This window comes from Culex pipiens, unplaced genomic scaffold, assembly GCF_016801865.2.
Source record: "Culex pipiens pallens isolate TS unplaced genomic scaffold, TS_CPP_V2 Cpp_Un0014, whole genome shotgun sequence".
Taxonomy (NCBI): Eukaryota; Metazoa; Arthropoda; class Insecta; order Diptera; family Culicidae; genus Culex; species Culex pipiens.
The window spans coordinates 49,999-122,087 of NW_026292831.1; the positions used below are offsets into that span (position 1 = coordinate 49,999).

Below are 72,089 nucleotides of genomic sequence, written 5' to 3' on the forward strand. Positions count from 1 at the left end.
TAAAGTACTCAAGTTTTCATGATTTGCAATATGGTATCAAACGAGACGAAATTTTACCTGTTTTTTTCAAAACTCTAAAACGGTTAAAATACATGCAAAATTTCGAATCGTTTGATACCCATATTGCGAATTTTAATAATTTGAGTATTTTCGAGAGAATACGTTTTTTTTGTGAAAATTTTAGTATTTCATAAAAAAAAACTCTAAAACAGTGAAAATGCATGCAAAATTTCAAATCGTCTAATACACATATTGTAAATTATAACAATTCAATAGCGCAGTATGGGACTCTAAACCAAGACGAATGAGGCTGGTTTGATCAAAATTGGTTAAGCAAGTGCTGAGAAAAGATCGGATTTTGACCACCATAACAAGGATGAACATATTTGAAGGAAAAAAAACTAAAAAAGACATTTTGTTGAATAATTTTACCTTAAAATGGCTTGTATGGAAAATTGTCTGAAAATCAATTCCCGCGAACCGATTTTAATAAATTGTTACGTTTAGAACACTTTAATATAACAGTTTAAAACATGATTTTTGTACTTTTTCGGAGAGCCATTTTATCCTGTATTTTCCATTTTCTCAAAAAAATTGAGCGAAAAAATCGTTGGATTTCACATTTAAACTAAAAAAATTATTTCAGTGTTTTCAGCAAGCCCGTCAAATTACCTACAAGTTTGTCTATTACCACTATTTGATACGATGGATTGGTTTCAAGACACAGCAATATTTCAATTATGAAAAACAAACATATTTAAATAAGTTTCGCCCTTCTCAAATGTGATTCTTGAGGTTTCTCAAACATAAAAGGGCTTAAAACCTAGGATAACATTATAAAATGTAATTTATCTCAATTTTGGGAAAGGATTTTTTTTTTAATTTGAGAAGGCAGTGTTTTTTTTTTTCCACAACTTTGCAAAAACGAGTAAAAATAGCTTTTTTTCTTTTTAAGCACGCAATACAAATTTATTTAAACAAAAAAAAAATAAACAAGTAAGGCCGTTGCAAATATTTTTTGAAGTTTATGTCCCTCGACTCTGACCAAAGTCGAGGGGGGGGCAAAAAAATAAAAAAGTATACAAATTGAAATTACGAGCAATGGTTTCAATATTTTAATGAAAAAAGTGTTTAAAAATGCATTATACACCTGTCCAGTTGTTTTGCCATCATTTATTTCCAAAATATCCAAGTATTGACGAAAATTTTATTTTTTGCGAAAAATAATTTTTTTGCGGTGCTGTATATTGGAATTTTATAAAAATTCAAAACATTTTCAAACAAGCCCAAACATGCTAAATATTACTATCAATGCAGAAAAATGCATTTTAGAATGTTTTCAGTTGATTCGACTTCTATTTTCATGAAAATTTTGAAGTTTTTTGGAAAAATATTTTTTTTGCCCCCTGATTTTTCAGACCAATTTTGAAGGGGGGGGCGACATAAACTTTGAAAAATATTTGCAACGGCCTAAAACAAATCAAGTAAAAAAGTTTTAATCTCTTAAATGCTCAAGTATATGGAAAAAAGTTAGAGATAAAATGTTGCAATTTTCTACAAAGTTGTAGATATTTCAATTCTCTAAAATTTTGTAGAACATGGCATCGCAATGATTTAGAAACTTTTAACGAAGTGGTGGTATTATCTAAATTTGAGATGAGCTGAAATATTTTCTCGTAAGTTTAATTTAGATGCTACCACAAAAATCCTGAAAACAAAAATTTATTAAGTAAGCTCAACGAATAACAAAAACAACCAGCTCTGCAAACAGTCGAACCTGCGGGGCAAAACAAAAACATAAAATTCACATATCGAAATCGAAAGCAACCTTAAAAATTCCGCACAATCCCTAAGAAAATTAAAAGCAAACAACACACACGATTTCGAACTCAAGTCGTGACTTACCAAATTCTGGTTGACGCCCTCGAGCGTGAGTCCTTCAAACTTTGCCTCGGCGACAATCGTCTTGGGCGTCGTCGTCGTGGAAGTCATCACGACCCCATCGACGGCCCCCCGTTTGGCCCTTCGCACGGTGCCGGGAGTTCCGACGGGGCTGGCCAGTCTGAACTCGCTCATGGTGGGGTGCGTCCCGACGTCTCAGGTTTGGGTTGTTTGTGTGTGTACGAATTAAGGTTTGTTTAGAATAGAACCATATATAGTAATCTGTGAATGAGGAGAGGAAAAGAAGAAAAATAAAATGAATCTGTTGGTATTATGTCATATTAATGCTAATAGAGAAATTCTCTGTGAATTCGATTATTCTTCTAATTTATTGTTTTATTAAAAATTATTGAAGTATTGTACTGATTTCAAACTGCTTAACATTGTTGCCACTATTTATTCTGCTTTTTCTTCTCAATTTTATCAAGAACCTCCAAAGCTAATTAACTCGTCACTTCCGTCGCGCGGTCAAATTTGCAATGGCGCCACCATTTCTGTGTTGTTGCTGTTATTTGCAGAAGACATTTTGGCGCGAAACACTCACACAGCAAACAGCACAGTCCAAAGATGTCAGGAGGAAATGGACCATAAAAGTAGTGGCCCATTTGCAATTCTCTCCACTCTACTGCTGCTACTTTGATGGTGATGGCAAACAAATGGCCAACAAAATGACCCATTCAATTACGGTGTGAATCACTGTTGACCGTCAAAGTGAGATACCGTTCTTGAGGAGGTAATTTTAAGCAGAAGAAATTGCATTGTTTATTTTCGTTTCAAAATTAAGTTCAATTATAATCAGTTTTTCAATAAAATCAAGAAAAAAAAGTTTTTTATGCAGAAATAGTGACTATAACTCTGCAAAAATGTGCCCGTTTTCCAATATCAAAAAATGAAACTACAAATTTTGGAAGGTTGAAAATTTGGATGGTTGAATATTACCTCTTTTTTGAGTAATTTTACTTTAAAAATGTTTATTTTTTTTAAATGATGAAAATTCACCAGAACTATTTAATATGTATTTAATATGAGAAGAAATCCGTAGTAACAGTTCGATAGGGCGAATCTGCGTTTGTAAATAAACAGTCTATCCCTTTTGCTCAAGTGACAGTTCACGTCAAGTAAGAGGGGGATAGACTGCTTGTTTACAAACGCAGATTCGCCCTATTGAATTGTTACTACGGAAATAATAGTTTAAGGTTCTTATTAAGGTCGTAGAAGGTGTCCTTCACTTTTGGGGCAATGATGGTTTTGAATTCAGGTTTCAGAAATAGTAAATTGAATTAAAAAAACGTTACTTAATCCACCCTAGGGTGGTTGGTGCCTTCCTCACATTTAAAGGGTGCTGTCCAAAAAAGACACAAAAGGGCGGTGTTTTTCAGTGTTTTATCAATTTGACTCATTATTCATACCACTAGATTGGGTAGTCAGAGCTTCATATTGCAGGGCACTTAGGTGCTTACAACTTATGATTGGGTAGTCAGATCTCCAATCTAATTCGTGCCTGTTGAAAAGGTATTTTGGTAACCTATCCAACGACAGGTCGCATGAGAAATCCGGACAACGTTTTCATCAAAATATCTGAGATCCGGCCTCCAAAAAGTGCATAAATAACACTTAAGTGCTTATAACTTTTGATAGGGTTGTCAGATCTTCAATGTCTTGGACGCATTGGACAGGTCTTTTGATGACCTATCCAACGACAGGTTGCATGAGAGATCCGGACAACGTTTTCATCAAAATATCTGAGATCCGGCCTCCAAAAAGTGCATAAATAACACTTAAGTGCTTATAACTTTTGATAGGGTTGTCAGTTCTTCAATGTCTTGGATGCATTGGACAGGTCTTTTGATGACCTATCCAACGACAACTCGCATGAGAGATCCGGACAACGTTTTCATCAAAATATCTGAGATCCGGCCTCCAAAAAGTGCATAAATAACACTTAAGTGCTTATAACTTTTGATAGGGTTGTCAGATCTTCAATTTCTTGGACGCATTGGACAGGTCTTTTGATGACCTATCCAACGACAATTCGCATGAGAGATCCGGACAACGTTTTCATCAAAATATCTGAGATCCGGCCTCCAAAAAGTGCATAAATAACACTTAAGTGCTTATAACTTTTGATAGGGTTGTCAGATCTTCAATGTCTTGGACGCATTGGACAGGTCTTTTGATGACCTATCCAACGACAGGTTGCATGAGAGATCCGGACAACGTTTTCATCAAAATATCTGAGATCCGGCCTCCAAAAAGTCCATAAATAACACTTAAGTGCTTATAACTTTTGATAGGGTTGTCAGATCTTCAATGTCTTGGACGCGTTAGAAAGGTCTTTCAAATACCTTTCTAAAAATGTATAGCATGACGGGGTGTCTTACAAAAACCACCCTTTTTACAATCTTCCGGACTTTAGTCAAAATCTTTTTTTTAGCATAACTTTTGAAGTACTTAACTAAACTTCATAATTTTCAATAGGGACTTATGGGACCCCAAGACGGATCGAATGAGACCAAAACGGTCCAAATCGGTTAAGCCAGTCTCAAGATAATCGAGTGCATATTTTTTGGTGCACAGACCCACATCCCTACACACACACACACACACAGACATTTGCTCAGAATTTGATTCTGAGTCGATATGTATACGTGAAGGTGGGTCTAGGAGGTCAAATTAAGAAGTTCGTTTTTCGAGTGATTTTATAGCCTTTCCTCAGTAAAGTGAGGAAGGCAAAAATAATCACGATATGTAAAATGTTTCTCCAAACAACACAAAGAAAACCATTTTTTGATTGATACATTCTGAATCAAGATTTGAATATTTTTCTAAAATAAACATGCCGCCAAATTGTCGATCTAGAATGATGCCTTCCAGAGCCTTAAAATGTTAGGTTGATTTGAAAATTTTGAAAATATTTTTATTCGAGAGGAAAATTCGGAAAATTTTAAGATAGCAAATTTATTTCTACCTCTAAAAATAAATTCAAAAATGTTTTTTGACTTTTTATTTACCACATATCAAACATAAAGTTTTTTTTAAATAAATTCAAAACCTCGCTCATTTTTTCTGAGCACTCTATTTTACACAGCTCAAAAGATATCATTATTTGTCATAAAACATATGAAAATTCGAATTGATGGGTAACTTTCTTTAAGCAACTTTTTTTGAGAACTATTTTTTCTTAAGTTCTACCCAAAACTAAGTTGAATTGGTGTCTTCATTAAATCTAAATCTCTAATCTAAAAATAAAAACTGTCCACGTTCTGAGAATTCCATAAAAACATAGATTGTCCCTTAATAAAAAAAAATACAAAAAGAATCCTCATTCTATGACGAATTGATCAAGTTTTGGAATCTGTGATAACAGATCGGAAAGAGACTTTTTTTAGGAAAAATCAAGTTTTCAAGAATTCAAATGGAGAGTAATCCGTGTTCTTTTTTTTTTGCTTATCCTCGAGATCAGCAACCCCATATAAGTTAAAATTGAGTAGATAGTTCATTGCTTGGACACATTAGAAGATTTTTGAGGTATTTTTTTAGGTCAACGACCCAAAATTTGACAATCAACTAAATTTATGATTCGATGAACACATTTTTTATTGTTTAGGAAGCGTTCTTTCACGTTCTCTTCTGTTTCTTTTAAGGGGTTACATACATGTTGAAAATTACAAAATTTCATATTACTGAACATTAACTAAATCCACTAAAAAGATGATTTTCAATCACTCCTGAAAGTTTCATGAAGATATTTCGTGACTAAACTGAGTAAGAGACGATTTAAGTTCACAATTTTGCCATGCGCAAAGCGAATTGTCAAACTTTGTAAAAGTTTTACTCTAAACGCCGAGTTGAATTACGGGTGCCACGATATCTCGAGATGGGATGAACCAAATTGGCTGAAATTTGTAGTGAAGACTCCCAAGACATTTCCGTGGTCATTACGTAGCCCGATTTTGAAATTTTGCTTTTGAGAAAACACAAAAATCAAAAACTGATGATTTTTTAAATGAAAAACATAAAAATATTTTTATCTTTTTTTTTAATTAAGTTTTTTGAAACTGCTAACTTCAAATAGCTATATCTTAATGTCCTGCAAAAAGATTTAAAAAAAAAGTTTGAATGTGTGCTCATACCAATCTCTGACATTTTTGATGATTTACATGTATGTAACCCCTTAAGAGAAAAAAAAACTTCTTTCAAATATTTTTACATATTACCCAGAATGATTCTATTGAAAATTGTATCAGTACCAGTTTACATCCTAAGTAGAACGATGTAAAAAGAATTAGTTCGCTTTTATTTTGTAGTTTTTGATAAATCTGAGTTTCTTGATAAATGTTCTCTTATTATGGGCGTCAGAGAGTTAAAATGATTTAATCATCTAATTTAGCAATTTAGGCGGGCTTCGATCTAAAAAATCATTTTTTCAACCTGTTTCTGATCTTTAAAAAGCATTGAGAAGAGAAGAGCATAAAACAAAACAAGGATAGTTTTTTTTTTGTAAAACAAGAGTTGCTCAAAATGTCCTCCTAAAAACATAAAAATAAAACCCGAGAAAATAAAATTGGCGTTAGAAGGAAAATCTAGTTTTATTGGCAAAATTTTTACCCCAAGAATAAAGATGCTTCACCAAGTAGTCTACCTTCAGGGGTATTTCATCAACCAACTCAAAGTTTAAAAACCTCCCTCAAACCGACTCGTTTATCGCCCGACTCACTCTATTCTGTGTCGTTTCAACTTGACCTTAAGCTTCTTCAGCCACTCCCCCACACGAAATGCACGCAGTCGGAATTCAAGTCACCCCCTTCCACCACCCACTTTTCCGCTTGATTAAGTCCACGAGCTTTGCTTACCTTCAGCACAGAGTTGCTTCCAAATCTTGGGTGAGCTTTTTTTTAATTTGGTTTTCGCCTCCTACCCACGTTTGTTTTGCTTCGTGATTTATTGTTCAGCGACTTCATGTAAATTTACAGAAGAAGACAACGAACTGATTTGAGGAGAAGGGATGTTGAAGGCTTCGTTTTGACAGAACTTATCTTTTTAATTGGAAAATATAATTTCATATTTTGAAAATATTAAATAGAAAATCACAAAATTTAAAAAAAATAGAAACACAAAACAATAATTCTAGAGTTTTTTTTTATTTCAAAAGGTCCTATAAGCTATTGTGTTTTATATGTTTATAGGACCTATTCAAAAAAAATCTAGAATTATAGGTAGCATGTTCCGAAAAATATCAGCCAGCCCTACTGTGTTGTGTTTACTACAAAGAGGAATCTTTGAACAGATCAGATATCACAGAATCGACAGGAGCGGAAGGATGCGTGGACATACCGTACCAAACTCTGCAGTTTGTAGTTTCAGAACAGTTTAAATAAAATTATGAACACTTTTTTTTAACTTCATCATTTAAAGTAATTTAAAATGAAGAAAAAACACAAAATAGGGAGTTATCTAACACAGCCTTTGAAATGATTTATTACATCACACATCTCTGGAATGCATCTATTACAAATAGAGGAAGCGTCCAATCATTGAAATTTCACGCCTCCACACAATATTTCTCTGCACGTGCACATTAGGGTGCCCAGAAAAAATGACCCCCTGCTCCACAAGCGAAAAACGGGTTTTTGGGTTATTTTAAGCATCTGTGTTAATTTTAAGCAAAATTGGATGAGATTAACCCATTGATACTCGAGCCTAAAGTTGGCGAAAAAAATGTTTTTCATACAAAAATGACTTTTTTAAATCGCTAATAACTTTTCAGGATCGATTTTTACAGCTTTGGTGTGTTCTACAAAGTTGTAGAGCATTAAATTTTCAATAAGAATCTCACTTTTGGGAATATTTGGATGGAAGTAGCGCACCGTGCAGACCAAACCGTAAGAATCTTGGGTTTTCCATACATTTTTTCGATTTTTCCCATACAAACTTCACCTCCGAGTATCAATGGGTAAATGATGACCGATTTTGCTCATATTTGGCACAGAGTCCTAAAATAGGTCAAGGAACAATATTCAGCTTGTGGAGCGAGGTTTTGAAAAAAAGTCCCATATTCTGGGCACCCTAGTGCACATCCATCAATGGATGGGTAATCAAATGCGGAACTCCACAAATGCCGTTTTCAGCCAATGTTACAATTAAAGCCGCTTACATGACTATCATCGCAAAATTCCCGCTAATGACATTCCGACCAACTAACAAACTTTGCGTGGGGGGTTTCCAAAGCGTTAGTAAACTTCATTGTTGGCAATTGGATTGCACGTTACGCCCATCGCATTGCCAGTTTTGTTTTGCTTCTGGACAAAACAGGTTTGAACGAGATAACAAAAAAAAAATATAATAGAAAGAGACCCTGACAAGGTCAATATCATGTTCGACGAATGAATGAATGAATGCAAATTTATGGAAATTTGTCGCATTGCTAAGCGCACTAACAACAGTCACAAGTTAGTGGAGCTGGACAATAATGACAACAAACGCTCGAATGATGTCACGTCACGTCAGTGGTTCAGTAACTTAGCTCAGGTGGCGCGAGTCACTTCATAAGTGGAACTTTGTTGCAAACCCTTAGCGACCCAAGGATCATTTGAATAGTAAAACCAGAAACTCTGATCAAATTGAAAAAAAAACATGAAAATTTAAGAGCCAATGGATCAAAATGGTTTGAGAAATAATTAATTTTTATTTGTTGCTTTAAACGCCATAAGTGTGTGTTTTCAACAATTTCAAATGTTATGGTTGATTTTTTTTTAATTGATTTTATTCAATATTTTGTAACATTGCAGAATTATTTTTAGAGTGTATCAATATTCTACAAAGTTATTGAGCAGACAGTAACATAAATTTTGATTTTGATGCTGGGTTTGCTTGTAACCATCACAAGTACCGTAAAACGGGGTGACTTTGATAGATTTGAGATTTTTTAGAAAAAAAGAAGAGTACAAATTGAATGATATCAAATCATACTGACCTTGGTAGGAAGTGTTCAAAGTACCTCAAGAAGACCTTTTTAATAAAATTTGAAAACTTCAAAAAGTTAAATAACTATAATTAAGAAAATAGCATAGCATAGCATTATTTTAATCTTCACAAAGTGTCATTATTTTTCTCCATTTTTGGACAATTTTCCATTAGGAGAAAGTAAAATAAGTTTGTAAAAATAAATATTATGCGTTTTTGAAACATAATTTAAATTTACCTCCACATTTATAGGCATTTTCAGTAGAACAAATTTCATGTAAAAATTAAAAATTTTAGATAAGTGCTACGAATTGAGTTTAAAATGAAATATAAATCTATGATTTTATTAACAAAACTAGTTTTAACGAATTTTAGGCATAATTCAGACTTTTTAACAATTTTACCTAAAATGTATATGTATTTTGATAAAAAGCTTATAAACTTAGTTAACTAAATATAAACATTGATTTTTTTTTTCTTTAAAACTATATCAGCAACCTTAGTGATGGTACATTTGACGTAAAAATGAAATTTGAACACCTTTAATCTGATTTTAACAAGAAAAACTATGACTATCAAAGTCACCCCGGAATTCAAATAAAACATTTTAAGCATATGCTATCTCCGAATTGCTAAACACATTGTTAAAACATAATCAAAACGTAAAAAAACATTTAACAGATCTGTGAGTAAAATATCAATCAAAGTGGAACGAAAACCGAGAAAAGTATGACCGAAATTGCAAGCAATTTGAATTGCAGCGATTTCAAAAGGGTGTAGCTACAAAACATCACTGTTAACACGAAATTTGATTTCAGATTCGGATTCAGCGGCCAAAATTACTATAAGAAAGCATACCCTGACCTTTGCGGCACATGCTTGCAACATCGTGTAATTAGTAGGCTTTGCTTCTGAATTCTGAGAAATTTTGAAAATTGGCACTTTTTTTCTCACTAAATCGCAAATATCTCGGCTCTGGTGTCGAAATTGCATTTTCTCAGAGGGAAAAATGTTCGCCATGAAATTTCCTACAAGCTGCATATAACGGTTTTACTGGGAAAAATAGGCTACCCTAAATTAAATGAGCATTTCTGAAAAAAGTTTCGAAAAATGTGATTTTTTTCGACATAAATCCGCATGGGAGAGTCCAAAAACTTAGGTTTTGGTCCAATATTGATAGTGCATCTTAATCTATGGACAAAAACCTATCGTTTGAAGACTCAATACTCACCAGATTGAATCAGTTTTTGTATTGATTCCAAGTGATTTAAGAAAATTTGTTCCCAAAGGTGACTTTTTTCAGTAAATCGACTAGGGGGTGCGAGAAAGTATTTTATTATTTTGACAAAGAACTTTGTCCTAAGGTTTCTATACGGGGTGTCAATCCAAAATTTTCGCGAAGCGAAAACGTTACGTGACGAATTCCCCTCTCGGCAAATTTCCCCTCTTTTTGGTGCACGCTGGTTGGTTGAACAAACGTTTCCCAATCAGTCAATATAGAGACGTGAGATTGATGTATCTAAAATCACCCCCACTCTACCTCATAATTTTCGGATCGTCGACGCGGCAAAAAGCGAATAAGGAGATGTAGGAGAATGGGTGCAAAAAGGCGGGGCATACGTCCCCGATCTAAATTAACAAAACTCGGCTCGGTCGGTCCCGAAAATTCAGTCTGTTGCTGGCCGTCGACGAGACCACATCAGGAGCAGATGGCCTGGTGGCCCGTTTGCAGACGGCCTGGAGGCCCGGGAGCAGATAGCCTGGAGGCATGAACACGCCAAGACATGCCAGCCGGCATGATCGGGAATTGGAATTGGCCACCACATTTCGGCAGTAGTGGCCACCACCTGGAGTGGCCGGAGGCCCCGGGGATGTTCCGATGGGGGGACATTTGCGGAACCATAAGAGTTGGGGCAATATGGGTATCAAACTGTAGGGTTTTTGATACTGGATATGAAATTTGACATTTCGGCAGTAGTGGCCACAATCCGGAGTGGCCGGAGGCCCCTCGGATGTTCCGATGGGGGGACATTTGCCGAACCATAAGAGTTGGGGCAATATGGGTATCAAACTTTAAGGTTTTTGATACTGAACATGAAATTTGACATTTCAGCAGTAGTGGCCACAATCCGGAGGGCCCCGCGGATGTTCCGATGGGGGGACATTTGCGGAACCATAAGAGTTGGGGCAATATGGGTATCAAACTTTAGGGATTTTGATACTGGATATGAAATTTGACATTTCGGCAGTAGTGGCCACAATCCGGAGTGGCCGGAGGCCCCTCGGATGTTCCGATGGGGGGACATTTGCCGAACCATAAGAGTTGGGGCAATATGGGTATCAAACTTTAAGGTTTTTGATACTGAACATGAAATTTGACATTTCAGCAGTAGTGGCCACAATCCGGAGGGCCCCGCGGATGTTCCGATGGGGGGACATTTGCGGAACCATAAGAGTTGGGGCAATATGGGTATCAAACTTTAGGGTTTTTGATACTGGATATGAAATTTGACATTTCGGCAGTAGTGGCCACCACCTGGAGTGGCCGGAGGCCCCGCGGATGTTCCGATGGGGGGACATTTGCGGAACCATAAGAGTTGGGGCAATATGGGTATCAAACTGTAGGGTTTTTGATACTGGATATGAAATTTGACATTTCGGCAGTAGTGGCCACCACCTGGAGTGGCCGGAGGCCCCGGGGATGTTCCGATGGGGGGACATTTGCCGAACCATAAGAGTTGGGGCAATATGGGTATCAAACTGTAGGGTTTTTGATACTGCACATGAAATTTGACATTTTGGCAGTAGTGGCCACCACCTGGAGTGGCCGGAGGCCCCGGGGATTTTCCGATAGGGGGACATTTGCCGAACCATAAGAGTTGGGGCAATATGGGTATGAAACTTTAAGGTTTTTGATACTGAACATGAAATTTGACATTTCAGCAGTAGTGGCCACAATCCGGAGGGCCCCGCGGATGTTCCGATGGGGGGACATTTGCGGAACCATAAGAGTTGGGGCAATATGGGTATCAAACTTTAGGGTTTTTGATACTGGACATGAAATTTGACATTTTGGCAGTAGTGGCCACCACCTGGAGTGGCCGGAGGCCCCGGGGATGTTCCGATGGGGGGACATTTGCCGAACCATAAGAGTTGGGGCAATATGGGTATCAAACTGTAGGGTTTTTGATACTGCACATGAAATTTGAAATTTTGGCAGTAGTGGCCACCACCTGGAGTGGCCGGAGGCCCCGGGGATTTTCCGATAGGGGGACATTTGCCGAACCATAAGAGTTGGGGCAATATGGGTATCAAACTTTAAGGTTTTTGATACTGAACATGAAATTTGACATTTCAGCAGTAGTGGCCACAATCCGGAGGGCCCCGCGGATGTTCCGATGGGGGGACATTTGCGGAACCATAAGAGTTGGGGCAATATGGGTATCAAACTTTAGGGTTTTTGATACTGGATATGAAATTTGACATTTCGGCAGTAGTGGCCACCACCTGGAGTGGCCGGAGGCCCCGGGGATGTTCCGATGGGGGGACATTTGCCGAACCATAAGAGTTGGGGCAATATGGGTATCAAACTGTAGGGTTTTTGATACTGCACATGAAATTTGAAATTTTGGCAGTAGTGGCCACCACCTGGAGTGGCCGGAGGCCCCGGGGATTTTCCGATAGGGGGACATTTGCCGAACCATAAGAGTTGGGGCAATATGGGTATCAAACTTTAAGGTTTTTGATACTGAACATGAAATTTGACATTTCAGCAGTAGTGGCCACAATCCGGAGGGCCCCGCGGATGTTCCGATGGGGGGACATTTGCGGAACCATAAGAGTTGGGGCAATATGGGTATCAAACTGTAGGGTTTTTGATACTGGATATGAAATTTGACATTTCGGCAGTAGTGGCCACAATCCGGAGTGGCCGGAGGCCCCGCGGATGTTCCGATGGGGGGACATTTGCCGAACCATAAGAGTTGGGGCAATATGGGTATCAAACTTTAAGGTTTTTGATACTGAACATGAAATTTGACATTTCAGCAGTAGTGGCCACAATCCGGAGGGCCCCGCGGATGTTCCGATGGGGGGACATTTGCGGAACCATAAGAGTTGGGGCAATATGGGTATCAAACTGTAGGGTTTTTGATACTGGATATGAAATTGGACATTTCTGCAGTAGTGGCCACCACCTGGAGTGGCCGGAGGCCCCGGGGATGTTCCGATTGGGGGACATTTGCCGAACCATAAGAGTTGGGGCAATATGGGTATCAAACTGTAGGGTTTTTGATACTGGATATGAAATTTGACATTTCGGCAGTAGTGGCCACAATCCGGAGTGGCCGGAGGCCCCGCGGATGTTCCGATGGGGGGACATTTGCCGAACCATAAGAGTTGGGGCAATATGGGTATCAAACTTTAAGGTTTTTGATACTGAACATGAAATTTGACATTTCAGCAGTAGTGGCCACAATCCGGAGGGCCCCGCGGATGTTCCGATGGGGGGACATTTGCGGAACCATAAGAGTTGGGGCAATATGGGTATCAAACTTTAGGGTTTTTGATACTGGATATGAAATTTGACATTTCGGCAGTAGTGGCCACCACCTGGAGTGGCCGGAGGCCCCGCGGATGTTCCGATGGGGGGACATTTGCGGAACCATAAGAGTTGGGGCAATATGGGTATCAAACTTTAGGGTTTTTGATACTGGATATGAAATTTGACATTTCGGCAGTAGTGGCCACAATCCGGAGTGGCCGGAGGCCCCGCGGATGTTCCGATGGGGGGACATTTGCCGAACCATAAGAGTTGGGGCAATATGGGTATCAAACTGTAGGGTTTTGATACTGGATATGAAATTTGACATTTTGGCAGAAGTGGCCACCACCTGGAGTGGCCGGAGGCCCCGGGGATGTTCCGATAGGGGGACATTTGCCGAACCATAAGAGTTGGGGCAATATGGGTATCAAACTTTAAGGTTTTTGATACTGAACATGAAATTTGACATTTCAGCAGTAGTGGCCACAATCCGGAGGGCCCCGCGGATGTTCCGATGGGGGGACATTTGCGGAACCATAAGAGTTGGGGCAATATGGGTATCAAACTTTAGGGTTTTTGATACTGGACATAAAATTTGACATTTTGGCAGTAGTGGCCACCACCTGGAGTGGCCGGAGGCCCCGGGGATGTTCCGATGGGGGAACATTTGCCGAACCATAAGAGTTGGGGCAATATGGGTATCAAACTTTAGGGTTTTTGATACTGAATATGAAATTTGACATTTCGGCAGTAGTGACCACAATCCGGAGTGGCCGGAGGCCCCGCGGATGTTCCGATGGGGGGACATTTGCCGAACCATAAGAGTTGGGGCAATATGGGTATCAAACTGTAGGGTTTTTGATACTGCACATGAAATTTGACATTTCGGCAGTAGTGGCCACAATCCGGAGTGGCCGGAGGCCCCGGGGATTTTTCGATAGGGGGACATTTGCCGAACCATAAGAGTTGGTACAATATGGGTATCAAACTTTATGGATTTTGATACTGGACATGAAATTTGAGATTTCAGCAGTAGTGGCCACAATCCGGAGTGGCCGGACGCCCCGGGGATGTTCCGATGGGGGGACATTTGCCAAACCATAAGAGTTGGGGAAAAATGACTGTTAAACTTCTGAAATCTGTTTCTGGAAATTTAGAATAACTATTTCGTAATCAATTAGAGCCCTGAATAGGGCAGTTCAGCTCCACTTGCAATTTTCATCCCCTTAGTTCGATAGGACGTTGATATTATGCCTTAAAACTTTACAAATCAAACAGCCTGTTTCAGAGCCACGAAATAGACCACAAAAGAGTTGTCTTGTGTAATTATAAGGGAATCATGGGGAAATTTGGATCGGACGTTCTAATCGAAAATTTCAACAATCATCTAGCAAAGTTCTTTGTCATACTGGTCATGTGTAACATAACCACCTGCACCTTTTTTCTTGTCTAAGAAAACATTGTTCCTAACATCATAATCTATCATTTAAGAAGTGAGCACCTGAAATTCCTCGACATGACCTCAAAATTGGACAGGCTAATCCACACGCAAGATGAGAGGTTAACTGCTTAACGAAAATGCCATCAATATCTTTTCACTTACGCTATCGTTTTCCAAACGCTTAAGATATGAAATCACTTCCAACTACCGGCAACATGTTCTTTTGCACATTAATTAGTCACTCACTTGAAAAATAATCCCGGAATATGTAAATAATTAGCAAGCGCCATCGAAAAAACAAACGCGCCAAGTCTTTTGACGTTTGACTTTTGACGACCCATTCCAATCGAAGGCTGTAGAAAACCGAGCGAGAAGCGAAGGCAAATAAAGAACAAAGGGTGGCCACCAACACCACCAGCAGCGAATGTTGGAGTGACCCAGTGATGCCAGGAAATTTTCACTATGAATGCTACTTTTCGTGAGTGTTCGCTTAAAATTCCATCAATTTTGGCAGCACTAAGCAGACCCAAAAGAGCGATGGAAGAAAAAAAGGACTAAGCTGAAAATAGGAAAATGGGCGTGGCCCAGTGCTATTTCGACTGATTAGAATGTATTGGGAAATATTAAAATGGAATATTTCCCCTAAATGTATTCAAAATCGACAGCATTGTTGTTTGAAATCGGAAAAAATGTTGACGATTTTGGAAACACTTCAATTTTTACTAATTCAAAAACACAGAGTTACCGGATATTCTTACAAGATTTCTATCCGTGCAGGGCTGTGAAGTTGGTGGAGTCGGGTACACTTGAAGACCCGGAGCCGAAATCAGCTAATTTTGAGAACCTGGAGTCGGAGTCGAAGTCACTAGATTTTCGGAAGCTGGAGTCGGAGTCACAAAATATAAAGAAGGCGGAATCGGAGTTGCCTTAAAAGCTACCCGACTCCCCTGGCCTGGTTCTAAGATTACTTTTGAAATGTTTAACGATTGATGACTATAAACTATTTTAACATTAAAAATTAATAAATTCAATTAAAACTTAAAGCTGAGATCACATTCGGCTCCACCACACCTCAACATATATTTAGGCGTATTAGTGCGGTGTAAACAAATTGAACAAATTGAACGTCAGGTAAACAAACAAAACGATGATGTCACTGCCAGCATAGCCATAAATTACACGCTTCTGAATGGCTGCAGCAGCTCATTATTATTCAATGGATCTGGATGGCATCATCACGCGCAGAGTCAAGATAGGCACCGGAGTCAGCATCATTTTTCACCGCGATGTCAACGCCGCCATCCAAGTGTGCGGCGATGCATTCGATTCGACCCATCTGCGCCGAAAAACCGGTTCCCTTTGCTCAAGTTTACAACTCAGTTTATTGCTCTTTCAGGCACAATCTGCAGATTTTACGATGACGGCCAATGATCATGACTGGGTGCTTTTTTATTTATTTATGTTGGACCTTTGCTCGGTTGTACTGTGGGGTTGGGAAGCATGTTTCGAGAAATAAACACAGCTCACTAAGATCTTTCAAGTCTCCTGAACCTGGGTTGAGGACGTGAAACACGACTTGAGAAGTCGCCGCCACAACAACTTTCCATATCGGGATGTAGGACAATGAACGACAAAGGACGTCCGGTTGATGAGGGAGGGTTTAATGTACCCTTCGCAGTCCGGTATTGGGCTTATTCCGGGAGTAGATTTCGTCGCCATCGTGCTTACTTGTCGTACGTGCATTTTGGGCCAAATTGAGTTAAGAACGCCATTTTGTGCAGCTCACAATGCCTCACCTTTTGACCTTCACAGATCCCCAAAATTCGATTTCAATCCTGAGATATTCAACAAAAACCTAAAAAACTCCGTGCATTTTTGTCACTTTACATATGAAAGTAGTTTCAATCTTGTCGTGCTATCTTGTCACTCCATGAAAATTGATGTAAGTGCGACAAAAGGCCAAAGGGATTTCAGGCCAGGAAAGTCAGGATGCGTTTGTCGCACGTACAAGCTAGACTACCGTAAACATTTGTAATTATAACTCGGGACTCCAGCAACCAACTTCAACCAAACTTCGGGACAATGCACAGAATGGTCAGCCAAACAAAACGTGTTTGTTATTGTTTACATTGCGTGCGCTCGTTTTTGTATATTCAAGGTCAAACAATAAAACGCGTTTTTCTCGGAACGTCAAAATGGCGGGTGCGACAAGATAGCACGACGACGTCGATTTGTTAGAACAAACTAGAATTTCTGGACTGGATTTCGCCATGTGATGTGATGATTGTCTAAGCCCAATTTGCCAAGGAATTGATGATTTGGAATAGAACCAACTCCACCTAAACAAGATTCTGACCACAATGACAGCCATCCATTGTCGGCCGCTCCCATCTCCGTCACGCATGTCGATGTACCACTTTTTTAAGGGGATAACGGAAAATCTCCACTGTATTCGCAAATAAGTTTCGCTTGGAGCTGGATGACTAAAAGGTCTAGAATATGTGTATGTTCCATTTTAAATCGTTAAAATTAGCTTTGGTTTTTTAAATAAAACTTTATGTAATTAACATGGTTGCAAAACTTAATTACTGACATGTGTTAAGCCACAATTTTAAAACTATTCATGTATTTAACACACAATTAATGCATTCCGTGAAACAAGTATGACAACAGCCTAGAACTTTGCGGAAAGAAACGAACAATTACATCTCGTTGTAATTCAAATCCTTCAACCAGCTCCCCCTCAACCGACCCCCACCAATCAAGCTCAATCAAAATACCAGCTGTCCAGTGCGCTGTGTCTAAGAACAATTATCGCTCAATGAAAAATCACTTTCGTTCAGCACGATAAACCTTTCCTCCTGACCACACACAGCCAGAGTCGGCGATTAACCGTATATATTGGCAGTTTCCATAAATTTTGAACTTCTTCTGTGCGCGCGAAAATCACTTCCCCGTTGTCACTCAACAAGTGCGCCTTGATAGAAGAACGATTAAAGGCGAATCGCGCTCGATTCAATTCGCACAAATCCATAATGGATGATTCTTGCGGCGCGGGAGGGGGGAATTAATGCTCTGTGAAAAATAATAACTTGAAAGTTTTAAGATTGTGTCCGAGTGCGCGCGGTCTCTCTAATCGCGGGTTTAATCGCGATCGCAAACCATTAAGCAAACACTCGGGGAGGGCGAAGGAGCGCGAAACATCATTCTGTCGCGCGGAGAAGAAGTTAATTGTTGGATCGGATTGAATTATTAATACCTATACCTGCAATGCTTCTTGGTATGAAGTGAGAATCTGGTGAGGTAAGGTGTACTTGATGACAGAGGTTCTCGGAACATGGGTAGAAGTGTTCATTTATTTAGATGATTTAAGTTAAAATATCTTTTTTTCTTTGGTCATTGCGAATTTTATTTCAAGGTTATGTGCTTTCTTCAAAAATATTCTAAAAAATCAGGAGGCAAAAAATAACACAACTCGAAATTTTAGATTTGTGCTCCCTGAACACGATTCAATCGACAGGCCCCCATAGAAAAACGCGCATGGTTGTTTACGACGTTTCCATTGCATTTATACCAAAATTTACAATTTTAGTTATTTCCAGGAAATTCACTAAAATTGAATTCTGTCAATTGGAGCGTGTACAGGGAGCCCCAATCTACCATACCTTGATGAAACTGAAGCGTTTACTGACATCGAGTTAAAAAAAAAATCGAGCTGTGTTGTTATTGCAAAAAAAAATTAGGCCAATGCGAACATTTCTTGAAGTTTATATCCCTTGACTCTGAACAAAGTCGAGGGGGCGGGGGGTGCACGGATTCAACATTTGAATGAAAACTAACTTAATCCACCTATGTGGTTGGAGCCTTCCTCACTCATTACCGACAATGGCTGTATACAAATTTCATCTATTTTTTAGATCCAGAATAAAAAAGTACATCAATATCACTTAAGTGGCCATATCTCGAGACAGGGTTGCCAGATCTTCAATGTTTTAGACTCGTTGGAAAGGTCTTTTGATAACCTAACCAACGATGGGTCGGATGGTGGATCCGGACATAGTTTACATACATTTAAGTGAGATCCGGGTTCCAAAAACTACATCAATATCACTTAAGTGGCCATATCTCGAGTCAGGGTTGCCAGATCTTCAATGTTTTAGGCTCGTTGGAAAGGTCTTTTGATAACCTAACCAACGATGGGTCGGATGGTGGATCCGGACAGAGTTTACATACATTTAAGTGAGATCCGGCTTCCAAAAAGTACATCAATATCACTTAAGTGGCCATATCTCGAGACAGGGTTGCCAGATCTTCAATGTTTTAGGCTCGTTGGAAAGGTCTTTTGATAAACTAACCAACGATGGGTTGGATGGTGGATCCGGACAGAGTTTACATACATTTAAGTGAGATCCGGCTTCCAAAAAGTACATCAATATCACTTAAGGGGCCATATCTCGAGTCAGGGTTGCCAGATCTTCAATGTTTTAGGCTCGTTAGAAAGGTCTTTTGATAACCTAATCAACGATGGGTCGGATGGTGGATCCGGACATAGTTTACATACATTTAAGTGAGATCCGGCTTCCAAAAACTACATCAATATCACTTAAGTGGCCATATCTCGAGACAGGGTTGCCAGATCTTCAATGTTTTAGGCTCGTTAGAAAGGTCTTTTGATAACCTAACCAACGATGGGTCGGATGGTGGATCCGGACATAGTTTACATACATTTAAGTGAGATCCGGCTTCCAAAAAGTACATCAATATCACTTAAGTGGCCATATCTCGAGACAGGGTTGCCAGATCTTCAATGTTTTAGGCTCGTTAGAAAGGTCTTTTGATAACCTAATTAACGATGGGTCGGATGGTGGATCCGGACATAGTTTACATACATTTAAGTGAGATCCGGCTTCCAAAAAGTACATCAATATCACTTAAGTGGCCATATCTCGAGACAGGGTTGCCAGATCTTCAATGTTTTAGGCTCGTTGGAAAGGTCTTTCGATAACCTAACCAACGATGGGTCGGATGGTGGATCCAGACATAGTTTACATACATTTAAGTGAGATCCGGCTTCCAAAAAGTACATCAATATCACTTAAGTGGCCATATCTCGAGACAGGGTTGCCAGATCTTCAATGTTTTAGGCTCGTTGGAAAGGTCTTTTGATAAACTAACCAACGATGGGTCGGATGGTGGATCCGGACATAGTTTACATACATTTAAGTGAGATCCGGCTTCCAAAAAGTACATCAATATCACTTAAGTGGCCATATCTCGAGACAGGGTTGCCAGATCTTCAATGTTTTAGGCTCGTTGGAAAGGTCTTTTGATAACCTAACCAACGATGGGTCGGATGATGGACCCGGACATAGTTTACATACATTTAAGTGAGATCCGGATATATGTGAAAACACATTTTTATACATAACTTTTGAACTACTTATCGAAACTTCAATCTGTATAAAACTCGATCTATGGGACCCTAAACCAAGTCAAATGCAACAGGTTCGGGTCAAATCGGTTCAGCCAGTGCCGAGAAACATGAGCTAGTTTGTTGGTCACATACATACATACACACACACATACACACACACATACACACACACATACACACACATACACACACACATACACACAGACATTTGTTCAGTTTTCGATTCTGAGTCGATATGTATACATGAAGGTGGGTCTACGACGTTTTTATAAAAAAATCATTTTTAGAGCAGGATTATAGCCTTACCTCAGTGAGGAAGGCAAAAAAGTGCTTTAAAAAGCACACACAGCAATTGTTTTGCAATCATAAGTTTCCAAAACTTCTAAGCACTAACGAAAATTTTATTTTTGGGTTTTGCGAGAAAAAAAAGTTTTTGCGATGATGTACATTGGAATTCCATAAAAGTTCAAAATATTTAAGCGAGCCCAAACATGCTAAATATGATTATCAATGCAGAATAGGGCATTTTAGATTGCTCAGTTGATTAGACTTTTATTTCCACTGAAATTTTCAAGTTTTTTGAAAAAAATATTTTTTCGGGCCAATTTTGAAGGTTTTCAATACTTTGTAAAACGTTTATTTTTGTATTTTTGATCAAACAAAGCTCTTAAAGACTTTTACAAGATTTGAGTTTATGGATCACTGATCGGAAAAAGACGTACGTACGTACGTATAATTTTTAAAAAATATTTTCATAAATTTGTTGATATTGTTAATTTTTAATGCATTTGTTTTTCGATTCGATTTTGTTTTTCCTTCCCTCGACCTCAACTAGATCAGAAAAAAAACAAAAATTGGACTGACCTTATCAATGATTCACAATTTGAACCCCTACTGTTGAAACTATCTATAAACCACGAAGACAAGTTTTTTTTTCAAAATTCAAGATAATTGCCCAAATTAATTTGAACTACAGTCCAGACTCGATTATCTAAAGTTTCGATTATCCGAAGTTCGGTTATCCGAAGTGAAATTTTCCCGAGGCCTTCGGATAATTTAGTCTGGACTGTACTTACAAAACATCGATTGTAATTTTTTTTACAAAATTTCATTTCTAGACTCCGATAAAGGCCTTTTTAAGCTAGGACGTTTTCAAGCGTGGGTCATAAATTTTATTTGTTGGCAATCCTTTTAAATGATTTTTTTTTGACATTTGAAGATAAAGTGATATTTGGCTAACACCCATTTTTGCTGTTCCTTTTTCGTTTTGTGGCCAATTTTCAAAGTTTTTAGTCCAATTTGTAGGATATTTACTGAACTTTTCGATAAAAAAAAATATGTTCAGACTAGGATGGATTTACCGCGAAAAATGTGCACTTGATTTCAAATCCGATTTTGCAAAATTATTTTTTTACCGTTTCAAAAGTTTTCCAAAAGTTATGATTTAAAAAAAACAACGCTGCAAAATATGTTTTGCTTTTGCTCTGTCATAGCTCAAAAATTGTCGTTTTAAACCCCCAAATCTTTTTTGTCGCAAAATGTGAAATGAAAAATGATTACAAGAAAAACCTCTACAAAGTTTATATCAAATAAAAAATACAAAAAATAATCGATTGTTGAAATTGTTAAGAGACACAATCAAAATTCAAACTATTTTTTCCTGTGTATTTAGATTTTTTAAGTTTTGTTTTTAAAAATTTGATAAGGTTGCAGATTTTACTAAGCACAGGGAAACTTATTTTTCTGTACGAAATAAAAATAGTTAAGAATGCGGGATGTTAAAAATGTATCTCATTTTAATGTAATTATGCATATATACAAATATGTAATTTTACCTAAAATTTATAACATAAAAACAGTTGAAAACTTAGCCTCGCATATTTTATTTATTACAGTTTTTGATGTCGAACTGCACATTTTTCTGACACAAATTTTTGAAAAAGTTTTGAGGCAAAATCTCACATAAAAAAAAATTTACGTATGAAATTTTCAAATTTGCATCTTTTTCTATGATATTTAAAATTTACACATTGGTTTAGGTAAAATTGTTAGGAAAAGTTAATCCGTACAACTTTTTATTCAAATTTTTTCAGTTTTTAAACCGACACATTATATAAAAAAAACTGGATTTCCTCCAGATTTCTAGAACAAAGTTTAAAATATTTTGGGTTTTTTTTTCTTTTAGCGTAAAAGAGGTTTTGAGTGACTCACCACACATAACCTTCGGACGCCTAGAAATGAGTAGAAACTTGCAACAGAGCCCACAAAAGACCCGGGGGTCGTTAAAGTGGATTGCTTTGCTTTGGGTTTTTTTTCTGGAAAAGCACACGATTTTGAATCAAACTGCATCAATAATTCAAAAGGGATGAAAATGCATATAACAGGGGCAGTTTATGACCTCAGCAATTGACAAGTTAAATCAAAATTAAACCTTCAAACAAATTTAACAGATATCTAATTATTCTTGTTTTGAAGGAACCCCTGCCCATCAAACTCAACACCTATTCTTACTCTGAGAAGGGAAGGGTGGTGTCGTCGGCAACAACTAGTATTGATCACGACATTTATTGACTTTTATTAGCAATTGCCCTCTCCTCAACGACGATGACGATGATCTTCCAAAAGAGCGGGAAATATTTACTCCATGAATCATATGGTTAATTGCGGCAGCAAAAAGCGGACAATTTTCCCACACCAAGTAAGTCGACTCGAGTCAGACGCCGTGATTTCCCCTTCGTGGTGCGATTTGCACTTAAATGGAAATTCGCGCCGATTGAGAGTGTGTCCCCCCTGGAAGGACGTCTGGAGGCTATGAAGTTAAATCATTTGAGGAGACAGTTCTTTGTCCGTTCTGAATCAGGCTAGATTTTTCAGTTCTGGATCTGAACGAGAGTAATAAAGAAACACAAGCTTTTCCATTAGTTTTACGAGTTATTAAAACAACAAACTTACCATGCAACATTCAAGATTGTAGCAGGCGTCATAAAATTTCGATGCTAAGTATCATTCAAGGCTTAATTTTACGGCCGGCTTTTGTGCTCGAGAAAAAGTTGTTTGAATTTCAATAATATAGCTCATCCAAGGCTGGCTGGAATTTGTTTGCTTACTGGTTAGCACTTTCACGAATGTGGCCGGCAGCGAAATTATGGAAAAGTATAATCTGTATCAAACTCAATCGACATTCTTCTGCTGCAAGTACGCATGATACTCATGTAACACGTTAACGATTACACGCCGGTACTATTCGTTAACGCACATAATTAAGGTCCCCCTGCCTTACTAACCTGCAGCGTGTTGACTAATGAATACGATTGGTTTGATTTATGAAACCCGCCAACCCGCCAATCTACGGGCAATAAGGCAGCCGGCCACCGGCAAGTGCGTGTCCGTTATTGAGTAATCACGGTTTATGATACCCTTTTTTTCCTAGAGTGCTGTCAGCAGAATGTATAACGGCGTGGTTCAACACGAGAATGTTTAAAAAGTCACACCTCTGAACCTGCGTATGATAACCAACCCAAGCAAGCAAGCCTTGAAACCGCGGCATGCGTTGACGGGTCAGAATTTTTGGTTTCGAAATTGCGGAAAAATAATAACGTTCCGGTGTTGCTCAATTGTGATTATAACACGTGGTCGTACACCAGTTCAATCGGTTCGGTGACGACGTTTTGTTATTTACTTTGCTGTGGTCGTAAATTTAAACGAGATTCGGTAGTTTGAACTACCTGCCTTTTTGTTGCTGTCGGTTCCGTTTAGGGTATACGCATTGATTAATTTTTTCGAACAAACCAGATACAATTTAACGCCACCTGATTGAGCGATGCGTGGTCGAATTCCACGGTAGCAGCACCATAAAATCTTTGCTGTCCGGTGGGGAGCTAAGGTTAGGCATTTCTGTGGTAGAATGATTTGTACAAAAATGTATTATGTAGAAAAAAAAAAAAACATGCTACATTCTTGTAATACACTTTTTAGGAAACGTAACTCAAAAAATAACTTCACAAAATGTAACAACAGAGTTATTAGCCACCAGGCACAGTATTTTAGACATTCGTAAAAATATTTAACCAAATTTAAGTGTTGAAAAATCAAAATAAAACCTCTTAAAAAAAATCAATTTAGTTGTTTAGAAATTTACTTATTTTCAGTAATTGTTCACCCAACCCATTTTAAATGTGATATTTTATAGTCCAGGTACGATTTTTTGGTTGATTATCTATCTTTAACCTTGTTTTAGGTATTGTTGAGGCTATTCAAAGTAAAGAGTAACAATTTTGATTGACTTAACACTGTTGTTAAGTTCAATAAAATATGATATTTATTGGAAACTAAGTAATCAGTGCAGCGCTATTTGGTTGAAATTCGTGTCTAAAGAGTCTTCTGAATCTTATCTATAATTGATTAGCTACACATAATTATTGATATACAGTTAAACCTCGCATAGTGCGCAGGCGTTATGCGTTGTATTTCTTCGCTTACTCTCAAACAACATAATGTTATTGCAATCTAAAACTAATTGCAAAAATATAATGCAGTTTTAGACGAAGCAATACACACCTGCGCACCTTGCGAGGTTTAACTGTATGTGTACAAGGCAGCTGGCGGTTTGTTTCCATCAGTTTTGCTATCTCTTTCTTGCAAAAGTTTTTTGTCAGGCGACTTCTAGCTGGATTTTTTTACTGCCTACCCGATATGTCAGCCAACATATTTTTCAGGGCTGTGACAGCTCGAGCTCGGCCATTGTTTGCATCAGGACACTGAGACAATAAATTCGTCATTTATGGGTTAAATTATATTTGTTTCCCTGGGTCTAGAAAGCCTTATAACGGAATCGAGGTAACACCTTATAATGTGTGCCCTTGCGGTTTCGTCAACGGAACCACAGGCGTGTATCGTTCTTTTTGCGACAATACTCCACCTCCGTGTGAAGGTATGGTACGGGGAGAGGGCACCGAATACCTATATTAACACTTAGCATTTTTGCGTCTGTCTCGGGATTCGAACCAGTGACCTCTGGGTTGTGAGTCCAGTGCGCGGTCCGATTAATCCACACAGGGAGACTTATATTGCTTTAAAAATGCTTTGCAAAACAATGAAAATAATAAATTGTATTTAAATAAATGGTATCTTGTTTGTTGAAAAAGAAAACCTAACATTTGAAAACAGTTCGATGTAAAATTATTGAGAATTATAAATTATTGAAATTTTTTATCAAAATATCAGGCTTAACGGTGCACATCAACAAGAGCTTTTGCACCAAGATTTTTGTTACAGATATTTTAGTATTTTCGAAACTACGGGAACTATCGATATAATGTTTTATTCATCCCCTAAAGTACTGTCTACTAAGTGATTTACAACAAAATTTGCCTGTTTTTACAATCAGATTTGTGCAGGATTGGGTCCGTAAGTTTGTCAATTTTGGCATAAGAAGACAACAACTTCCTTGGTTGCTGTGCACCCTTAAATAAAATTTGCTGGTTGTTTTCAGATGATTTTTGTCAAATATTTTGCTAATCAAGATATGGCAATCGATTTCATATTGTATCTTTCCAAACAATAAAAAACAAAATAAATACCGCATTTTAAAAAAATAAAAAACTGCTTAAACCGGTTGAAAGGCGGGGATTTATTATTTTTTTCAAAAATAGGTTTTTCATTTTTCAGATTTCTCTAACGCGGCAAGTGTAACAAGGTAAGAAAATGCTCGTTAAAACCCATAAAAAATGTACAAAAATCAGCCAGATTTTTTTATAACCATTTTATTTCAGGTCGTGCCTATGACTTTGTTAAAACGAATTTTTAAAAAATCCAGTATTGTACCATTAAATAGCGATTTTAAAATTATTTATTTATAGCAAGCTCTACAGCTAGGTGGGGCAATGATGACCATGTATGACAATGTATTTGAAAGATTTCATTAATTTTTAGAAGAGATAACAATATCTTACTAATGATTTGATCGTTTTTTTTTTATAAAAGTATATTATTCAGAAGATACATGATACATGATAAATTTTCATAATATCATGGTTGTTTAGCGCTAAAGTTTTTTTTAAATTTTTATCAGTTTTCATGCAATTTTATGTGCTTATTTCCCAAAAAGCTCCTTCAGAATCAGCCCGACAATCTTTTTTTTTTTGTTTTCAAAAATCTTTAAAATAAAAACAAACAATAAAAAATCGTCTAAAATTTTTTAGAATTTTATGAATTTGTTTTTCAGACTGGTGTAAAATGTCTTTCAAAACACTTTTTTCTCTAAAATATTAAAGCCATGGCTTTTGATTTAATTTTTTATTTGTTGAGTAATTCTCGCTGAAAGTGGACCACTATTTACACAAGGTGCTCAAAAATCAAAAGCAGTGTACTTTTCCAATAGCCCCCACCAAGTTATGAACGAAACCATGTTTGGTTGGTTGAATTTGTCCTTACCTCGGCGCCTAGAAGCTAAAACATTTTTTTAAATTGGTAAATTTTTGACTTAGGCGCGTCTACAAAATTGGATATAACTTTGCAAAACTTCAACAAACCCTTGATGTTTAGGGGTGTTTTGGAAAGGAAATGAGCAGAGCTTTCGAATGCACTTGTCAGAAAAATACCGTTCCATACATTTTTTAGCCACAAAACACCAATGTATTTTTAAAAGTCATTTTTGAAGGCCGGCGCCCCGCTTTATCGAAAAACTGACAAATCCATTCGAAAGCTGAGACGATTTCACATAAAGGACCAATAAATCTAAGGTGTATGTTCCTCCTATCTTTTTTAATCTAATTTTGATTCTGCGAGCGCAGCACTCAGTTCGCATTTCGGGCGCCCAAAATGTTGCAATTTGCTTGCCCCATTTTAAGGTTTTGTCAAAAAATATAGGTGCTCACTTTTTAAATGATAGTTTATTGTCCAAGGATCAAAATGCACTTTCGATAATTGACCAATATTTATGTTTTTGGGTTCTTCTAGGCAATTTAATGTCGAAAAATGGTTGTTTTTTAATTTTTTTTTTTAGTAAAATGCTCACTTACAATTGTGTGGACTTTTTTTCAGCAGAACTAATGAATGTAGCATGTAGGAAATTTCACCACAATTTTTTTGCTCTAAGAGAAAACGCCATTTCGATACTCCAGCGCCAAGATATTTGAATTTTAGTGAGAAAAAAAGTGGCAATTTTTAAAAATTTCTCAGAATTAACAAGCTCGGCCTATTATTTACATGCGGCATATGTTTTGTAGGTCGGGGTATGGTTTCTTATAGTTATTTTGGTCGCTGAATTCGGATCTGGAATCAAATTTCAAATTAACAGTAAACTAAAATATCTTGGCACTGGAGTTTCGAAATGGCGTTTTCTCTTAGAGCCAAAAAAATGTGGTGAAATTTCCTACATGCTACATTCATTAGTTCTGCTGAAAAAAAGTCCACACAATTGTAAGTGAGCATTTTACAAAAAAAATATTTAAAAAAAACAATTTTTCGACATTAAATTGCCTAGAAGAACCCAAAAACATAAATATTGGTCAATTATCGAAAGTGCATTTTGATCCTTGGACAATAAACTATCATTTAAAAAGTGAGCTTCTAAATTTTTTGACAAAAACTTAAAATGTGGCAAGCAAATTGCAACATTTTGGGTGCCCGAAATGCGAACGGAGCGCTGCGCTCGCAGAATCAAAATTAGATTAAAAAAGATAGGAGGAACATACACCTTAGATTTATTGGTCCTTTATGTGAAATCGTCTCAGCTTTCGAATGGATTTGTCAGTTTTTCGATAAAGCGGGGCGCCGGCCTTAAAAAATGACTTTTAAAAATACATTGGTGTTTTGTGGCTAAAAAATGTATGGAACGGTATTTTTCTGACAAGTGCATTCGAAAGCTCTGCTCATTTCCTTTCCAAAACACCCCTAAACATCAAGGGTTTGTTGAAGTTTTGCAAAGTTATATCCAATTTTGTAGACGCGCCTAAGTCAAAAATTTACCAATTTAAAAAAATGTTTTAGCTTCTAGGCGCCGAGGTGAGGACAAATTCAACCAACCAAACATGGTTTCGTTCATAACTTGGTGGGGGCTATTGGAAAAGTACACTGCTTTTGATTTTTGAGCACCTTGTGTAAATAGTGGTCCACTTTCAGCGAGAATTACTCTGTTTTATCTTGTATTACATCAAATTATGAAATAGAAGTTTATACAACTTCGTTTCAGTGAAACGTTTGTTTTCCACCTTGAATTTTATTTATTTGCCATCAAGATAAGTTTCAAACTCCAAAACATTATCTAAGTATTTCTTTGAGATAAAAGAGCAGATTGTATTAAAACTACTTGACCTATTCCAACTATTTTGTTTGTTTTCTTTTCATGTTCCTAGGCCAGAACTTAAACAAGCTACTCTCATCAATAGAAATAATATCTAGTATGTAAGAAAATTGTAAGTAGTCTACATAAGCTTGACGAATAAACTATAAACATTGCCGTTTAAACTTAACATTTGAAGAAAAATCTATTTTAAAAAAAGGTTTCCAAATCACACTAACAGTCAATTAAACCTTAAACTCCCTTAAACTTATTTAAATCGTTCAATCGACAATTTACTGATCAATTTAAATGAGCGTAACTCATTGGGACAACTTTGAAATTAGCATAGGCACACAGCGTAGTGAAACTTGAGGAACTTGATTAATATTGATTTTTAAATAAATGGATAAGCAAGCAATTATGTATTTTTCAACACAATTTTTCAGTGATATAATTTCGTTTGAAAAAGGTTAAAAAGGCAAATTGATCATACAAATAAAATGAAGATTTTTGCAAATATTTTTAAACATTAAAAAAATCCTGAATTAGTCAAGAAATCAGGGAGCAACACTATATTTTTTTCATAAACTTTGAAATTCAAAGAATAACGAATTGAAAACTTATTTTTTCTACAAATTAAAAATTTAAATTTTTGTGTTTTTAAAATAAATAAAATAATTTCCAGCTCCCTCCGTGTACGCACGAGAGCATGCAGCTAGTGCTCAGTGCTCCATCGTTTTTTCGATTTTTTTTCGCCGTAATTGATTGTGGTTACCCGCGAGTTTGCTTCTCCAGCATGCCAAAGGCCGGCCGTGGCCGTGGCAGTTCGAGTGCGGCCTCGAAAAACCCGCGAAGTTCGTCTACCGGCCGTGTGCAAAAAGGTAAACAAACCAACGCCGTGTCGACCGCCATCGCGCAGGGGAGCGTGAGCGCAGAAGGAATCGACAAAAAGTTACTACACCCCGGATATGTTCCAAGATCACCAGTGCGAACCCGTTCGGGTACCTCCGGTGCCACGACCAGTGGCACATCAACATCCGCCAACATTCCCATCAGGAACGAGTTCCAGATGCTGAGCGACGACGAAGAAAACAACAACAACACCGACGGTAGCACCACCACCGACGACGACGACTACGATGGTCGTGCACGGAAAAAAGTGCCGACGCCAAAAAAGAATAATTCTCCAACGGAACGAAGACCACCTCCAATTTTTGTTTTGGACACGTTGGCGGACGATGTTGACGAGTTGCTGGAAGGCCTCGGATATTGTCTGAAAATCGGTAAGTCGGCAGTGCAAGTGATCACACTGAATAAAAAGAGCTTCGACCTGGTGTTTGAAGAATTGAAGCGTAGCAACTTCAACTTCTACACATTCAACCCCGAGAAGCCCCCTGTTAAGGTCGTCTTGCAGGGTTATCAAGACCGTCCGATCTCCGACCTGAAGGGTCACCTTTCGGACGCCGGAATAAAACCGCGGGAGATTAAAGTGCTCTCGCGCAAGACAACGGTAACAGGTACACACACACTGTACCTGTTGTACTTCGACCGCGGCACCGTCAAGATCCAAGATCTGCGGCGGACTAAGACGTTGGACGGTTTTTGGGTAAACTGGCGGTTTTACACCAAGAACCCGACGGACGTAGCGCAATGCCACCGTTGCCAGAAATTCGGCCACGGCTCGCGGAACTGCAACCTCCGGCCCCGCTGCGTGAAGTGCGGTGAGTCACACCTCTCGGAGGTGTGCGCACTGCCACGAAAGGCGGACTTGGGGGACAAGGCAGAACAAACCAAGCCGCGCGTAAAGTGCGCGAACTGTGACGGCAACCATACCGGCAATTACCGCGGATGCATCGCGCGCAAGGCCTACCTCGAGGAGCAGGAAAAGAGAAAGAAGAAAGCAGCAGCGTCCCACTCTCCTCAGCGAAGTACGAACGCAGCCGTTCCTGCAGCTGGACAGCTTACGGTTCCAGCGGAAAACTCAGCGTTCCCTCCTGGTTGGGGGCGTTCGTTCGCCAGCGTGGTCGCTGCCGGTAGCGGCAGTACGGCCCAGCAAGAAGTCACCGGGGAAGATCTCTTCACCCTGCCGGAGTTCTTTGCTCTCGCGGGGGAGATGATGACGCGGTTTCGGAGCTGCCGGAACAAGGCGGAACAATTCCTGGCCCTTGGGGAACTGATGATCAAACACATCTACAAAGGATAAATAACCTGTGATCTAGTTATAAGCTTTCTCTTCCTCTATCCCCTTTCTTTTGCAATTTCTGTAAGTTTTTTTTAATAGTTTTTTCTTACTCTTGCTAATGCCTTAGTTAAAGAAATAATTGTTCCTAAATGGATTATGATGCAACACACAGCTGTAAGGAACTCCAAAACTCTGTTATGCACTTCAAAATAACTCATTGTATCTTGATTATTCACCAATAAAACCGAATTGAATTGAATTGAATTGAAAATAATTTCAAAATATGTTGTAAAATATATCAGCATAGGAGCACAACAACGCAAAAGTATTATTTTTTTTTTGGAAAGAAGATTTGCATCCAAATTTTGCTTCATTAAATTTTATCATGCCTCATTGATTTTTGAAATTTGAATGTTTTAAAAAATTAATGATATCAAGTAATTTAATTTAATTTAATATTAAACATATAAGAACAAATCAGCATCAATTTTTGAAAGTTACTTTGTATTTCTTACTTAAAATCAAAATGTATTAATCATATTTGCAACAATATTAATTAATTTGTTAACTAAAAAATAATTCAAATTATTTCATGAAAAAAAAATGTTTTTTTTTCAACTAATACTAAACATTACTTCCGGCCCGACACAGCTTCAGAAAAATCTAATCAAAATGGTTGGGCACTTCTTCTTAGGCCTCTAAAAAAATTAGAAATTTTCGAAATTTTTAATCGTTTCCAGTCCGTTTATCTGTGATTTTATAGTTTGTAATGCGTATGATGTTTCCAATGTAAACCAATAAGATATGCGAATTTCATCAATAAATTTAATTTTATATTCAAAGTAAAACAAGTTGTTTCCACTATGTCCAACATTCCATTTTATAAGGTAAAATGTATATAAGAAATGTTTCATTAAATAAAAATGTGTCAAATAAACATGAAAATGTCGATACAATAACTGAAACTTAAATCCAGTGCGAATTGGAATTGCTTCAGCCTGATCATCAAACGATGATTAATGTTTGAAACTGTCAAGCTTAGTGTACCAAACTCATCATTCATCCTGCAGCAAACCCCGTTCAAACTACTCACCGTTCGTTCTAAAACCGGCGTATCTCCGTCGCACCCTTTTCTTCGCACACCTTTTCACTATTTCACTATTCCTTGAAACTTTCTCGCTCTCTCTCTCTCTCTCTCTCTCTCTGTCACTCAACTTCTCAATTCACACACGGTCACTCGTTCGACGCACGTGCATAAATCCAGAGGAGTGTGCGGGGTTCGTCGTCGTTTTTTCACTATTTCACGTTTCACAACTATCGCGGGGGACTCCTCGGCTCCCGTGTCACTTTGTCACACGTATTCACGGCTCCAGTTCTCGACCAGAACTGGATTCTTCAAGCCATCGCGAGTTGACGATTGATCTTCGATGTTTTTTCTCTCTCTTCTAGAACTTCCCACTGACCAATGACCACTTCTGGGTTGTAGATTTTTTCCTACAATTATTTATTCTTTATTATTTTTTTATTTTCCGCACGATCGTGATTCTAGCCAACACTAAGTATGATTGATCTTCACCCACTCACATTCTTCACTTGCCCCCGGAATTCTTATCCAAAATCGTCCGGAACGTGTCAATCCTTTTGCGGTCACTTCAGCTCCATACGGATCGATTGATTCTAATCCAGGTTCGTTGTCCGAAAAACAAACTCCTCCTTCGCACCTTTGGTCACGGCCAAACGCGGTGTTACATCTGCGAAAGAGGAAAATTCGATCAATCGCTTGATCCCGAAATCCCAAAAAAAAAGAAATCTTCAAAAATCACAAACCCGCACTTTTTTTTCGTTTCGAACGCGACTTGAACAGGGTGACGGACGGTGACGGAATCACGCGCGTAAACACTGCTCGGTTCGTCGCCTGGTCGGCCGTACTCGCGCGTTCAAGTCGGGGGCTTGATGCAGAATATGGGAACTGGACCTTCCTGTCTCCGCGCGCGCGCAGTGGTGATGGCGCTGTGATGTGACGAGCAGCAGCTCGATGTATGAGTGAGCAAGTGGACAAATATGGGCATATTTACGCGTTCGCCATCATTGAGCGTGGCTTGATTGGGTTGAAGCATGTGCTTGTACACTTCCGGCTGAAAGAGTCACTTCTTGTGTGGAGGTTGTGCCGAAGTAAGAATACTTTGAAAAGTTGGACAAGTTCTAAAGTTCCAATTTATTATTTTTGTAGCTGTTATTGATAATCATTCAATTAATTTTAATTGATGAATCAATGAAGTTAATAAACGAATCATGAACAAAGAAAACTTCGTGTCTTTTTTTCATTTTCTTATTGCTGCCATCAAATTCGAGTTCTGCGACCGCATTTTAATAAAATTTTAATGGATTACAAAATGGAGTTATTCATTATTTCATCCCCGCCATTTTGGCCACCATCTTTGATTTAAAGCAAATTGGTTGTAGTTGATTTTTTATCTACTTTTTTATTTCAACACTACTGGACGATCATCATACCTCATAAAATACAGATACCTTGATATTCTTTAAATTGAGTAGCTCAAACATTATTCAAAAGTGTACTGTTACTTTAATTACAACATAATCATTTTTATTATTAATTAAAAATAAGATGATTCATGGCACAGAATGTTTTTTTCTGCTTACTTTTTTTGTGGGATTATTTCAGCAAGTCTCATTGCGACCTCCAATATTAGACACAATATTATGGAAAATTGCTGATATGTTCAATAACATATTTTCAAAAAAGCCGGATTTTTTTTTTTTTTCAAAAAATCATTTCTCGGAATCCTGTTAATGGACTTTTTTTTCCATTTTTGAGTATTTTTGTTACATAAAATTGTCCGAGAAATCCGAAAAAATATTTGCAGACATATGCTCTTTGGTCCAGACATCGTCAAAATTGCATTTTAATGATTCATACGACCTTTTCATATGTTAGGCTAGATTTTTGAAACCTTGTACTATTTTTCTTTGAAATGCCAACTTATCACCTTTTATTTGCGTGTAAGACAGCTAAAATTGCCATTTTTCGAACAACCCTAACACATCGTAGGTCACCCTAATGGCCAACCTAAAAATGCGGGTCTAATTATTCCGGCCAGGGAAATCGCAGACAAATTTTGAGCCCAATCCGAGCACTTTTTTCCACGCTGTTTTCGTGCTGTTTTAGTATTTTTTTGTGTGTTTAAGGGGATCAAAAACGGCATGTTTTGGGCCATTGAAGTATGCTGTATGAACAATATAATATTTCTCAAAGATTTCTTCAAATAAAAAAAATGCTCAGCAATGTTTAAAAATATATTTTTAGATGTAAAACCAAATTTGCTTATTTTTTTTAATGCCGTTTTTTCAATTTTTGTTTGGATAGTATTACAATGTTGTTTTCTAAGCACTATTGAAATGTTAGGCATGCATTTTAATTTTCTTTTTAATATTTGTGTTGTAAGAGATTGTAAAATTTCACATTTTCAATATTTAACTATGCAAATCGGACCGATAACGTCATGATTCGAAATCCGGACACTTAGTAGCATATCATTTTTGTTATAGCCGACAAAAAATCATGTAATAAGTTGGAAATGAAGAAATATCATCAGGATGTAGTATTAACAGTAAGTTTTAAGAGAATGCAAGCAAAATATGTCTTTTCTAACAATTTTTCATCAGAATTTGAAAATTAAAATGACTTGTTGTGCTTCGAATCCCGGACACTGATACAAGCTGATTCGAAATCCGGACACTTTTGCTTCGAATTCCGGACACTCGTTTTTGCTAATGAATCGCACAAATTTGGACGGAAATGTTAGTGGATGACATTCTTTAGGTCTCAAATAAGCTGTTAACATCAAAACAATCGATATTTTATAAAAAAAATTGCTTGAATTTAAGTAAATCAAAACCTTAAATTTCTGCTTTGCCTTCCCGGTACTTCGGACGCCTATGAAATATTTCACGTGAAATGTTTCGCATTTTTGGTAATCTTATATTTTTATTTTAGTTAATTGTTTTGACATTAACTACAGCGTTCAAACAAACTGTAAATGTAAGTTGATGATAGAATTCATCAAACAACAGAGTTTTGACATTCATAATGCGAACTTATATCCAAATAATTGATAAAACAAGATGAGGTGTCCGGGTTTCGAAGCGTCCGGGAATTCGAATCATGACGTTAGTTGCCGAGCTACTGTCAGTTGAAAAATGAAAACGCTCTTTCTATTTATTTTATTGCATTGCAATATCTTAACAACTATTTGTCCGAAATTAAAATTAAAAAGTAAAAGTTTTAGTGAATTTTATCAGCCATCTAATTTTTTACCTGAAACTACCCCTTAAACTGCAAAATCTGAAAAATGGTGGATTTTAATTGCATATTTGGATTTACATTTGAAAAATAATTTTAATACATTTTGGGACTGCATTTTCAACAGTTTTGAAAAATCTAGTTTTTTTTTTCAAAAATCATAATTGTTGCTCAAAAAGTCGATGTTTGCTCTCCTAAAACACCTAAAAAAATTATAAAAATTTAAATACTGTTGTTGGGAATTTCTCCTATCGTGAAAAAAAAATTATTTATTGTTTGTTATTTATTTTTTTAAATAGTGTACCATTTTTTCGGGATTAACCCCATTATCAACTACAACCACAGACAACAGACGAAGCAGCTAGAACAAAATACACTAACACCATCTCGTAGTCTATTGGCACTTGCAAGAATAAGCCTGAATGTAGACTGCAGTGCATTACAGTTTTTGCAGTGGCCGTATTGTTATTCTCACCAACTTCAATTTGGCGATGCCAATTTGTTTTTAATAAAAAAAATTTGCTCTGGAATTAACTAACAGGTATGTGAATTCATGACAGAATGTGAATTCATTAACAGAATGCTTAAGCGATACTGAAAATAATTACTTTCTATATTTCAAAGCGCCACACATCAATTTTCTCGACGAAAAAAGGAATAAAACTTTTGATGAGAAAGAGAATATGCCCAACCACGTGCTTTTCAATAGGGGGATGGCGTCGCTATTTTTAGACCACGTTTTCCACTTTTTCTCCATCGAAGCCGACTACTTTATCGACTTCATATTGCTGGGCGAGATAGGACGCCGTCTATTTTTAGACGATGACTCAGCACTTTTACACTCTTGCACTTAAAAAAACCAGATGGCAGCACGATGTAACGCCACGTCCCTATGTTGTTGTTTACACTTGAGAGCAGCGCGGGAGCGTTGTCAAATCTCCTCTGCGACGACAGCGCCACAAACGGCTTGCCATTCTCGATAAATCCGTTGCATGATTTTACACAAGGTGGTGATTGAGCCAAAAAGTCTGTTGTCTGTGCTACAACTTAGCTGAAGACACAATATCGATCAGAAAATCCTTTCAGAGATACAGATTTTGCATATTAACGCATGTTTTATGTGTTTGGGCGAACAGCAATGATGCCAAATTCCTTCTTTGGACATGGGGAACCAACCCCCGAAAAGTTTTAGCCAAATCAACAAGTATATTAATTGAAAATTACATAAAATCGACCGATCAGCTCCCTCCGTGTACGCACGAGAGCATGCAGCTAGTGCTCAGTGCTCCATCGTTTTTTTGATTTTTTTCGCCGTATTTGATTGTGATTACCCGCGAGTTTGCTTCTCCAGCATGCCAAAGGCCGGCCGTGGCCGTGGCAGTTCGAGTGCGGCCTCGAAAAACCCGCGAAGTTCGTCTACCGGCCGTGTGCAAAAAGGTAAACAAACCAACGCCGTGTCGACCGCCATCGCGCAGGGGAGCGTGAGCGCAGAAGGCATCGACAAAAAGTTACTACATCCCGGATATGTTCCGAGATCACCAGTGCGAACCCGTTCAGGTACTTCCGGTGCCACGACCAGTGGCACATCAACATCCGCCAACATTCCCATCAGGAACGAGTTCCAGATGCTAAGTGACGATGAAGAAAACAACAACAACAACACCGACGGTAGCAGCACTACCGACGACGACGACGACGATCGTTGTGCACGGAAAAAAGTGCCGACGCCAAAAAAGAATAATTCTCCAACGGAACGAAGACCACCTCCAATTTTTGTTTTGGACACGTTGGCGGACGATGTTGACGAGTTGCTGGAAGGCCTCGGATATTGTCTGAAAATCGGTAAGTCGGCAGTGCAAGTGATCACACTGAATAAAAAGAACTTCGACCTGGTGTTTGAAGAATTGAAGCGTAGCAACTTCAACTTCTACACATTCAACCCCGAGAAGCCCCCTGTTAAGGTCGTCTTGCAGGGTTATCAAGACCGTCCGATCTCCGACCTGAAGGGTCACCTTTCGGACGCCGGAATAAAACCGCGGGAGATTAAAGTGCTCTCGCGCAAGACAACGGTAACAGGTACACACACACTGTACCTGTTGTACTTCGACCGCGGCACCGTCAAGATCCAAGACCTGCGGCGGACTAAGACGTTGGACGGTTTTTGGGTAAACTGGCGGTTTTACACCAAGAACCCGACGGACGTAGCGCAATGCCACCGTTGCCAGAAATTCGGCCACGGCTCGCGGAACTGCAACCTCCGGCCCCGCTGCGTGAAGTGCGGTGAGTCACACCTCTCGGAGGCGTGCGCACTGCCACGAAAGGCGGACTTGGGGGACAATGCAGAACAAACCAAGCCGCGCGTAAAGTGCGCGAACTGTGACGGTAACCATACCGGCAATTACCGCGGATGCATCGCGCGCAAGGCCTACCTCGAGGAGCAGGAAAAGAGAAAGAAGAATGCAGCAGCGTCCCACTCTCCTCAGCGAAGTACGAGCGCAGCCGTTCCTGCAGCTGGACAGCTTACGGTTCCAGCGGAAAACTCAGCGTTCCCTCCTGGTTGGGGGCGTTCGTTCGCCAGCGTGGTCGCTGCCGGTAGCGGCAGTACGGCCCAGCAAGAAGTCACCGGGGAAGATCTCTTCACCCTGCCGGAGTTCTTTGCTCTCGCGGGGGAGATGATGACGCGGTTTCGGAGCTGCCGGAACAAGGCAGAACAATTCCTGGCCCTTGGGGAATTGATGATCAAACACATCTACAAAGGATAAATTACCTGTGATCTAGATATAAGCTTTCTCTTCCTCTATCCCCTTTCCTTTGCAATTTCTGTAAGTTTTTTTTAAATAGTTTTTTCTTACTCTTGCTAGTGCCTTAGTTAAAGAAATAATTGTTCCTAAATGGATTATGATGCAACACACAGCTGTAAGGAACTCCAAAACTCTGTCATGCACTTCAAAATAACTCATTGTATCTTGATTATTCACCAATAAAACCGAATTGAATTGAAAATCGACCGATTTCATAGATTTGTTTATTTTCAATTCGGTTCAAATCATGTTGTTTTAGAATGTTAGAAAATTTCTGAGAAAAACCCATCAATCTAAAACGATTAGAAGCATCTTTTTGGAGGTATCGTAAAACGGGGAGACTTTGACAGGTTTGAAATTTTTCAGCAAATTTGAAAGTACAAATTAAATACGTACGGAATGGTATGGAATCATAATGACCGTGGTAGAGAAGTGCTCAAAGTACCTCATGAAGAACTTTCCATAAAATCTTGAAAAGTTTAAAAACGTAGTTAACTATAATTAAAAAAAATATTGATAAATAGCATCATTTTAATCTTCTCAATGTGTCATGATTTTCTCAATGAACATGAACATGAATTTGAATCGTAAATCGGAATTCGTTTTCGGATTCTTCGGACAATGATCTACTAGGAAAAGGTAAAATAAGTTTGTAAATAATAAATATTATTTGTTTTTGAAACATAATTTAAAAAAATCCTAATTTACCGGCCTTTCAGTAAAACAAAATTCATATAAAATGTGAAAACTTTTGATTCGTGCTTCGAATTTAAACAGAATTCGAATGCAATATAAATCGATAATTTTATAAACAACACTAGTTTTAACGAATTTCAGGCGAAATTCTGACTTTTTAACAATTTTACATAAAATTTCCATGTATTTTGTTAAAAAGCTTATAAACTCAGATAACTAAATGTTAACATTGATTTTTTTCTTAAAAACTATATCAGCAATCTTAATGATGGTACATTTGACATAAAATTAAGTTTGAACACCTTAAATCTGATTTTAACAAGAAAAACTATAACTATCAAAGTCACCTCGGAATTCAAACTATGTAACAATTTTTATAAACACTATTGAAAAAACTTTTTTCGAAAATGGTGTATGAAACTTGTGTGGGCTACTCCAGTACATGTTTTAAAAATAATAATCTTAAAACAAACCTTGGAAAATATTCCAAAAATAAATTGAAATCCTATCAAAGTCACCCAGGTTTACGGTATTTTTTTACAATGTATTTTTTGTACGGATACTTGCTAAAATTGTGATGAGAATAAATAATTGTGAATGTGGATATGGATATATTTTGAAATTTTGGATCGATAATGTAGTAATACTAGTTAACATGTTAGGCTGATATAATTTCGTCATTTTGCTGAATTTTCAAAATATAATTACTTAAAAAATACTAAAATTTTAATTTCCTTCCTTCCAGCCAGCACTGTATTTGTTGCGAGGAACTGCCTGTGTTTGGCTGCCTTGCTCGGTTAGTCGTCGTCGTCGCAAGAAAACCCGCGCTTTTCAACTCAGATTAAAAGCACTGCCCACACACACTTGACTTCTACGTGCGTTGGGGATTGGTCGCCGTTGAGGCGCAAAATTATAACACCGCTTTTCGTTTGTTCATCAAAGTGCAAAACGCAAAAAGTGGTATAGTAGGGACCATTTGTAAAATCACCAAAGTGGATTGAAGTTGCAGAACAGCAGAACACAATCGAGAGATGCAACAAAAGGAGCGATGGTTGCATTTAAATAGCGATTAAATGTTACTTAAATTGAATTAATCAAGCTGGATTGGAGGGAGGACACTAATTACAATAAAAATCTGTGTCATTTTACCATGTTTGTAAAAGAATAAGCTGTGGTTCGTTTTAAAGATTTTTGAGAAGACAATTAAACTTATCTACAGTTTTAATTGATCTCATCACCTAAATGTCCAAAATCTGAGAAACTTCAATTTAGCTTTCAAAAATCTAAGTTGCAAAAAAAAACAAATTTTCCAAATATTCAAAATAATCGTAGTCAATCGGACCACGAAAATTCACAAACGTCTAACGATTGTTGATCCCAAGGTGCAACCTTGGTGACAAATTTGTGTATTGTAAAGCTTTTACGCACTGCGGACAACACTCTTCTACAGAAGAGAGAGATGACTCAAACCAAGCAAATAAGCGATCTCCCCGATACTGGCTGGAATGGTTGGCTGGTGACAAACAACGTGGCAAGACAAGATCAAGGTCCAACGCCCATCCAACGTTGGTGGACTCTATGGGATGGGCGTTTTGTCTCGTTTTTTTCACTTTACACCGCTGCTGTGACCTCTCTCACTCTCAGCCAGCAAAAGTGAGGTGTCACATTGAGGCACGAGGTGTCCCACCTGGAATACCTTATGAATTACGCGTTTCGAGGAAAATTTGGCATCGCTTGGTTGTATGGTTGTGTTTTTTTTTGGTTGAGAGCGTGGTCAGTTTTTTTTTTTTTTTGGTTATTGAAAGACGATTATGGCCAATCCAACCGACGTTGACATGCTAATTTAAACTGGCTCATGGTCCATTGAAATGCACACTAAAGTGCAAGTTTTACGGCGGGCTCAATGTCAGGTTGATGATCGGGGGTTTTTTTGTACGTTTCAAAGTGTTCAAGTTGTTGTTTTAAAACATTAATCCTCTACTGCCCAAATTTGTTTTTCGAAAAAAAAATATTTTTTCCCGTGTGCAGGAGGTAATTTTGAGCAACTATTGTTCTACGAAAAACATTACTTCTCTTGTTATATGTTTTTCTTGTTTTATTTTTAGTATTTTAATTTTCATTTATCTTGTTAGGTTTATGTTTGTTTTTGGTAGTATTTGGACTATTTTACCACCTCCTATCATTACATTTTGCCTATCTAATTTTTTCATGTTTTTACAGTCACTTTTCAATATTTTGCTTGTTTTTCACATTTGCTGCTAAAGAATGGCACCATTATCATTTAAATTGCAAATAAAATGCGTAGAGGCATATTCAGGCATAGACATATATACTACAAAAATTACTGTATACATCTTTTTGCTAGAAAATGTTAGTAAAAAACACAGTCAAAGTTGACCCCTAAAAAAATTACATATTTAAAAACATTGGCAAAGTCATATAAAACAAGTAAAACTTCACACCCTAAAATTTTCAAAAAAATTAAGAGTTCTTCTTTCCAATGCCTCTTAAAGATCAAAAATTGGTCGAAAATGGACTTTTGGCGATTTTTTAGATCGAAGCCCGTCTAAAGGCGGGGTTGGGTTGTAGAGGGTTAACACAATCACTTGCAATTTTGAAAAAAAAATAAAGCTGACTCGTTTTGGATCCGGGAAAAATGTTGTATCAGCTTATAAAACTTGAAATGATTTGAAAATTGCAAGCCATATTGCTGAACCGATTTTGGTAGATCCGTAGTACGTTTCCTTTAAATAATTGGTTACCATAGAATGACAGGCCAGACTCGAATATCCGTAAGCCTCGGAAAAAAACACCATTCGGATAATCGAAACTTTGAATAATCGAATCATCAAAAGATTCTTTTTTCACTTCAAAAGTGATTTAAAATGTTTAAATCCAAGATGGCGGCTTAAATGGCGGTGATAAAATATTGTAAAATTTCATTTAGTAATTTTTAAGGTAATCAGGTCGAATTTAATGTTAAAAATAAGAAAATAAAATAATACGAAAAAATCATATTTTTTCGTGTTTCGATTATCCGAAGTCCCTTACAAACCTTCAGATAATCGAACTTCGGATAGCCGAAACTTCGGATAGTTGAGTCTGGACTGTACCTAAATAATTGTATAACATATTATTTTTTTAAAAAACATCAAAAAACATAAATAAATAATTTCTTTATCTTCTTTTAATAAGTAAAAGAAAAACAAATTTAAAAATCTTTTGTGCTTTTGAAAAAAAATATATATTTAAAAATTGCTTAGAGATGTTTAAGATAAACAATAATTATTATAGTTAATCTTAAACATTTATAGTTTATTTTAAAACATATATTTAAAAAATACAAGTTGCTATTTCTTTCGGAAGTGTAGGAAGTGTTGAAGAATTTTAAATAAAGTGTGTTTCGAGCAACTGTCAAACGCGTGTAAATGAGCTGTGGTGAATTAAAAATGGTTATGGTTAATTTCAGGTCATTCAAATTGACCGTTGATTTACTGATTTCTGCATTGAGAAAGATTTTTACGTTTGTTTGTCTACGATGATTAATATTTTAAAGCGGTTTGAAAAAGAATGCTAGAATTCTAACATCGAAAATTTTAATTAATTTTGTAAACTCCGAACTGTTTCTAACAGTTCAAAAAAGTTCTAAGCAGTTCTTATTTTGACAAAATCCGACAATTTCCAACACATCAAAAACCAAAGAGGTTGTTGTCTTCTTATTCCATTTTTTTTAAATTACAGACCCAATCATAAAATATTTTTACTGTAAAAATTGCCAAAGTGTGTTGAAAATCTTTTTGGAGATATTAGCAAGTATCTGGGTGCTTCAAGCTCTAGTTGATGTGCACCGTTAAGTGCGATTATTTTGCATTTCCTTTGTCTTCGTGTTCAAAATGATTTTGCTTTATAATTTGCCACTTTATTGATAATATTGGATATTAGTATTGGTCATAATTTTGGATTAATGTTTCCCTTACTTGACTGTTATTTTTCCAATTATTTTGCCGGTATTTTCAAAATAAAAAAAAACGATTTTCCCCATACAAATTTATATGGAAAATTGAATCGCTTTGCGCAAAGTGCAAAGTTTTATTTATTCTCTGTTTTACGTTTTATTGACTCCAATGTTCCTATTTATCTAATATAGTTAAATTTGGCATAATTTCACGATCGTTATTTTTTATGAATTAAGTCTTTATTTTGCCTTTACACAGTATTTTTTCTATCCTTTAAAATTTTCTTAATAAATTATGAAACAAATTTTTTGAAAATTATTGGTAAAATGCTGTAAAATGGATTGAACTAATTTTTAAAGCTTATTTTTACAATTTCCATTTATTTTGAACATTGTATGAAATTTCAGAAAATGGAATAAAAATTACACCATTTGTGGTTTTGTATACCACCTCAACGATATTATGAAAAACATCAAAGTTAACTCTAACAATGAAAACACAGGTAATCATTCTCCAATTTATTGAGTAATAAAAATAAGATTTCAAAAAATTTAAAAATCTAAACAAAAATATACAAAAACAATCCTATACAAATTTAAAGTAAGTAGCGAGAATCAATATTCTTAATTTTGACCAGTATACAAGTCCTTAATCAAAGACAAACAGAAGATTCGTATGATGAAAAATGGTAATTAACCTTGTGTTGTTCTTGCGCATTCTGGTGAGCATCTTAGGGAGCGTTCTTTTATTACGTAACGCAGTTGGGGGGGAGGGGGGGGGGTCGGAGGCCGTGTTACGCTCCATACAAAATTTTTAAAATTTGTATGGAAATTTTGTTACGAGGGGGGGGAGGGGGTTTAAAAATCCGATTTTTTGCGTTACGTAATAAAAGAACGCTCCCTTACGACACCTGAGCCTTTTATGGCTAGTATTGTTACGCGTGAATAGATGGCGCAGCTAAATGCAATGCGATTTCAAATGATCGATTTGACTTTTCACAAAAAAAAATAGATTCATATCTGGTTGTCTGTGAAAACAACCCAAGTATCCCATCCGTGTGTATGACTTATCGGAACTTCCCGCCCTTGCACAACCGCGCTCGCGACAAATGTTGTTGTCCTAAAGTTCTCCAAACCACCTCAACTCAACCATCTTCACCCTCATGATTTGTTTACACACTGACCAAACGCACTCTGTTAGTCCAATCTCACAGCATGGCAAAGTTCAACCGATACGTACCCCACTCAACAGCGTGTTCAAAGTTATGTCTCCTTCTCGCAAGAACCCCTGAGGCTCTAAATAACCTAATCACACATGTTAATCGCTCAAAATCGAAACTGGCTGGCCGATATTGCGCCCATTCATAGGCCGCCGACGACGATGACCAGCGTGAGCTGGACCTTGCACGTACAGTGTAGGTCGTACAAGCGGTACTAGTGTGGTGGACTCTCTTGCAATCAGAAACACGCGGGGTGATACGAGCTACGCGTGGAGTTCAAGTGGTTCTTGTCATGACTACATGGAAAAAATGAGGCAAATGTTAGCCTCAAATACTAGATGGCGGACCAATCTTTCAGAAAAGTTCTGGTTTTGAACACTAGATGGCAGTCCAAATGATTTTTTGTATTACGGATTAGTTCTTGCTAAAAAAAAGAGATGGCGACACAACATTCATTAGAAATATTTTAGAAAATTTTGAATCTCCATTTCTCAGTGCACCCTAAGTTCATGGATACATCACTATAGTAGAGCCACCACCGCCGGGTTCCCCTCCTCCTAACAGCTGTTAAGGTGTAGTTACCGGACGTGGAATGTGACGTGCGATCGCGCAAATAGTCCGTAGTAACACACACATTTTGTAGCTCGAGGTGCGATGCGACGATGACCAAGTTTTGCTACAACTTTTAGCTATTTGTTCCGCCTCTCTGGGTTAAGCGCGAGAGTTGAATCAGTTGAATAGGTGTAAGCGACGAACCCCCGCCCCTCCGATTTGAAACGGTCATCATTGATGATGGTATATGTACGGTGTCATTCGGGCTTGATCTAATGGATGAACGGATAAGTACAACGTCATTTGAACTGATTGGGTGAATAATGCAGCTCAGCGAGTGCGTGATCCAAGTTCAGCTGATTTGAATGGAAACGGTAAAAACTAAAAACTAAAAACTAAAAACTAAAAACTAAAAACTAAAAACTAAAAACTAAAAACTAAAAACTAAAAACTAAAAACTAAAAACTAAAAACTAAAAACTAAAAACTAAAAACTAAAAACTAAAAACTAAAAACTAAAAACTAAAAACTAAAAACTAAAAACTAAAAACTAAAAACTAAAAACTAAAAACTAAAAACTAAAAACTAAAAACTAAAAAACTAAAAACTAAAAACTAAAAACTAAAACTAAAAACTAAAAACTAAAACTAAAAACTAAAAACTAAAAACTAAAAACTAAAAAACTAAAAACTAAAAACTAAAAACTAAAAACTAAAAACTAAAAACTAAAACTAAAACTAAAAACTAAAAACTAAAAACTAAAAACTAAAAACTAAAAACTAAAAACTAAAAACTAAAAACTAAAAACTAAAAACTAAAAACTAAAAAACTAAAAACTAAAAACTAAAAACTAAAAACTAAAAACTAAAAACTAAAAACTAAAAACTAAAAACTAAAAAACTAAAAACTAAAAACTAAAAACTAAAAACTAAAAACTAAAAACTAAAAACTAAAAACTTAAAACTAAAAACTAAAAACTAAAAACTAAAAAACTAAAAACTAAAAACTAAAAACTAAAAACTAAAAACTAAAAACTAAAAACTAAAAACTAAAAACTAAAAACTAAAAACTAAAAACTAAAAACTAAAAAACTAAAAACTAAAAAACTAAAAACTAAAAACTAAAAAACTAAAAACTAAAAACTAAAAAACTAAAAACTAAAAACTAAAAACTAAAAACTAAAAACTAAAAACTAAAAACTAAAAACTAAAAACTAAAAACTAAAAACTAAAAACTAAAAACTAAAAACTAAAAACTAAAAACTAAAAACTAAAAACTAAAAACTAAAAACTAAAAACTAAAAACTAAAAACTAAAAACTAAAAACTAAAAACTAAAAACTAAAAACTAAAAACTAAAAACTAAAAACTAAAAACTAAAAACCAAAAACTAAAAACTAAAAAACTAAAACTAAAAACTCAAAACTAAAAACTAAAAACTAAAAACTAAAACAAAACTAAAAACTAAAAACTAAAAACTAAAAACTAAAAAACTAAAAACTAAAAACTAAAAACTAAAAACTAAAAACTAAAAACTAAAAACTAAAAACTAAAAACTAAAAACTAAAAACTAAAAACTAAAAACTAAAAACTAAAACTAAAACTAAAAACTAAAAACTAAAAACTAAAAACTAAAACTAAAAACTAAAAACTAAAAACTAAAAACTAAAAACTAAAAACTAAAAACTAAAAACTAAAAACTAAAAACTAAAAACTAAAAACTAAAAACTAAAAACTAAAAACTAAAAACTAAAAAACTAAAAACTAAAAACTAAAAACTAAAAACTAAAAACTAAAAACTAAAAACTAAAAACTAAAAACTAAAAACTAAAAACTAAAAACTAAAAAAACTAAAACTAAAAACTAAAAACTAAAAACTAAAAACTAAAAACTAAAAACTAAAAAACTAAAAACTAAAAACTAAAAACTAAAAACTAAAAACTAAAAACTAAAAACTAAAAACTAAAAACTAAAAACTAAAACTAAAAAATAAAACTAAAAACTAAAAACTAAAAACTAAAAACTAAAAACTAAAAACTAAAAACTAAAAACTAAAAACTAAAAACTAAAAACTAAAAACTAAAAACTAAAAACTAAAAACTAAAACTAAAAACTAAAAACTAAAAACTAAAAACTAAAAACTAAAAACTAAAAACTAAAAACTAAAAACTAAAAAACTAAAAACTAAAAACTAAAAACTAAAAACTAAAAACTAAAACTAAAAACTAAAAACTAAAAACTAAAAACTAAAAACTAAAAACTAAAACTAAAAACTAAAAACTAAAACTAAAAACTAAAAACTAAAAACTAAAAACTAAAAACTAAAAACTAAAAAACTAAAAACTAAAAACTAAAAACTAAAAAACTAAAAACTAAAAACTAAAAACTAAAAACTAAAAACTAAAAACTAAAAACTAAAAACTAAAAACTAAAAACTAAAAACTAAAAACTAAAAACTAAAAACTAAAAACTAAAAACTAAAAACTAAAAACTAAAAACTAAAAACTAAAAACTAAAAACTAAAAACTAAAAACTAAAAACTAAAAACTAAAAACTAAAAACTAAAAACTAAAAACTAAAAACTAAAAACTAAAAACTAAAACTAAAACTAAAAACTAAAAACTAAAAAACTAAAAACTAAAAACTAAAAACTAAAAAAAACTAAAAACTAAAAACTAAAAAACTAAAAACTAAAAACTAAAAACTAAAAACTAAAAACTAAAAACTAAAAACTAAAAACTAAAAACTAAAAACTAAAAACTAAAAACTAAAAACTAAAAACTAAAAACTAAAAACTAAAAACTAAAAACTAAAACTAACTTAATCCACGTATGTGGTTGGAGCCTTCCTCATTCATTACCATCAATGGCTGTACACAAATTTCATCATTTTTTTTAGATCTGGATTAAAAAAGAACATAAATATCACTTAAGTGGCCATATCTCGAGACAGGGTTGCCAGATCTTCATTGTTTTGGACTCGTTGGAAAGGTCTTTTGATAACCTAACTAACGATGGGTCGGAAGGTGGATCCGGACATAGTTTACATACATTTAAGTGTGATCCGGCTTCCAAAAAAAAATATACAAAAATATAACTTTAGTGGCCATATCTCGAGACAGGGTTGCCACATCTTCAATGTTTTTGACTCGATGGAAAGATCATTTGATAACCTAATCAACGATGGGTCTGATGGTGGATTCGGACATAGTTTACATACATTTAAGTGAGATCCGGCTTCCAAAAAGTACATCAATATCACTTAAGTGGCCATATCTCGAGACAGGGTTGCCAGATCTTCTATGTTTTGGACTCGATGGAAAGGTCTATTGATAACCTAACCAACGATGGGTCGGATGGTGGATCCGGACATAGTTTACATACATTTAAGTGAGATCCGGCTTCCAAAAAGTACATCAATATCACTTAAGTGGCCATATCTCGAGACAGGGTTGCCAGATCTTCAATGTTTTGGACTCGTTGGAAAGGTCTTTTGATAACCTAACCAACGATGGGTCGGATGATGGACCCGGACATAGTTTACATACATTTAAGTGAGATCCGGATATATGTGAAAACACATTTTTATACATAACTTTTGAACTACTTATCGAAACTTCAATCTGTATAAAACTCGATCTATGGGACCTTAAACCAAGTCGAATGCAACAAGTTCGGGTCAAATCGGTTCAGCCAGTGCCGAGAAACATGAGCTAGTTTGTTGGTCACATACATACATACACACACACATACACACACACATACACACACACATACACACACACATACACACACACATACACACAGACATTTGTTCAGTTTTCGATTCTGAGTCGATATGTATACATGAAGGTGGGTCTACGACGTTTTTATACAAAGTTCATTTTTAGAGCAAGATTATAGCCTTACCTCAGTGAGGAAGGCAAAAACTAAAAACTAAAAACTAAAAACTAAAAACTAAAAACTAAAAACTAAAAACTAAAAACTAAAAACTAAAAACTAAAAACTAAAAACTAAAAACTAAAAACTAAAAACTAAAAACTAAAAACTAAAAACTAAAAACTAAAAACTAAAAACTAAAAACTAAAAACTAAAAACTAAAAACTAAAAACTAAAAACTAAAAACTAAAAACTAAAAACTAAAAACTAAAAACCAAAAACTAAAAACTAAAAACTAAAAACTAAAAACTAAAAACTAAAAACTAAAAACTAAAAACTAAAAACTAAAAACTAAATACCAAAAACTAAAAACTAAAAACTAAATACTAAATACTAAATACTAAAAACTAAAAACTAAAAACTAAAAACTAAAAACTAAAAACTAAAAACTAAAAACTAAAAACTAAAAACTAAAAACTAAAAACTAAAAACTAAAAACTAAAAACTAAAAACTAAAAACTAAAAACTAAAAACTAAAAACTAAAAACTAAAAACTAAAAACTAAAAACTAAAAACTAAAAACTAAAAACTAAAACTAAAAACTAAAAACTAAAAACTAAAAACTAAAAACTAAAAACTAAAAACTAAAAACTAAAAACTAAAAACTAAAAACTAAAAACTAAAAACTAAAAACTAAAAACTAAAAACTAAAAACTAAAAACTAAAAACTAAAAACAAAAAACTAAAAACTAAAAACTAAAAACTAAAAAACTAAAAACTAAAAACTAAAAACTAAAAACTAAAAACTAAAAACTAAAAACTAAAAACTAAAAACTAAAAACTAAAAACTAAAAACTAAAAACTAAAAACTAAAAACTAAAAACTAAAAACTAAAAACTAAAAACTAAAAACTAAAAACTAAAAACTAAAAACTAAATACCAAAAACTAAAAACTAAAAACTAAAAACTAAAAACTAAAAACTAAAAACTAAAAACTAAATACTAAATACTAAATACTAAAAACTAAAAACTAAAAACTAAAATTATTGTATTTTTTGTAATTTTTGTAATTTTTGTAATTTTTGTAATTTTTGTAATTTTTGTAATTTTTGTAATTTTTGTAATTTTTGTAATTTTTGAAATTTTTGAAATTTTTGTAATTTTTGTAATTTTTGTAATTTTTGTAATTTTTGTAATTTTTGTAATTTTTGTAATTTTTGTAATTTTTGTAATTTTTGTAATTTTTGTAATTTTTGTTATTTTTGTATTTTTTGTAATTTTTGTAATTTTTGTAATTTTTGTAATTTTTGTAATTTTTGTAATTTTCGTAACAAAATTTGTCAAATTGGCCAAATTGACCGAATTGGCCAAATTGGCCAAATTGACCAAATTTGCCGAATTGACCAAATTTGCTAAACTGACCAAATTGACCAAATTGATAAAATTGACCAAACGGACCAAATTGACCAAATTGACCAAATTTACCAAATTGGCCAAATTTGCCAAATTGACCAAATTGACAAAATTGACAAAATTGACAAAATTGACAAAATTGACAAAATTGACAAAATTGAAAAAATTGACAAAATTGACAAAATTGACAAAATTGACAAAATTGACAAAATTGACAAAATGTACAAAATGGACAAAATGGACAAAATTGACAAAATTGACAAAATTGACAAAATTGACAAAATTGACAAAATTGACAAAATTGACAAAATTGACAAAATTGACAAAATTGACAAAATTGATAAAATTGACAAAATTGACAAAATTGACAAAATTGACAAAATTGACAAAATTGACAAAATTGACAAAATTGACAAAATTGACAAAATTGACAAAATTGACAAAATTGACAAAATTGACAAAATTGACAAAATTGACAAAATTAACAAAATTTACAAAATTTACAAAATTTACAAAATTGACAAAATTGACAAAATTGACAAAATTGACAAAATTGAAAAAAATGACAAAATTGACAAAATTGACAAAACTGACAAAATTGACAAAATTTGTCATTTTGGTCATTTTGGTCATTTTGGTCATTTTGGTCATTTTGGTCATTTTGGTCATTTTGGTCATTTTGGTCATTTTGGTCATTTTGGTCATTTTGGTCATTTTGGTCATTTTGGTCATTTTGGTCATTTTGGTCATTTTGGTCATTTTGGTCATTTTGGTCATTTTGGTCATTTTGGTCATTTTGGTCATTTTGGTCATTTTGGTCATTTTGGTCATTTTGGTCATTTTGGTCATTTTGGTCATTTTGGTCATTTTGGTCATTTTGGTCATTTTGGTCATTTTGGTCATTTTGGTCATTTTGGTCATTTTGGTCATTTTGGTCATTTTGGTCATTTTGGTCATTTTGGTCATTTTGGTCATTTTGGTCATTTTGGTCATTTTGGTCATTTTGGTCATTTTGGTCATTTTGGTCATTTTGGTCATTTTGGTCATTTTGGTCATTTTGGTCATTTTGGTCATTTTGGTCATTTTGGTCATTTTGGTCATTTTGGTCATTTTGGTCATTTTGGTCATTTTGGTCATTTTGGTCATTTTGGTCATTTTGGTCATTTTGGTCATTTTGGTCATTTTGGTCATTTTGGTCATTTTGGTCATTTTGGTCATTTTGGTCATTTTGGTCATTTTGGTCATTTTGGTCATTTTGGTCATTTTGGTCATTTTGGTCATTTTGGTCATTTTGGTCATTTTGGTCATTTTGGTCATTTTGGTCATTTTGGTCATTTTGGTCATTTTGGTCATTTTGGTCATTTTGGTCATTTTGGTCATTTTGGTCATTTTGGTCATTTTGGTCATTTTGGTCATTTTGGTCATTTTGGTCATTTTGGTCATTTTGGTCATTTTGGTCATTTTGGTCATTTTGGTCATTTTGGTCATTTTGGTCATTTTGGTCATTTTGGTCATTTTGGTCATTTTGGTCATTTTGGTCATTTTGGTCAAGTCAAGTCAAGTCAAGTCAAGTCAAGTCAAGTCAAGTCAAGTCAAGTCAAGTCAAGTCAAGTCAAGTCAAGTCAAGTCAAGTCAAGTCAAGTCAAGTCAAGTCAAGTCAAGTCAAGTCAAGTCAAGTCAAGTCAAGTCAAGTCAAGTCAAGTCAAGTCAAGTCAAGTCAAGTCAAGTCAAGTCAAGTCAAGTCAAGTCAAGTCAAGTCAAGTCAAGTCAAGTCAAGTCAAGTCAAGTCAAGTCAAGTCAAGTCAAGTCAAGTCAAGTCAAGTCAAGTCAAGTCAATTCAAGTCAAGTCAAGTCAAGTCAAGTCAAGTCAAGTCAAGTCAAGTCAAGTCAAGTCAAGTCAAGTCAAGTCAAGTCAAGTCAAGTCAAGTCAAGTCAAGTCAAGTCAAGTCAAGTCAAGTCAAGTCAAGTCAAGTCAAGTCAAGTCAAGTCAAGTCAAGTCAAGTCAAGTCAAGTCAAGTCAAGTCAAGTCAAGTCAAGTCAAGTCAAGTCAAGTCAAGTCAAGTCAAGTCAAGTCAAGTCAAGTCAAGTCAGTCAAGTCAAGTCAAGTCAAGTCAAGTCAGTAAGTCAAGTCAAGTCAAGTCAAGTCAAGTCAAGTCAAGTCAAGTCAAGTCAAGTCAAGTCAAGTCAAGTCAAGTCAAGTCAAGTCAAGTCAAGTCAAGTCAAGTCAAGTCAAGTCAAGTCAAGTCAAGTCAAGTCAAGTCAAGTCAAGTCAAGTCAAGTCAAGTCAAGTCAAGTCAAGTCAAGTCAAGTCAAGTCAAGTCAAGTCAAGTCAAGTCAAGTCAAGTCAAGTCAAGTCAAGTCAAGTCAAGTCAAGTCAAGTCAAGTCAAAATGGACAAAACGGACAAAACGGACAAATTGGATAAAATGGACAAAATGGACAAAATGGACAAAATGGATAAAATGGACAAAATGGACAAACGAGACCAAAATGGACAAAATGGACAAAACGGACAAATTGGACAAAATGGACAAAATGGACAAATTGGAAAAAATGGACAAAAGGGATAAAATTGAAAATATGGACCAAATGGACAAAATGGAAAAAAAACACAAAATTGGGCAAAATGGACAAAATTGTCAAAACGGACAAAACGGACAAATTGGACAAAACGGACAAATTGGACAAAATGGACAAAATGGACAAAATCGACAAAATGGACAAAATGGACAAAATGGAAATAACACAAAATTGGACAAAATGGGCAAAATGGACAAAATTGAGAAAAGGGAAAAAATGGACAAAATGGACAAAACGGACAAATTGGACAAAAGGGATAAAATTGAAAATATGGACCAAATGGACAAAATGGAAAAAAACACAAAACTGGGGAAAATGGAAAAAACGGACAAAATGGACAAAATGGACAAACGAGACAAAATGGACAAATTAGATAAAATGGGCAAAACACAAAATTGGGCAAAATAAACAAATAAAAGACAACTTTAAAATTTATGATTCTTCTTTATTAGAACTCGATAAACTTGTCGACGTCACAATAGAACTAAAACGACCTTCTCTCTCTCTCTCTCGTTGCCTTACCTTAAGTAACGTTACGGGGGATCTTACTCTCTCAGATTGCATTATGTTTTTGCTTCTAAACCAACATTAGAATTGTATCACCTTAAAATTACGTGTTGTGTTGTGTGTTTCCAATAAAGTGCGCGCAATTCGCCATCCAATAATACTCTCGCGTTCACACCTTCTCCGCCAGCAGTCGAACCTGGTCCTGGCCGCCGTCCGGGCTAAGCTTGATCACTTTGTGCTTGCCGGTGGCCGCGCCCGGATCGTACCCGTACAGGAAGATCGACCCGATGACGAGCGCCGCTCCGACGGTGAACTGCATCGTGAGCGTGAAATCGAACAGATACATCGAGGCGACGCAGGAGATGATGATGGCCAGGGAGGTGGCGAATCCTTTGAGGATGTTGTCGGCGTATTTGACGACGACGGCGACGATGAGGCCACCGCCGGCTTGCAGGATGATTAGGTAGGTGATGAAGCCGTCGTAGCCGAAGAAGAACCCGTTGGCGGAGAGTTTGGAGCCGTCGTTGACGACGCAGGTCAGGAGGCCGAAGGGGAGGGAGAGCAGGGAGAGTTGGATGTTGCGCATCCAGATGGAGATGTCGGCGCCCTTGAGCATCTTTTCGAAGTAGATTCCGGCAAAGCCGGAGAGGAAGCAAGCGCCGAGGGCGGCGCTGAAGCCGAGAAGGCGGTTTTGCTCGGGTTCGCCGGGCATTTGTTGTTGGCGGGAAGCGGCGGTTCCGCTGGAGTCGGTTTGCGCGAGCTGGACGCTGGCCACGCCGATGACCAGGGCCACGAGGGCGGCCCACTGCGTTGGGAGGAGTCGCTTGCGAAGGATTATCACGGCGAAGACGGCCGTCGTCAGGATTTTCAGCTGGTACGTGACCTGGTAGGTGGCCGCGTCCAGGTGGGAAGCGGACACATACAGCAGGTTGTTCTGCAGGATGTACAGGAAGGACGGAACGCAGATCTTGAGCGTGTCCATCGGTTGCTTCACGATCGTGTTGTGCAGGGTCGCCTTGAGCCGCAGCACGCTTTTGCCCTCCTCCAGGAAGACCAGCACCAGGCTGGTGGCCAGCTTGACCACCTCGGCCATTACAACGGCCGTCGAGCTGAGGAACATGTCGCCGGGCCGGGTCCGGGCGTAACGCATGCTAAGGCCGAGGATGGCATTCTGCAGGGTCAGCGTCACCAAACTCAAGTATTTCAAGTTGCTATTGTTGGCTTCTGTGAACAAGTGTCCCGATCAGTCACTTAATTTACAAAATTAGCAAATTCTTACTCGGTGCCATCGCGGTGCGAATTTGGTCAAAACCAGTTTTCTTTGCTCCCTACTTGGAATCGTTCCAATTTCAAGTTAAACGAAGGTTATTCACTGTCTAAACAGTTTCATCTCTTCCTTGCGTGTCACAATCGCTGAAACTAACTACTTAAGCTATCAAATCGTGCTTAAACCACTTAAAAATAAATCAAAACTCGTCTCGTTTAAAATTGTTTAAAAACCATCTTCAGAATTTTTTGATTACGTTGACAGAATTGCATCTCCGGCTTGCTGTCTCGCTTTACCGTGTCGCAAAGATCCCGCAGAAAGAGTGAGACGCAAGCAATCGTTGATTTTGTTTTGTTTTGATTGCGACCCCGGTTGACGTTTCTCCTCAAAAGCGTCGGTAATGCAGTGCCGAACCGTGATGTTAGCCCGTTTGATGAACTGTCAAATCGCAAACAAAATAAAAACAAAACGCGCGTGGTGTTGTGAGTGCAGGTGCGGTTGGAGCACGATTTTTTGGTTTCGGTTTCTTTTTTAATTTGTGAAATTTAAAAACCAAGTTTGCCAGCAATGCAAACGTCTCAAATTTCCGATATTGTGCAGGTGGAGCCCGGGCGGGACAATCCGATTTTGTGTAAGTTAGAATTACGGTCGATTACGGCTCTTTTGCTGTTACATTTTGTTGAAAGCGTAAATGAATTTACAGTAAAGATTCGTTAACTTGAATAAGTAAAAGTAGGGGAAATTCTCGAATGTTTGGCAGGATAAGCACTCGCTCCTAACTCCATCAAATTTGCTGATTTTCACTATTTAAACAACTTATTTTGCACCACTTTTGATAGAAACTTGCCTGCTCACTTCATATTGAACAATTTTAGTTGAAAACGCTTTTAATGAGCTGTAATCGAATGTCAAATTGCTGATATGGCAACATTCGAGGCACGCTGGAATTAGATGCTGTTCCCCTAGTTATGCCGTAGACATAACCGGAATGGTGTTGAATAACGTATTAAGAAATTTTCATGTCAGTTTAGTTTATAATAACATTTGATTTTTTTTGCATTCTAGGTGTTAATTTGTTTCGTTTATTTTGGATCTAAAGTAATCATCACAACGTCCTTCCTTAACCTGATAAAAAGTGTAATACTAACAGGCTATCGTTTCCAATAAATTACAAATTACAATTACAAACTTTAAATTCTCGTCCGTGTTAGGGAAACGCACGATTGTCCTTGTTTTTTAAGCCATGGGGAAAACCATGAGTAAAATCTTTAAATTTTCCGGTTAATCAAAAATGTATGGTTTTAAACGCAATTTTTTAGAAACTATTTTTTATAATTTTAGTGTTTTTGTTTTAAAATTAAGGCTGGTACAAATATTTTTAAAGGTTTTTGTGTATAGAATAATTTTTAGCATGTTTGGATCTATTCAAAAATCTTTAGGATTTTTGATGTAAAGTACCGCAAAAGTCTTTTTTTCGCTAAAATTTTTGCTTTCGTCATATCTTACATTTCTTTAAAACTGATGATTGCAAAACAACTGAACTAATGTAAAAAGCATTTAAAACACTTTTTCAATCAAATGTTGTTGACTATGGCTTGTTATTTAGATTTTTGCATTTTTTTATTATTTTGAAACATTGTGTGAATTTTTCCTATGACCAAACAATATTCTGATCGAATATTTTGATCAATTTGGTTTCTTCGACAAAATTGTGGGTGTCCTAAGAACTTTTTGGAAAATTATGATAACAAAAAAAATACCATTTTTAATTGGACTTTTTACACCACAAACTAAATTTTGCATAATAATCACTGTTGAAAATTCTCCTTTTTAAGATACGATTTAGATGACACAAAATGCCATCTTTTGAGCTATGGCACAAGTTGGTCAAAATTCATTTGACAGTGTTGCTGATTTTCTGAAAAAATCATATTTTTTAAAACGTTGAAAAATTCAGGAAAAAAGCTCGTTTTGGAATTAAAATTTTCCCAAAAATTTTAAATCAAACTCAACATATGAAATTTATATTTCAAACTTGATATGATCGAAAAGACATGGAAAGGTCCTATGTGGAAAAAGTAAAACATAATTCTGAAATATGTATGTTTTTTTTTTTTTCTAACTTAGGTATTTTGTTTTCAAACATGTGCAAAAAGTCAGACTTCTAAAATCTTGTGCAATTTATTTACCTCCAAACAAATCTGTTTTTTTTTTCTTGCGGGTTTTTCCATTCTTCATTATGAGCCAATTATAACAGTTCTTTCGAACAAATAGCATAATTTCCCATCTATTTTTTTAGAATATTTACATCTTAAAAAAAAAGAAAAAAATAATTGTAATAATGTTGGGAGTTACCTCATTCTTTCAAACGTGAGCAGTTCTTTTAGAAATAAAAAATTCCGACCTCTGAAAATATTTTGAGAAAATTTTCATTCTTTAAAAAAAGTTCATTTACCCGTAAAAAAAAAGTCATGCTTGTGCTTGAACAGGTGGGATCATTCGAAAATCACGTTACGCTTTCTCTCTATTCATCACCCAGTTTTTAAATATTAACAGTTCCAAAAAAAGAGAACAACAGATGTTTTTCAATTTTATACATTAAGGCACATTTTTTATATTTAGAAAAAAAACTTCGACCTTTTGTCCATTCGACCTTATGTTTTCGGCCTTTTCTCATACATTAGGTCGAAAATAAGTCTCTCGAGTTCTCGCCGCGAGTCTCGAGCTGCCGAGAGAAACTCACCGATTTCCCGTGCTCTCCTCCGCTCGCGAACGGGCTTTCTCGCGAGCCAGAATTGCCCGTTCGCGAGAAGTTGAACGTGTTAGAAACGAACAAAAAACAACACAGCGATTGAAGTTACACCTCTATACCATCGCCTGGTTCGTATTCATAAGCCTGATAAACAAATTTCTAGCTTGGGACGAACGTCTAGCACGAGGCGCTCGCGAGCGCTCGCGGCGAGAGCGAGAACGCGAACGAAAATGCGAGCGCGAGCGAGAAGAGAGAAGTACTACAAGTTCTCTCCCTCGTTCGCGAGCGAGAAATGCTTTCCTTCTTCTCGCTCGAATTCCAACAATGCTCAAACGTCAAACTACTCTCAAACTCATTTCCGGAAAAGATCCCGAAACAAATTTGCACTAGTTTGCTGCGGATGCCGATAGTTTGGTTATGTTACTGCTTGCAAATAAAGAAATCAGCACTGCATGGCGAGTGGTAAAAATGACAGTTGTCCCATATAAGGAAACAGCACAAACGTTATTAGGTTTTACACCGTGACGTCATTTGACAGCTCGTGTGCACTGTTTACATGGTCTTCGTCGATTGTCGACGAATTTCCCCGAACAAAATCGTCGACCGCATCGAACTGTGCTAAGTCCATGTAAACAGTGCACTCCTTTCTAACCTCCAAATTGAGTCGGCGTAAAACCTAATAGCGACCAGGCCTACTGTGTAAAGATAACCGCAAAGATGATTCAATTATAACTTTTTAATTGCCGTTTTTGTGATTTTAAATGTGGTTCAAATACCCTCTTTCTCTTCCCTCTCTCTTTACGCAGTAAACTTCCAAAACGCGGAGATGAGCTTCAAGAAGGACCGCCGCATCCAGAGCTTCCGCGCGGTGGACGTTAATCGCGAAGCGGCCACCAAAACCGGTGACGATTCATCCTCCACTTCGTCCCGGATGGTGGTGGTGGGCTGCGATCAGCAGGTGTACCGGGGTTACGTGGGCGAAGGTCTGCCGACGGAGCTGATGCGCAGTTACGTTGCGATCCGGAACCGGAAGAGCGGCAAGATGCGGCTGATTCAGCTGGAAGAGTGCACCATGTTGAATGCTTGCTATGATGATAATAAAAACATGTTCCGGGAGGAGGACCACTCGAAGACGGCGATGAGGAAGTTTGGCGGGAAGGTCGCGATGCAGGCGCTGGAGCGGATCGAGCGGGCCGATGCAAACATTGATGTGGCGAATGAGAGCATTCAGAGTATGATGGAGAAGTACGACGAGTCGCAGTTCTTGGATGATTGTGAGTTCACCAAGAGTCGCGTTGAGGGCGAGCTTATTCTGGCCAGTATGAAGCCGCCGAGGAATCCGGATGCGAAAACCGCCGCCGATTTGTACGTGCTGGACCAGCTGATTCCGAAGTCACTGCTCGTCCATCTCAAGCAGGTTGGACTCGGCTTTTTGGAGAAGGAACCGGACACGCTGGAGCTGGCGAACGTCTACCTCACCAACAAGGTCAAATCGGTGCTCCAGTGCAAGGAACCCGACTCCAAGCAGGGCATCGAAACGCTCCAGATTTCCCTCTTCATGGACGCGCTCGTTCGTCTCCTCTCGTCCAAGGGTCACCTCCTGCGCAAGCAAGAACTCTCCCCCTTCTCCAAACAGCTCGACAAAGAAATCAAGCAAAGCTTCTCCCAAATTAACTCCCACGAACTCACCAAAACCCGTTACACGGAACACAAAGCACTCACGTACTACCTAGCACTGGCATTCATCCTCGAAAACGGAACCATCGACGTGGAGCAGATCCACAACGGGCTCGCCATCAGCAAGGTGGAGTTGCTCAAGTTTGCGGCGTTCATCGGTGGGTCGTACAACTCGACCAAGAACTGCTTGGTGCTGCGGCTTGGGGGAAGCGCGGATGCCGCCTCGGGGACGTTTATGGCCAAGAGGCGGTTCGTGAGGCGCAAGTAGGAATATTGAAAAAGGGGAGGGAAAATTGAATTGAATATAATGCTTATTCGTTGAAAGAGTTGGTGTTCTTTATTGATTCGAAACTGTTGAAAATATCAAGTTAAGCATTCTCGTTTTTCTCAACATAGAACTCAGTTAAAAAAAATGATAAAATAAACATTGAAAATCAAAAATTAAAAGTAAAAAACATTCTAAAAACTCATAAAGTTTTTAAATTCTTAGATTATGAAATTTTTTAATTTCTTTAATTTTTAAATTCTTAAATTCATAAATTCTCAAATATTAAAATTCTTAAATTCTGAAAAATTCTTGAAATTCCAAAATTTTTAAATTCTTAAATTCATTTTTTTTAATTTTTGATTTCTTAAACTCTTAAATTATTAAGTTCTTAAATTCTTAAATTATTAAATAGTTAAAAAATCAAAACCATAAATTCGTTAATTCTTGAAATTTCAAATTTTGAAAATTCTATTTTTTTTAAATTTTAACTTCTAAAAATTCTTAAATTCTAAACATTCTTAAATTTTTAAATTCTTCAATTATTTAATTCTTAAATTCTTAAATTCTTAAATTCTTAAATTCTTAAATTCTTAAATTCTTAAATTCTTAAATTCTTAAATTCTTAAATTCTGAAATTCTTAAATTCTGAAATTCTTAAATTCTTAAATTCTTAAATTCTTAAATTCTTAAATTCTTAAATTCTTAAATTCTTAAATTCTTAAATTCTTAAATTCTTAAATTCTTAAATTCTTAAATTCTTAAATTCTTAAATTCTTAAATTCTTAAATTCTTAAATTCTTAAATTCTTAAATTCTTAAATTCTTAAATTCTTAAATTCTTAAATTCTTAAATTCTTAAATTCTTAAATTCTTAAATTCTTAAATTCTTAAATTCTTAAATTCTTAAATTCTTAAATTCTTAAATTCTTAAATTCTTAAATTCTTAAATTCTTAAATTCTTAAATTCTTAAATTCTTAAATTCTTAAATTCTTAAGTTCTTAAATTCTTAAATTCTGAAATTCTTAAATTCTGAAATTCTTAAATTCTTAAATTCTTAAATTCTTAAATTCTTAAATTCTTAAATTCTTAAATTCTTAAATTCTTAAATTCTTAAATTCTTAAATTCTTAAATTCTTAAATTCTTAAATTCTTAAATTCTTAAATTCTTAAATTCTTAAATTCTTAAATTCTTAAGTTCTTAAATTCTTAAATTCTTAAATTCTTAAATTCTTAAATTCTTAAATTCTTAAATTCTTAAATTCTTAAATTCTTAAATTCTTAAATTATTAAATTCTTAATTTCTTAAATTCTTAAATTCTTAAATTCTTAAATTCTTAAATTCTTAAATTCTTAAATTCTTAAATTCTTAAATTCTTAAATTCTTAAATTCTTAAATTCTTAAATTCTTAAATTATTAAATTCTTAAATTCTTAAATTCTTAAATTCTTAAATTCTTAAATTCTTAAATTCTTAAATTCTTAAATTCTTAAATTCTTAAATTCTTAAATTCTTAAATTCTTAAAATCCTCAATTCTTTAAATTATTAAATTCTTAAATTCTCAAAATTCTTAAATCCCTAAATTCTTAAAATCTAAAATTCTTAAATTATTAAATTATTTAATTATTAAATTCTTAAATTTTAAAACTCTTAAATTATTAAGTTCTTAAATTCTTAAATCATTAAATAGTGAAAAAATCAATACCATAAATTCGTAAATTCTGAAATTTCAAATTCTAAAATTCTGAAAATTCTATTTTTTTTTTTATAAAATCCTAACTTCTGAAAAATCTTAAATTCTATACATTCTAAAATTTTTAAATTCTTAAATTCCCAAATTACTAAATTCTTATTTTTTTAAATTCTTAAACTCTTAAATTCTTAAAATCTTAAATTCTCGATTGAATTTTCAAAAAGCCCTATCTGCATAGGAAACCCATGAGGGATAGGTTGTTTTGAAAGTTTAATCTAGAATTCTTAAATTTTTAAATTCTTAAATTCTCAAATTCCTCAATTCTTAAATTCTTAAATTCTTAAATTCTTAAATTCTTAAATTCTTAAATTCTTAAATTCTTAAATTCTTAAATTCTTAAATTCTTAAATTCTTAAATTCTAAAATTCTTAAATTCTTAAATTCTTAAATTCTTAAATTCTTAAATTCTTAAATTCTTAAATTCTTAAATTCTTAAATTCTTAAATTCTTAAATTCTTAAATTCTTAAATTCTTAAATTCTTAAATTCTTAAATTCTTAAATTCTTAAATTCTTAAATTCTTAAATTCTTAAATTCTTAAATTCTTAAATTCTTAAATTCTTAAATTCTTAAATTCTTAAATTCTTAAATTCTTAAATTCCTAAATTCTTAAATTCTTCAATTCTTCAATTCCTAAATTCTCAAAATCTCAAATTCCTCAATTCTTAAATCCCTAAATTCTTAAAATCTAAAATTCTTAAATTCTTAAATTCTTAAATTTTTAAATTCTTACATTCTTGAATTCTTCCTAAATTCTTAAATTCTTAAATTCCTAAATTCTTAAATTCCTAAATTCCTAAATTCTTAAATTTTTAAATTCTCAAAATCTCAAATTGCTCAATTCTTAAATTCTAAAATTATTAAATTCCAAAATTCTCAAAATTCTTAAATCCCTAAATTCTTAAAATCTAAAATTCTTGAATTCTTGAATTCTTAAATTGTTAAATTATTCAATTATTAAATTCTTAAATTTTAAAACTCTTAAATTATTAAGTTCTTAAATTCTTAAATCATTAAATAGTAAAAAAATCAAAACCATAAATTCGTAAATTCTGAAATTTCAAATTCTTAAATTCTGAAAATTCTATTTTTTTTATAAAATCCTGACTTCTGAAAAATCTTAAATTCTAAACATTCTAAAATTTTTAAATTCTTAAATTCCCAAATTACTAAATTCTTATTTTTTTAAATTCTTAAACTCTTAAATTCTCGATTAAATTTTCAAAAAGCCCTATCTGCATAGGAAACCCATGAGGGATAGGTTGTTTTAAAAAATTAATCTAGAATTCTTAAATTTTTAAATTCTTAAATTCTCAAATTCCTCAATTCTTAAATTCTTAAATTCTTAAATTCTTAAATTCTTAAATTCTTAAATTCTTAAATTCTTAAATTCTTAAATTCTTAAATTCTTAAATTCTTAAATTCTTAAATTCTTAAATTCTTAAATTCTTAAATTCTTAAATTCTTAAATTCTTAAATTCTTAAATTCTTAAATTCTTAAATTCTTAAATTCTTAAATTCTTAAATTCTTAAATTCTTAAATTCTTAAATTCTTAAATTCTTAAATTCTTAAATTCTTAAATTCTTAAATTCTTAAATTCTTAAATTCTTAAATTCTTAAATTCTTAAATTCTTAAATTCTTAAATTCTTAAATTCTTAAATTCTTAAATTCTTAAATTCTTAAAATTCTTAAATTCTTAAATTCTTAAATTCTTAAATTCTTAAATTCTTAAATTCTTAAATTCTTAAATTCTTAAATTCTTAAATTCTTAAATTCTTAAATTCTTAAATTCTTAAATTCTTAAATTCTTAAATTCTTAAATTCTTAAATTCTTAAATTCTTAAATTCTTAAATTCTTAAATTCTTAAATTCTTACATTCTTACATTCTTAAATTCCTAAATTCCTAAATTCTTAAATTCTTAAATTCCTAAATTCTTAAATTCTTAAATTCCTAAATTTTTAAATTCTCAAAATCTCAAATTGCTCAATTCTTAAATTCTAAAATTATTAAATTCCAAAATTCTCAAAATTCTTAAATTCCTAAATTCTTAAAATCTAAGATTCTTAAATACTTAAATTCTTAAAATTTAAAAATCCTAAATTCTTAAATTCCTAAATTCTTAAATTCTTAAATTCTAAAAATCTCAAATTCCTCAATTCTTAAATTCTAAAATTATTAAATTCTTAACTACTCAAAATTCTTAAATCCCTTAATTCTTAAAATCTAAAATTCTTAAATTCTTCAATTCTTCACTTCTTCAATTCTTAAAATCTTAAATTCATAAATTCTTAAATCCTTAAATTCTTAAATTGAAAAATTCTTAAAATTACTTAATTCTTAAACTTTCATTTTTTCAATTCTTAAATAAATTAATTCTTAAATTCTGAAAGTTCTTAAATTCTTCAAATTCTTAAATCCCTAAATTTTAAAATTCTTCAGTTCCCTGGGCCTTGTAAAGTCAAGGGGCATGATTTGATCCTAGTGCATTAGTTAAAATTTGGGTATACATTTTTTTTATAAGCACTATGGACACCACTTCATGCTACGAGAACTCGCTTTGTCGCAGCCCCAGGGCTTAAGCGTTGACCGATAAGCTGTCTTCGTGAACTAGGTAGTTCTCCGATAGTGAAAATATCACAATTGCACAAGACACCGCTGCCTCTGTGACTTTTTCACTATCACAATGTGGGATTTAGGTGGGACTTCAGGATAGTACAATTGATTTGTTGCTTAGCATTAGCATTTAAAATAAATCTGTATGCTTTTCAAATCTATTTGATGATAAATTTAGTTGCACTTGTTAAGTTAGAGTAATGCTGTCAATAAACTTTGATTGATGTAGAATACTAGGCATTCTTTTATGTCAAATTGTCCATAGAGTCTCGATCAATCAATAATGTAATGATATCGGACAAAATTCGTTGATCTGTTGAACTAACGGTTTTCGGATTATGGTTGTATTGACCATTGTTGCGAATCGAGGAACTACGGATCTTTTGACGTAAATTGTCATTTCTTTTTAAAATCGCGATTTCTATCCTATTTGTACATTAGTTCACAAATTTTTATTGTTTTTTTTATAGAACTAGTACTGCAACAGTTAAAGGAACGTTTAGTTTTGAACATTAAGTTTAGAGGATTTTAGATTAAAATTTAGATTTGCAATCCAAAGTAGTTAGCAAATGAATATTTGGACTTAAATGAATAATTGAATAAGTTGGACTTATGAATTACACACAACTGTGCATTTATTCTAGAGTCAGATCCATACAGCGTCAGTGTTTATTTGGTCGAAGTGTACTAATTCATTGGCAGATCTGATTCTAGTTGTAATGTACGACAAGACTACTGACGGACGTGACAGGACGAGGGCCCAGTTTAGAGGTTTCAACATCAACGATGTGCGGCTGGACCACCCTCCCAAAAAAAAAAAAAAAAAAAAAAAAAAAATTTTAAAATTCTTCAGTTGTATTCGATTTTTTTTAAATTCTTGAATTTATAAATTTTTAAATTTTATATTTATAAATTTTCAAACTCTTAATTTTCTAACTGTTCGATTTTAAAATAAATAAATTTTTAAATTTTTGAATTCGAATTTTTAAATTTTTAAATTTACAAATTTTTTAAACTTTTACAAAATATTACAACTCTTAAATTGAAAAAAGTGATTTCAATTTTTTTATTTCTAAAATGTTGCCATGTTTATTCAAAGCAAAAAACCAAAATCCGTCCTTTAAATTTTGGCATTTGACTTAGGCATTTTATGCGGAGTTTTGCGTTTCTTCCGAGCTCCGTACAAGCCTTAAGAATCTGAAAATATTCTTTTTTCATTTTGTTTTTCTTTCAGAGGTTGTATCCTGTTTTTTATGCGAAGATGGCGTTACGAATGGTGCACGCCCGAAATGTCAAAATCACGCAGTGGTACCAACATTACAAAAAAAGAGTACCATGGAATGACAGCCACACTTATTTTCTCATGTTAGTATACCACTGCGTGATTTTGACATTTGGGGCGTGCAACATTCGTAACGCCATCTTCGCTTAACAATATAGATATCTCACCAAGTATTGGTCTAATAGGGTCTAATATGTAACTTCATGTTGCTGATTTGACAGCTCGATACAAATTTTGAAAAAAAAACAACCTTTCGGCTCTGTTTAATTCTTTTCAATTCAAAGTGCACGTGTTTCTGGGGACTCCAAAGTTCATGCCGATTCTTACAAAACATAACAGCAAAATAGCTGTTGATTTCAATAATTTCAAATTTAAGAAACAAATTTCATTCCGTATAGAGGAGAAAAGCAACTCGCGACAAAATTTTAAGGCTAGGAATTTTGACAGGTATGATTTTCATAAAGTATTCGCCTCCTTTTCTCTCCCACAGAAAACCTGGGAACGAGGTAGCTGTCAAACTAGGCCAAAATGTTAAAGTCACTCACAAAATGAACTTTGAGTGATTTGAGTTCATTTCTGACGTCACGATTTTCTCCTCTATTGAGTTCGCAAACGAACCTTTTTTCTTCCAGAACTCATTTGGTTCGGCTGAACAAAAATAACTCCTAAATTTGAGCTCTTCCAAATAAGCGTGTTCAAAATTACTCTTTCGCAACCTACTTTACCGACACAATTTTCTACAGACTTTCCACCACCCCACTACAGACTCCCGCTGACGCAAATTTCCGCCAACACTGCGCGTGCTGCATCGTAGTGTGCGTGCCCGTCACGAAGGTGTTCGCGGTTCGAGAACGTTTTGCGACAAAAATTCGTTCAAAAAGTGCACTTTTCTGCTCCAAACCGCGTCGGAACATTGCCCTCCGCGTGCCGGAAGTGTCCCCCGGTGCGGTGGTTCGCGTTTCCGCCCGAACCGGCACGGTTCGCAACGGTTTCCGGTGAAATTGGCAAGGATTTTTTTTTCTGGTGGCCTGCTGCGATTGTGTGAGTGTGTTGCGCGCGAAGGGAGAACTGTCAAAAACATCAACAACAGAGAGCGCAGAAGGAAGGAAGAGGAAGCGAATAATTCCGAAACAAGAAAACACAACATTTCACACTGACTGCGCCTCTTTGGCACTGTGTCTGCGGTGGAAAAGATTAGATTTTTTTTTTGCGAGTTGATTGGTGATTTGGAAGATTGTTTCGCGAATCGGAAAATAGTGCGGTGGAAAATTCCTCTTGGAATTACGAGGGGGAAACTGGTTTGTTTACCCCGCGGGATTTGGACCGATTCGGATCGGGGCAAGTGTCAAGTGTGTGTAAATAATCGCTGCCACTAAACGGGAAATTAATTTCAATTGAGTACCATCATCAGACTAAATTCAGTGCAAATCGCGCACTCTGATTTACACCAAATGGCCACTTTGTAGAGCCAGAATCGCGGAGGTTGGAGAGTTCAGTCCTGACGAGCGGCGAGACCCCCGCAAAAAGCCGGAACCCCCCGGCCGGAGGAGATCCACAAGATGGCCATCGGACGGATTAATCTGCAATCAATCGGGGGCTGATTAGTGTGGTCGCCTTGTTCACTGTGCGTAAGATAATTGGCAGCCATATTTACGGCGAAAAGTTTGCGCATCCTTCAAAGACGAAACAAAAAGTGAACATAAAGTTGAACAACAGAAAAAAACAGTGCTGAAAAGGTGATAAGCAAGAGAGTCCCCAGCAAAGGTGATCCTTCTCCCCATCTTAGTGGGAATCTTGAAGGGAAACGATAACCGGAGTGTTTTGTGTTGAAAAGTGTTGCTGCGGAAGATTGTGGTGAATGCGGTGCCGTTGCGGAAGGTCAATCTTTTAGGAATCGGGAAACATTGTTACTTCATGCGGGGCGAGGTGAGCGATTTCGGTGTCCGGTTAAGGACCATTTACAGTTTTGTTGTAGAAACTTTGTCGAATTGGGTCCCAGGAATATTACTGAATGTGATCTTCCACCGAAATCTTGGTAGAATCATGTTGTTACGGTGGTAGACTCTATGTTCTATATTCCAGGACACTTTGATGGTCCCAGAACATCCCAAAAGCAGTCTAATCAATCTATAGTGTTTCCAAAGAGTCCAAGAAACATCACTGAATATGAACCATGATCGAAATCTTTGTAGATTCTTGTTGTTACGGTGGTAGACTCCAAGATCTGTATTCTAGGACATTTTGAATGACCCAGAACATTCAAAATAGAACCTGTAGATTGACAAATCTTTCAATTTCATGAAGTTTGACATGTCGCATGACAGGGTTTCTTGCATATTTCGGAAGTGTCCCCTTGGGGGCTACCGTTAACCGGTCCTGGAGTGGCCAGAAAGGGTCACAGAACAAGGCCGTAGATTGCCATATCATTCGATTTAATGAAGTTTGATTCGTCGGATGATAAGGTTTCTTGCATATCGCAGAAGTGTCCCCTTAGGGATCACCGGTAACCGGTTCCGGAGTGGCCGAGATAAGTATGAGAACAACGGCATGACCGTAGATTGTCATATCTTTCAATTTCACGAAGTTTGATTTGTCGCATGACGTGGTTTAATCAAAATAGTCAAGTTGGCCGTTCTACGGGTATTCGGGAACCGGTTCCCGGCTAACCTGAACTGGCCAATTATACTCCGAAGTGGTTCCAGCTATCGTGGTTAGTGTTTGTAGTGAATTTTGTCCAACAATTTCACCAAAAATATCGTTTAAACGTGAAAAACAGTTAGAAAAGGAACTTTTCGAACGTTCCGGATTTTCGGAACCGGTTCCACAGTGGCCAAATATGATTTACCGATTCGGTTTGGAAAGGGGACATCTAAAGCTTTCAATTGAGACCAAAAGATTGAAATTTGGTCGAAAACTAAATTTCAGGCGATTTTTTAAAGTTTTGGGTCGAAAAGGACCCCAATACCTTTAAACAGGGTGGCCACTTTAGTCCGGAATTTGCTAATATTCGAAAAAAATCGGAAAAAGTCGGAAATTTTCAATTTTTTTGTCAAAAAGTCGGGAATTCCTAGCATACTTGTTCGAAAAAAATTTCAACACTTGAATAATTTTGTTTATATTTGTCTACAAAATTCAAATCATTTGCACTGAAATCGTTTGAGCACTTAACATAAAATGTAAGGTATTCAAAGGCTATTTAAGATATAAAATTCCTGATACATGTTAAAGTGTAACATAAAGTCTAATTTCAACAATTATCACCAGCGCTTAAATTTTGAAAAAACGATTCCAACTGGAGTTTGTCAATAGCATTTTTTGCAGTAATAATTTAAAATAATTAAATGTAATTCATTTAGTCATTGCAAATATTTTTTCCCTTATTTTTAATTTCCGTAAAAATCTAAATAAAATAAAAATGCTTGTAAAAAAATAGAGCTAAATGTTCATGCATAAAAAAACATAACTGTTAAATGAAATCTAAAAGCAATCTAAAAGTGTCCGCTTAAAAAAATTAAAAAAAAATGTCAGGGTGGCCACTCAAGTCGGGAAATCGGTAAAGTCGAGAAAAAGTCGGAAATTCGCCAAATCCCCAAAAAAACTGGAAAAAATCGTGAATTTGTGATATTCAATTCTTTTTTAGCAACTAACTTTAAATTTAAGGTTCCTTTCACTATTTTAACCTATTTAAGGCGATTGAAGACATTACATAAAAGTACATACTAATAAATAAATTGGATGATTAAGATGGCAAGCATTTGACACAGATTTTCTTAATATTTTTTATGAACCAAAAGATTTTTGTTTTAATTTGTTTAACTAAGTTTATCATAAAAACAACATCTAACTTTAAACAACAACATAGCTAACGCATAATCAATGTAAAAATAAAGCTTAAATTGAACGATTATGACCAGCGTCAAGTTATGGTTCTGTTTCATCTTGTTACATCTTGCTAGAATATTTGAAAACAATTCCAATTTGAATGTAAATGTTAAACTGAATTCGCTGTGCCATTTTCAATATTTTTTCATATCTAGATTTTTTTTTGATTAGGTCCTGTAAACATATGAAACACAATAGCTTATAGGACCTTTCCAACAAAAAAAGACTCCTGATATGTTTAATTTTCATCAAACTTTTTTGTGAGTATGGGTAGCTAATAGTTAATAACAGCTAAGACTAAAAACTAAAACTAATAAATGGATAAAACTTTTAGTTATCGGAAAACTTAAATATCCTATAAAATCCATACATTTTTCGTTCTTAGTAAAAAAAAACTTGTTGAAAATATGCAAAGTATTGAGAAATAATTTAATTCTTGACTTGTTGTTTCAATTTATTACCAATATGTGTGAAAGATATGTCCCTTCAATCATTTCGCATGAAATTAGTTGTAAAACATAGATTCTTATCAATCCAGATTTTTCATTGAAAAGAATTAAAACATTTAAATCCTAACAACGCGATAAACTAACATAGGGTAAACAAATCGAGCCAAACATTTCATTAGGGCACAAAACCAAAACGTAAACATTTGGGATTATTCCACTATTCCATTCATTAGTACACTCCCTACATGCCCTCCAAGAATCAGATTGATAGCAAACAATTTTCTATTGAAAAAATCAAAAACACAAAAGGGCACATAACAATGTTCACTCCAAACCAGAAAAAAAGTTCAATTGTGCCCTTTTCTTTTTCGTTAGTTTTTCGTGGTTAAGGAACTTTCCATGTTATAAAGTGAACTTTTCATACATTCTTAACACTAATTCACTTCAAATCAAAGTTTGGTTTACGTTTCACCAAGGATTTCTGCAGAAAAAAACTTCGTCGAAATACAATATTTAAAACGGTCCCGCGGCTGTTGTTCAGTACACTTTTGAAGAATTTTTATGTTTCACATACCTTATGTACACCATTCGATCACAAAACATCACCAATTATCAAATTTTCCGCTGCATCAGGTGACAGCGCTTTAGTGCCCTTTCAGTTCTCTTCGAAATTGCATTTAGAAAGGGCCCATTATGAACAACAGTTGGAAAGTTTAAAGGGCCCAATAACGAGATTTTCTAAAATTATGAGTTTTTATTGCGAAAATCAACATAAATTGAGAAGCATTAAAGCAGAGTTGAGGATAATGATGTGTTTTATCGTATCATCAGTAAAAATACCACCAGTCAAGCTTTCTTTTTAAATAGGAATTGAATCAAGTTGTCCACATTTTGTCAGCGATTTTCTCGAATCGCGGTTTTTGGTTTTGTGCCCTAATGAAATGTTTGGCTCGAAATATTCAAATTTAAAAACATAAAAAGAATATTTTCAAATAATTTGAAAGTATAATAACTGTTAATCGCTCTCCGATAGCAAACAATAAATTATGAAACATGTAAAATTTAGTTATCTTTAATTTATTCCCATCCCCTTTTTCATTTCCAGTTAAAACCAAATAACAAAATCTTTATGTTTGGCAATAAGGCCGATGCAAATATTTAAAAAAGTTTTTGTCCCTCGGCCCTGGCCAAGGTCAAGGGGGGGGCAAAAAAATAAAAAAATATAAAAATTTAAATAACAAGCCATAGTCTTCACATTTAAATGAAAAAAGTGTTTTAAAATGCATTTTACACTAGTTCAGTTGTTTTGCAATAATTAGTTTTGAAAAAATCTAAGATCTGACAAAAACAAAAGTTGTATCGAAAAAAAAGATTTTGCATCGAAAATTTTCAAAAAACCTTAAGATTTTTTAATAAACCCAAACATGTTAAAAATGATTTTAAACGCAGGAGAATGTATTTTAATTTGATTTCAGCTGGTTGCACTTGAATTTTCATTGAAATTTTGAAGTTTATTGTAAAAATATTTTTTTTGCCCCCCGATTTTTCGGGCCAATTTTGAAGGGGGGGGGGGGGGGGGGGTGACAAAAACTTTTAAAAATATTTGTACCAGCCTAAAAAAAAAAAAGATATTTTATTGTGAAGCTTTTGGTTATTTCTTATAGACTGATTCTTTGTATTCTTCCATTTTGAAGTACACAGAAAAAAAAATTATGGTAATATTCATCAGGAAATGGTGACAGATTTTGTGGCAAAAATAATGATTAATTTTACCCCAGAAAATGATGAATTTTCATCAGTTTTTGATGAATATTCATCAGGATCACATTTTTACGCATTTTTTTTGCAATATTACTCAAAAAAAGAGGTAATATTCAACCTACCAAATTTTCAACTTTCCAAAATTCATTTTTTTTTCTGTGTACTTTTTTAGGGATTTTTTTTGCTTATTTTTACTATAATTTTCAATAATTTGTTTTTTTAATTGGCCGTGGCAAATATTTTTTGAAGTTTATGTCCCTCGACTCTGTCATAAACTTTGATAAATAATTGCAACCGCCTTATTTTGAAAATTTGTTCGATAGTTGAATTGAGTTCTAGTTTTGAAAGCATACTTTTTGAAGTTTTGGATAAGTCGGGCAAAAGTCGGCAATTTAAAAATGGAATTTGAGTGGTCACCCTGTTTAACGGAATTCCTAGATATTTCGAATTTTTTGAAGAATAATAACTGTAAGCATGATTATAATAAGCTTTTTTGATAAACAAATTCACCAACAACAAAATCTTGGATTTTTTTTTTGAAAAGGTCCTATAAGCTATTATGTTTATAGGACCTTTAAGGGGTTACATACATGTAGACATTATTTAAATCTACTAAAAAGATGATTCTCAATCACTCCTGAAAGTTTTATGATTTAACTAAGTAAGAGAGGATTTAAGCTTGAAATTTTGCTATGCGCAAAGCGAACTGTCAAACTTTCTGAGCGTTTTTCTCTAAACACCGAGTTGATTGACGGGTGCCACGATATCTCGAGATGGGATGGACCAAATTGACTGAAATTTGGGGTGAAGACTCCCAAGACGTATCCCGTGTGCTTAACGAAGCCCGATTTTTAAATTTAGCTTTTTTTAAAAAAATACAAAAATCTAAAACTGACGATTTTTTATATAAGGAACATAAAAATATTTTTATCTTTTTTTTTAAATTAAGTTTTTAGAAATCGGCCACACCATCACCAAAATTTTGAGCCGATTTGGTCAAAACAGTGTTGAGATATCGTGGCACCCGTTTTTTTAAACAGCTAACCTCAAATAGCTATATCTCAGCAAAGATACAACCAAATAACCAAATGTCTTCTTTTAATGCCCTGAGAACAGATTTAAAAAAAGTTCAAATGTGTCTTCATACCAACCTCGGACATATTTGACGGTTTACTTGTATGTAACTCCTTAAATAAAAGAAAGTCTAGAAATGAAAAATTCATTTGTTTTTGAATTTTTGTCATCTTTTTTTTTCTTAAAAATGTTTGTCAACTTTTATAATGATCCTTGAAATCTTATGTAGTGTAAACCTTTGAAGTATTTTTTAAACATTTTTTTAAAGGAGATATGACAAACAAACAAATTAGATTTTTTTTTACAGTTTGCCTGCTTTGTTTTCAGAAACGTCAGACTGCATAAATTTTGCTTTGTTCGCGAGTTTGTTTGTTTGTTTGTTTGTCATAGTCTAATACCTCCTTAAGTTTGCTCTCTGAATCGATGTTATGTTTTTTTTTTTGGATTTGTTGTTAAGTTTAAATTTTAACTGTAGTTGTCAGCAGTTTGATTTGTTTGAATTATTTTGAAATTTTGTTTGATGGTCAATATTGACTTTTTATGTGCAATTTATTTGTGGTTCGTAAATTCGAAAATGAGATTCATGTTGGCCCCCTGTTTGAA

At 35.0% G+C, this 72,089-nt stretch overlaps 2 protein-coding genes and 1 long non-coding RNA gene across 3 annotated transcripts; 1 reads left to right on the forward strand and 2 right to left on the reverse strand.

Moving 5' to 3' along the window:
* Positions 1 to 1,773: 1,773 nt before the first annotated feature.
* LOC120430732 (uncharacterized) lies at positions 1,774 to 32,751 on the reverse strand. Its single transcript, XR_005607720.2, has 3 exons — positions 32,619 to 32,751; positions 31,879 to 32,536; positions 1,774 to 2,163 (listed from the first exon to the last, which is right to left on the reverse strand). It is a non-coding gene; the product is annotated as an uncharacterized LOC120430732 (long non-coding RNA).
* Positions 32,752 to 52,624: 19,873 nt separating this feature from the next.
* LOC120430731 (UDP-N-acetylglucosamine transporter-like) lies at positions 52,625 to 54,267 on the reverse strand. The gene is made up of 2 exons (XM_039595842.2): positions 53,987 to 54,267; positions 52,625 to 53,931 (listed from the first exon to the last, which is right to left on the reverse strand). The coding sequence occupies exons 1-2, from the start codon at positions 53,994 to 53,996 to the stop codon at positions 52,877 to 52,879; spliced, it is 1,065 nt and encodes a 354-aa protein (XP_039451776.1). The 5' UTR covers positions 53,997 to 54,267; the 3' UTR covers positions 52,625 to 52,876.
* Positions 54,268 to 54,459: 192 nt separating this feature from the next.
* On the forward strand, positions 54,460 to 58,727 carry LOC120430730 (uncharacterized). The gene is made up of 2 exons (XM_039595841.2): positions 54,460 to 54,605; positions 57,533 to 58,727. The coding sequence occupies exons 1-2, from the start codon at positions 54,542 to 54,544 to the stop codon at positions 58,669 to 58,671; spliced, it is 1,203 nt and encodes a 400-aa protein (XP_039451775.1). The 5' UTR covers positions 54,460 to 54,541; the 3' UTR covers positions 58,672 to 58,727.
* The last annotated feature ends 13,362 nt before the right edge of the window (positions 58,728 to 72,089 follow it).

Bases quoted from the DNA above. Each gene is read 5' to 3' on its own strand.
- LOC120430730 (XM_039595841.2), top strand. From the start codon at position 54,542: ATGCAAACGTCTCAAATTTCCGATATTGTGCAGGTGGAGCCCGGGCGG. The intron at 54,606-57,532 runs GTAAGTTAGAAT...CTCTTTACGCAG, and splicing joins GCGGGACAATCCGATTTTGT to TAAACTTCCAAAACGCGGAG.